This window comes from Staurois parvus, unplaced genomic scaffold, assembly GCF_062004578.1.
Source record: "Staurois parvus isolate SC_StPar_1 unplaced genomic scaffold, SC_StPar_1.0 ptg000018l, whole genome shotgun sequence".
Lineage (NCBI taxonomy): Eukaryota > Metazoa > Chordata > Amphibia > Anura > Ranidae > Staurois > Staurois parvus.
This window is the reverse complement of record NW_028317814.1, coordinates 14,655,263-14,726,125: the sequence shown is the minus strand read 5'-3', so window position 1 is coordinate 14,726,125 and position 70,863 is coordinate 14,655,263. Positions and strand designations below refer to the sequence as shown.

The 70,863-nt window shown below is 42.3% G+C and overlaps 1 protein-coding gene across 1 annotated transcript; it reads left to right on the top strand.

Moving 5' to 3' along the window:
* Positions 1-10,852: 10,852 nt before the first annotated feature.
* LOC149473115 (structure-specific endonuclease subunit EME2-like) lies at positions 10,853-57,785 on the top strand. The gene is made up of 8 exons (XM_089684006.1): positions 10,853-10,982; positions 40,388-40,524; positions 45,878-45,969; positions 49,524-49,628; positions 51,706-51,808; positions 53,573-53,688; positions 55,295-55,484; positions 57,555-57,785. The coding sequence occupies exons 1-8, from the start codon at positions 10,853-10,855 to the stop codon at positions 57,783-57,785; spliced, it is 1,104 nt and encodes a 367-aa protein (XP_089540132.1).
* Positions 57,786-70,863: the final 13,078 nt, after the last annotated feature.

The following is a 70,863-nucleotide window of genomic DNA, read 5'->3' as shown; positions in this document are numbered from 1 at the left end:
GAATAAAATGGTTTTGCTGCTGGCCAATTTACACTGTTGTAACCTGTGCAGTATCTTAACCCCTTGACGCCGACGTCACACAAATATGCGACCTCACGGAACTGCGCTTTTTTCTGTGGGGCTGCATATTTGCGTACCTGTCTTTGTGCTGGGAGCGCGCCACACTGCGTACTCCCAGCACAAAGACCGCGGTGTCACTGAGAGCACCGGGTCCCGTTCTAACGATCGGGACCTGGGAATCCCGATTTCGGGTCACAAGATCGCTGTGATAGCCTCTAATTGGCTATCACAGTGATCAGTCACTGTGCAGCCCGGCCTCCTTGTTTTATACATTGATACATTGTATCTCTCTAACTCCTGGCATAGAGAGAAAAAAATTTGTAAAAAAAAAAGATAAATAAATATTCAAAAATAAAATAACAAATAAAAAAAAAATACCTAGATCAAGGTTTGATCTAGTTCAGTGCCAGGGTTATTGTATGGGTCAAGGACAGGGCCAAAGTTCAAGGTCAAAAGTCAGGATTTAAAAAAAAAATTGGTATCAGTGTCAGTGTTTTTTAGGTAAAAAAAAAAAGACAAAAACAAAATGCACACTATTGTTTCTGGGCTGTAGTACGGGTACAAACAACGCTGCGATCGTCAAGAGCTGGAAAAGTTATTTTGGGTTGTTTTTTGGTGGTAGGTTATGGTAGTAACAAGAAACACACAGCTAAAAAATATTTTTACTATTTTGGGCCAGTTTTCCTTTGATAACAAAAAAAAATCAGGAGATATCCATTACCATTTACCACCAAATGAAAGCCCAATTTGTCCTGAAAAAAATGTGGTATAATTCACCTGGATGTACAAAGTAGCTGTGATGATATGTACGGTTTTACTAACACATGTCATTGTTGCAAAATTGTGCTTAGGCATTTAGATTTGTTTTACCCTTAAGCGAGAAGGGGTTAAAACAGTTGTAAAGGTTTGCTTTTTTTTATTAACATACATGTTAGAGTTACCTGCTGTGTGCAGTGGATTTGCATAGAACAGCCCTGCACCCCCCCTTCTGTGGTCCCCCACTAGCACTGTAGGCTCCTCCTCCCTTCTGAGTGCCCCCATAGGAAACTGCTTCCTATGAGGGCACAAATGCATGCATGATCCAAAACTTGGCTGTGCGTGTTTATTGAACAGCGCAAAGCATACTCGTCCCCACCCACCCACTTCTGCATCTTAGGTCTTTGGTGAGAGAGAGCAGCACTGCTCTTATTGTACACAGTCCTGGTTCGAAGTCTGGCTCAGGTAAGTATCAAAGATAGAAAAAACCTTTAAACGTTACAACCCCTTTAATACTTATAATAATGCCCCAGCCCTTGTCTTTGGGTCTAGCCTTGCTATTCCTAATATTCCTGCTACTTGTCAATTTTACACTTCTGTGTCATCTGCTGTAAATAATTCTTGTTATAGAAAGCATGCCTGTGGTTTTTTTAATACATTTTGGCCGATTTGCACTCCATTAAAAATATTCTGCTGCTGGCCAATTTTAATCTGATCATCTGCAGTCTCTTGTTTCCTTATGAAACTTGATGGAACATTGTCCTGTCGTTGGCCAATTTCTATCAGCTAGAACAGGGACAGCCACAGAGAACTACTGGCCAATTCTATCTGCCGGTCCAAGTGGGCCTTATTGCCGTTTGATGTAAAAGCATGTATCACTGTAAAGCTACTTAAAGTTTTTTTTTTAACTTAAAGGTAAACTTCAGCAATTTAGTCACTTTTTAAAATGTGCTAGCTTATATGGGATAAGGCCAACAAAGTGCATGACACTTCACAGACTTTCCTTTAATTCTGGTGCTCCAATGCTGCACCTTCAGTTCCTGCAGATTCAGATTCATATGCAGCCTCTCTGTCAACCCCTCCGCTCTGCTGGAGCGCTATGTATTATGTGAACCCATTCAGAAAATACAAAGCCTCCTGTGAATGGACAGAAGAGCAGAGGGATGAGCAGAGAGCTATATGAGAAAGCAGGATTACTCCTGGATCTGTTAGACCCCTGATGCATTCTGTGCTTGCAGTACCTGTAGATGGAAAGGACAAAGTCCCTGAATTGAAGTTTGCCAAGCTGCTGCCTCTGGGATTCTGAGGCCCTGAGCCCAAAAGTGCTCAGAGCTAAGCGCTTCCAGGTTTCAATCTAAGCGGAAGAGATTAGCCAGCACTCTTTCCATGTGGAACTCACCTGCAGGGATGCCAGGCACACAAAAAAGCTTCATGACTACATGTCGGTAGGAGTGATCAGGTAGCTTTACATCTACATGTAAAGATATAAAAATCATCTGTATTTTCTATGTTTAGCCAATCAGATTCTGTTGGCTGTAAAGCCACAAAATCACTTCTATCTGCTGGCCCATATTTACCCTGCACTTGTGTGCACTTGGGATGAGTTTTAGCAACAGTGGAGATGTTTGGAAGTGGGGCTGTGTACATATGACATTGGTCACAAGACAGTTAAACAGTAAAACAAATATAAAAAAAGAAAACAAATCAACTAATATGCATTTTTATAACTTTATAGAGATGTTATGCTCTTGAAACAGTCTGATTAATTTGTGCTCCATCAGCTTTAAAAGAAGGTAAGTGAGATGTGTCCCATTAGAAAGAAAGAATACAAATATTTCTATCTTCTATTGGATGATTTTCCCTATAAGATATGAATAAAGTTTTAGTTAAAGTAAAACAACTTCAGAATATAAAGTTTCATCTAAGCTAAATATCTCCCCTAAAAATGTTTGAGCCTATGCTGCCCCCAAATACACACAGGAATGTCATTGCACCCATTAGGGGCACCTATGTATGAAAACTAAAAATTCTGAATGAACCCTCTACACACTGCTAAACACCCTTTCTAGCAAACGTTGCATAAAAATAGGGATTTTTAGTTCACATAGATTGCAATACATGTTTAGGCTGGTCCACTGCATCACCATAACCCCTCTCTGGCCAGTCTCTTCTCTACTCAAAATGCAAAATACTTGCTTATAGAAAACTTTAGTTGATATTGTGCCAATATGGGGCAAATAGACACAAGATGTAGAAGAGCTATAGGTTGAAGTCTGGTCACTGACCTGCACTATGCAATATAAATTAAATATACCTGTGCTCAAATCCCAACAGCTATACATTTACATGCAGCGGGCAAAATAACTATTGAACACGTCACCATTTTTTTAGGTAAATGTATTTCTAAAGTTGCAATTGACATGAACTTTTCACCACATGTCGATAAAAACCCATGCAATCAATACATACAAAGAGACCAAAACAAATATGTTCAGGAGATAAGGTATGTGTAATAAAATGGAATGACACAGGGAAGAAGTATTGAACACATGGAGAAGGGGAGATGCACAAAGGCATGGAAAGTCAAGACACCAACTGACATCTTTCAGTAATTAGAAAGCAATCCTGTCCATTGTCAGTGCAAATGAATATCAGCTGGTTCAGTCTCAACTGATTGCCTATAAAAAGGTGTCTCATTACCAAGGTGTCACACAAGAAACATCTCATGATGAGTAAAATCAATGAGCTCTCTCAAGACCTTTGCAACTTTACAGTTGCAAAACATACTAATGGCAGTGGTTACAGAAGGATTTTTAAACTTCTGAATGTTTCTGTGAGCACTGTTGGGGCCATAATCCAGAAGTAGAACATCATTTCACCATAAACCAGCCACAACCAGGTGGTGCTCACAAGATTTCTGATAGAAGAGTGAAAAGTATTTTCAAAAAGGTTGTCCAAGAGCCAAAGACCACTTGTGGAGAGCTTCAGACAGAAAGAGACATTTAAAGTTTGCTGCACAACATTTAGACAAGCCTGTGAAATACTGGGAGAATATAGTCTGGTCAGATGAGACCAAATTTGAACTCTTTGGATGCCATAATACACACCATGTTTGGAGGTCAAATGGCACTGCACGTCACTCCAAAAACACTATACCGACAGTGAAATTTGGAGGCGGGAACATCATGGTGTGGGGCTGTTTTTCAGCATACGGTACTGGCAAACTTCATGTCATTGAAGGAAGGATGAATGGAAAAATGTATCAAGACATTCCTGATAAGAATCTGCTGCCATCTACCAGGATCATGAAGATGAAACGAGGGTGGACATTTCAGCAAGACATTGTTCCCAAACACAAAGCCAAGGAAACTCTCATTTGGTTTCAAAGAAAGAAGATAAAGCTGCTAGAATGGCCCAGTCAATCACCTGACTTGAATCCAATAGAAAATCTATGGAAAGAACTAAAGACCAGATTTCCTAGAAGGGGCCCACGGAACCTTCAAGGTATGAAGACTGTGTGGAAGAGTGGGCCAAAATCACATCTGAGGAGTACATGTGACTAGTTTCTTCATACAAGAGGTGTCTTGAAGCTGTCATTACAAAGTAAGGATTTTGAACAAAGTATTAAACTTCAGTTAATGTGTTCAATACTTTTTCCCTGTGTCATTTCATTTTATTACACATAACTTAATCTCTGAGAGAGAGAGATACACACACACACACACACACACACACACACAAGGACTATATGTTACCAGTAAAAATACTAAATGAACCCTCTGCATGGTGCTATAGCCCCCTTCTAGTAATCTTTGCATGAACACAGCAATTTTTAGTTCACATGCATTGCAATACATGTTTAAGCTGGCCAACTGCGTCAAAGTAATCCCTCTCTGGCCAGCCCTACTCTACTCTAACTCTAGTCTACTCTAACTCTAGTCTACTCAAACTAATTTTTTTTTTTTTTTATATATATATGTATATGTATTTTATATATATATATTTGTTTATATTTGTATATGTTTTATAGTTTTTAATTTTATTACCATACTCCTAATCTTCTCTACTGTAGTTTACTCTAGTTTACATGTAGTAGTGGTAGTAGTAGTAGTTTACATTATTGTACTCCAACTTTACTCCACCTCTTCTCTAATTCCTGCTACTCTTCTCCTACTCTAGTCCTCTCCTGCTCCTTCTCTACTCCTCCTCCACTTTTTACATTTTTACTAGTTTACATTAGTAGTAGTAGTAGTAGTTTACAATAGTGTACTCCAACTCTACTCCACCTCTTCTCTAATTCCTGCTACTCTTCTCCTACTCTACTCCTCTCCTGCTCCTTCTCTACTCCTCCTCCACTTTTTACATTTTTACTAGTTTACATTAGTAGTAGTAGTAGTTTACATTTGTGTACTCCAACTCTACTCCAATTCCTGCTACTCTTCTACTCTACTCCTCTCCTGCTCCTTCTCTACTCCTCCTCCACTTTACTCCTCCCATATCCTGCTTCTACTCTACTCCTCTTCCTATGCTACTCCTCTCCTTCTCCTCCTCTTTCTCTACTGTACTGTATCTCTAGCCTGCTGCTGTACTCAATACTTACCTCCTCATATTTTGTATATGATTTGTTGCATAGTGAATATGAAAAATCAGTTGTTAGAAATTGGATGGTCCAACCAAAATTATGCCTATGTGGGTTTGGGTGGTTTTGGTGGTGGACGCTTGCGTTTCCTGAGAAATCGGGTAAATTTTTGATTTTCCAGGCATTGAATAAAATGTGGTCTTAGGAGCTTTATATTGTACTTACACTCTGGATTACCTCCAGGAGTCAAAAGCTCAACCATATTTGCAGCTGAATACATGACACAACTGGGATCATTTGCTGGCTGCTGCTGCACTTTTAATAATGTAATGTGTTTTAGTCGGTCTTTCAGAAGAACTCTATAGCATTGTTCAGTCTGTTTAAAGGCAGCTGATGTATAATCGATCACCAGTTGACTGTCGGCCATCACCACCCGATTACCATTATAGGCCGTTACAAAAACATGTCCTGGCAGTAGGTGTAACTGAATGGTTGGTTTTAACACTGGTATTACAAGTGAGCCAACCATTCTTATGTGCATGTTCTGTGTGTGTTGAAATTGATTTTTAATTATTTTGACTACAGCCTGGACAACAGCAAAGCTGACAGACTGATCATTTTCAATGTTAGCCTTGTCCTTCATGCGGAGTCCCAATTGTGGGATCCAGGCTGCAGTAGGGTCAAGTTTTAAAACCTTCGCCTGTGGCTCGCTGTCTTTACATGGTGGCCTCTTTCTTTTCCTCTTTCCACGATCCTGCTGGCGTTCCAACGTAGGTGGGTCCTCTGTAGAGCGGCTTGTTGAAGCTGAAGAAGATAAATCATCTAACATATTATTATATGCCGTGCTACTTTGCTATATATTTATATACAGTATATATATGTGTTTTTGTGTTTTTTGCACACGTTTAAAAAATCATTTAGGGCCTAAAGATGACACAAAACTCCAAAACATTATATATATTTTCTGAAATTAGAGACCTTAGAGCAGGGGTCCTCAAACTTTTTAAACAGGTGGCCAGTTCACTGACCTTCACACTGTTGGGGGGTCGGACTATAGTTTGAAAAAATATGAACAAATTCCTTTGCACACCGCACATATCTTATTTGTAGTGCAAAAAAAACAGGAAAAAACAATACAATATTAAAAATGCACTGCACACGGTAACGCACTGGACACCGCAATGCACTGTAACTCACTGGACACCAAAATGCACTGTACACTGTAATTCACTGGACACCAAAATGCACTGCACACTGTAATGCACTGTACACTGTAATTCACTGTACACCACAATACACTGTACACTGTAACGCACTAGACACCAACATGCACTGTACACTGTAACGCACTGGACACCAACATGCACTGTACACTGTAACGCACTGGACACCAACATGCACTGTACACTGTAACCCACTTGACACCGCAATGCACTGTACACTGTAATGCACTGGACCTGGTGCATTGTATGCTCTCCTCCTCCTCCTCTCCTGTTGCTCCTCTGGCTGCAGAGAAATCAGCCTTAAGTCAGGGGGTGATTCTTCACCAGGCTGCCGCATGCTTGGTCCTCACAGCCGAGAACCCAGCAAGCTGCCTAGCTATTTGCTGGCGCCATATTTTGTTTTTTTTTTTTGGGTCAGGTAGATTACTTTGGCGAGCCGTATCTGGCCCACAGGCCATAGTTTGAGGACCCATTGCCCTAGAGAATAAAATAGTGGTAGTTCCAGTTTTTTTTATGTCACACGATATTATCGCAAAGGTCTATGAAATGCAAAATTTCAGTAAAAAATACACTTAAGTTAATTTTAGGGCACAAAAAGCAAAAAATTATCTATTTTTTTAGTAAAATATAAAAGACGAGGTTGCATCGAGTAAATAGATATCCAACATGTCGAACCTTAAATTTGCGCACACTTGTGTAATGGTAACAAACTTTAGTAACCCTATATTTTCTATAGGTGACACTTTTAAAGCCCCTTATAGGTCATCAGTTTAGCGTTACAGAGGATATCTCGTGCTAGAATTATTGCTCTCATTCTGGCGTGTGTTGCGATATGTAACGTGTATCGCAATCATCGCTTTCATGCGTAGACGCCCCTGCGCACGCTTTTATGTTTGTACGTGCGTACATATGTGGGGGTGGGGAGTCCTTGAAAAATTTGTTGGGGTTATATATTTGGATGTAACTTTTAATTTTTTAAAAATTAAACTTTTTTTTTTTTTTTACTTAACTTTTTTTTTCATCACACATGGGACAAAAAGTGATGATTTTTGGTGACAGATTCTCTTTTTTTAAAAACATACAGGGTCTAAAAGACCCTGCATGTCCCTCCTGTGCTCCACTGAATTTAATGCTGTGCATATCGCAACGCATTACATTTTATTCCAGCCTTGATGTCCGGTAATCTGCCGACGGGGACCCGGAAGTGACGTCACATCACTTCCAGGTCAGGACAAGAAGGGGAAGGGAACAGATGTGTTCGCTCTCCTCCCTCTGCTATACACGTTGGCAGTCACTGAAATGGTCCTGAGCCCGCAGATGGGCAAGCGGAGCCGGGGCAGAGGCTGGCAACATAGTAGGCTGTGTGGAAGCAATCGGGCGGCAGCGTTGCCACCTGAATGCTTCCACCTGACAGGTGAGCCCTGCTGCTTGCCCGCAGCAGGGCTACAGGTAACAAAAAACTACATGTCCTCGGCGTCGGCCCATATGAATTGCACATCCCTGAGAGAGATATACAGTCATATATATAAAAGCAAAGTGAAAACCATAGATATATGTAAACCTTAACTTATAGCAGATATTCAAAGCCCAGTTCTATCCACATAAAAACACTTGTGATTGGTGCTGCTTCTCCTTTAAAATGCTCACTCATCAGACTGTATGGACCCCTTAATAATAATCAGGTCTGAATGCATGTTGGATGTAATCTCCACACTCTCCTGCTGTTATACTCCACCTTGCTCTTCTCCAACCTTGGAAGGTAAAAATATCTGTTCCGCCAGTTAGCTCCTTTCCTTTAACCATCAGACTCCCAGAGTCGGTCACCAAACTGTCACTTCATAAAGCTCATGTGATGACACAGACCAGAAAGAACCCTCATCATTTTCCATCTGTATTATTTTTAACACACATATAAAAACATAAGCATATGTATTGACGTTGCCCTGTGCCTGATCCTGCACCCGGAATGACAAGCCTGCATAAGCTGTAAGGGAACCCCGCTGCTCCACTACTCACCTGGAGCCAGAGTGTGTCACAACTTAAGCAGAGGTGAGGTCACCAACTGAAGTCACAACCAGGGGCGGACTGACCCTTTGGAAACTCGGGCACTGCCCAAGGGCCCGGGGTCAGTAGGGGGCCCCATGAGATGCCCCTGGTACCTTTTTCATAGACTTTTCTGAGTTTGGGCAAGGACACAGGGGCCCCATGATCTCCTATTGCCCGGGGGACCCATGAGTTGTCAGTCCGCCCCTGGTCACAACCTACACATTTTGCAACATCCGAACGTCATCAAGCAGAGGTACGGCTGCGACATCCTCCACTCGCTAAGAACTATTTTACAATGAACCATCTGCATGTAAGTTAGCCAGCTGGGCCATGATATATTATTATAAGCAATTATTTTTTTACAAATATCATGTGGAAGAGCAGGATTACAATTAAGAACCAATAAGATCAACCAATTTGTACCCAGTAATAATAAAAATCCATAAACCGTTATCTAAGAAAATTGCCATTTAGTGATGTTGTAATACATAACCATCATCATCAAAAATGCATATACAATCTAATGTCATCTAGTGGCCATTTATGAAAAATAGTAAAATGAAAATAAAAATGAAAAAATGTGTGCTCCCCATTTATAAAATCGCTATCAACACCTATCTAGCTTAGTTTGAATGATAAAATCTCAGAAGTATGAAATATCTCCTCCTTGATACTGGAGATAAAACAATTGAGATCTTTCTCTATCTTCAAATCCTGTGGGCTCAGGGCTTCCAATTTGTAAATCCCCTGGGTTTTCTTTCTAGAATTATTCCCCAGTTGTGTTTTCTTCACTATTTTTGTTTGCATATTAGGGTCACCTACACACACACATATATATATATATATATACTGTATATGGCTTGTTCTTTATTCTAGGAAACTATATTCTAAAGTTGAGTGATAATTCACAGACTTATAGGTAGAGCTGCCTAGCGGGTACATCTGAAAGCAGCGGCTGGGTTCATTTGCTAGTAGCACACTAAAAAAATTAGAGCTTTCAAAAATAGACGTGTTAATAGTTTATGTAATTTCCATTTTGCTCATAAAAATAAACAGCAGAGAATCCCAAATCAAATCAATATTTGGTGTGACCACCCTGTGCCTTCAAAACAGCATGAATTCTTTAAATCTTCTAGGTACACTTGCACACAGTTTTGAAGGCACTTGACAGGTAAGTTGTTCCTAAACATCTTGGAAATAACAACAGATCTTTAGATGTAGGCTGCCTCAAATCCTTCTTTCTCCTTATGTAATCACATACAGACTGGATGATGTTGAAATCAGGGCTCTGTGGGGGCCAAGCCATTATTTTCTGGACTCCTTTTTCTTGTGTACACTGAAGATAGTTCTTAATGACGTTGGCTGCATGTTTGAGTGTCGTTGTTCTGCTGCGGAATAAATTAGGGGCCAATCACACACCACAATGATGGTATGGCATGATGGATAAGTATCTGCCTGTATTTCTCAGCTTTGAGAACATCATTGATCCTGACCAAATCTCCAACTCCAAATCTTCAGCTCCATTTGCAGAAATACAGCCCCAAACTTGCAAGGAACCTCCACCATGCTTCTGTTACCTGCAGACACTCATTATTGTACTGCTCCCAAGCCCTTTGCAAACAAACTGCCTTCTACTACAACCAAATAGTTCAAATTTTGACTCATCGGCCCAGAACACCTGCTGCCATTTTTCTGCACCCCGGTTCCTATGTTTTCATGCATAAGATATGGAAACAAGGCCTAGGCGACTCAACTATGCATGAAAATTGGCGTGCAAAAAAATGACAGCAGATGCTGTGGTCCAATGAGTCAAAATATGAAATATTTGGCTGTGGCAAAAGGCAGGTAGTTTGCCAAAGGGCTGGAGTGCGGTACAATAATGAGTGTCTGCAGGCAATAATGAAGCATAGTGGAGATTCCATGCAAGTTTGGGGCTGCATTTCTGGAAGTGGAGTTGGAGATTTGCTTAAGATCAATGGAGTCCTCAATGCTGAGAGATACAGGCAGATAATTATCCATCATGCCATACCATCAGAGAGGCGTGTGATTGGCCCAAATGTATTCCTCAGCAGGAGAATGACCCCAAACATACAGCCAATGTCATTAAGAACTATCTCCAGTGTAAACAAGAACGAGAGTCTTGGTAGTGATGGTTTGGCCCCCATAGAGCCCTGATCTCAACATTATCATGTCTGTCTGTGACTACATGAAAAAACAGAAAGAGTTGCGGCAGCCTACAGCCATAGAAGATCTTTGGTTAGTTCTCCAAGATGTTTGGAACAACCTACCTGCCGGGTTCCTTCAGAAACTGTATGCAGGTGTACCTGGAAGAATTTATGCTGTTTTGAAGGCAGAGGGTGGTCACACCAAATATTGATTTGATTTGGATTCCTCTTCTGTTCAATTACTTTCCATTTTGTTCATTAATAAAAATAAATGATTAACACTTCTATTTCTGAAAGCATTCCTTATTGACAGCAATATATATATAAAATCTGTCTAAAGTTTCTCAAAGTATAGGTGGAAGAACTACTCACCCCCCTGCCTCTAGGTCAGGCTGTTCTCCACCTCCTACCCACTCCTAGCACAACCCCTTGTCTGAGCCGCCCCCTCCTTCTAGCATTGCTCTACATCTGCCTGAGCTACATGCAAACAGCCTATAGAAGTAGATGCATGTCACAATCTGGATCATCTGCACGGCCCTGTGTGCACACAATCTGCATTTGGGGCTGCGCAGCTATCACATTTTGACATGTGGCTGTGTCATTGCAGCTGCTGCATCTGCATCCGCTTCTGTAGTTTGTTTCTGCATCCACCCTGAGCTGCATGCAGGCAAAGGCAGCCTGCACACAGGACGGGGTCCAATGCCCATCTGAATGAGGCTTTAATTGCGATATTTGGCATGGATGCGCTTCATATTGTTGCGCTCTACTACTCCGTGCCTGGTGGGTGACAGAGAAGTTGAGGGCTCATGCACATAGGCCCTCTGAGCCATATAGTGTAATACCAGGCATATCTTTGCCATAGGTCTTATGTATAGTTGGCTGCCAACAGCCTGTAGAAATCAATACCAGAATGATATACGCAGCAGCTGTATTCATATTTACACATCCCAGCAGTAATTCCATACAGGGACAAATACCTACAGGGATGCAGAGCATATGTCCCTATACACATCAATCACAAAACTCCAGTACCACGGGGGATGGGCATTAATAAATGGGAACTGCTGCTGTGTGTTGCACCTTGGCATTGATTTCTACTAGCTGAATGCAAGACCTGTTATTTGCTAGCACAGGAACATGCCCAGTTTTTATACAGTACAGCTCTCAGTTCCCATGTGCATGAGCCATTAGAACACATCTTTGCATGAACGATAACCCCCACTGACTACGGGAATTATAGGCCCCTTCTAGCAACAATAGTTACCCCAGCAGGAAGAATATATACCCCAATAACAACAGTAGATGTATGAGCAACAATAAATAGCAAGAATAGTTACCCCAGCAGGAAGAATATATACCCCAACAACAACAGTAGATGTATGAGCAACAATAGATAGCAGTAATAGTTACCCCAGCAGCAAGAATATATACCCCAACAACAACAGTAGATGTATGAGCAACAATAGATAGCAGTAATAGTTACCCCAGCAGCAAGAATATATACCCCAACAACAACAGTAGATGTATGAGCAACAATAGATAGCAACAATAGTTACCCCAGCAGCAAGAATATATACCCCAACAACAACAGTAGATGTATGAGCAACAATAGATAGCAAGAATAGTTACCCCAGCAGCAAGAATATATACCCCAACAACAACAGTAGATGTATGAGCAACAATAGATAGCAAGAATAGTTACCCCAGCAGCAAGAATATATACCCCAACAACAACAGTAGATGTATGAGCAACAATAGATAGCAATAATAGTTACCCCAGCAACAAGAATTTATACCCCAACAACAACAGTAGATGTATGAGCAACAATAGATAGCAATAATAGTTACCCCAGCAGCAAGAATATATACCCCAACAACAACAGTAGGTGTATGAGCAACAATAGATAGCAAGAATAGTTACCCCAGCAGCAACAATAATTAGCCAAGCATCAAGAAAAGATAGCCCAGCAGTAACAATAGATACCCCAGCAGCAATAATGTGCCTCTTAGCAGCAACAATAGATGCCCATACTGTTCCTCAGCAGCAACAATAGATCCACATTCTCTATGTAACATGAACAATTAGTTATGGGGAAACTGTGCACTCAGCCAGGAGGAGCGAGGACACTAGGAGTGGGCACAGGCAGCAAACCTACAGGCAGCAGATCTCTCTCAGTCCCTGCAGCCTGTTCCTGGCTCCCCTGTCAAGGCATATCCCCTACCCTATACAGGGAGAGGGCAGCTTCACATAGATCTCTGCTGGAGACTGTCAGAACTGCTGCAGCCGCCGGCCAGCACTATAGAGGCAGCGTTGGCAAATGCATCCGCCTGCTTACTCTGTGGCCGGCACAGCTGCAGAGAGCTGAGAAAGTCCCACTCGTTCCCCGCGTACATCAGTGGGGGTGTCAGACCCTAGTTCAGCCAGAAGGAAAGCCCTGTGTATATATCTATCTATCTCACACATGGACATGTTTTCTGTTCAGCATTAGGGACTCAAGCCTCCACATCACAAGGCCCCAATGATGAAGAGAACTGAATGACATGTCACTTGGGACACTTCAATAACATTCTAGCAAAATGTAAACAACCCCATCCACCAAAATCTGATCTAGTGAATGAATTCTACAAATTCTACATAATTAGGGGATTAAAAATGCATTGTATGACAAGTGTATTATAAGGAAAAATCTATTGTTGCTATTAGCAACCAGTCAGAATTCATTTCACAGCCTGGTGCAGCACTGACAGCTAGAGGCTGACTGGTTGCTAGGGGCAACAAGAGATTTCTGTCACAGCACACTTCTCCTACATCATCCCCAGACAGGGCTTTCAGTGATTGCTGCATAGGGATGATGGCAGGCTGTGCATAACACACAGCCCTGATACCCAAAGGGATGCTGGGACTTGTAGTCTGCACAGACTCCAGCCTCAGGCTCATCACTACATCCTATATCATGGCATATGGGAGGGGCCTGGAAACCACAGGGCAGGCCTACCACACCAAACCCCACCCACAGGGAGAATAACTAGTCCTCTAGAGGAGGGGTAGGCCTTGTAGGTGGGGCTAGCACTGTAATTGGGATTACTGGTGGGCCATTCAGATTCCTAGGGACACTGCTGGGGACAGGCCCATCAAAACAGAGAAACGGTAACCATAGCAACGGTTTAAAAAATTTATTTAATAACACTCACTTATTGTCTCTGGGCGTTCAGACGTCATCTCCGGTCTTCTCTGAAACGAAATCACTGTAAAATCGCTGTGGATGTGACTAGAAATTACCAAAGTCTCCCTGCTTCCCTCCTCTCCAATCTCTCAAAGCAGAGTGAGCTGTTAGTGTCAGAAGTGACAGGTGGAGGTCACCTGACCCTGACCGACCAATCACTGGAGACTTTCTTCATTTTCTTGCACTCCGGCTAAACTGCACGATTTGTGGCTCACAATGACTTTATATTCCTAATAAATTATATATTTTCCGAAAGCAGAGACTCTGGAGAACACATTGATGCTAGTTTCAAATTTTTATCTTACAGCATACTAGCACAGCGGTTTAATAAACCCCCTATTGTTAGTAAAAAAATGTATATAAGTTAGTTTTGATGTATACAAACACTAAAAAATTCTCATTGTTTGATGAAATATAAAAGATAAGGTTGAGCCAAGTACAAACCCAACATGTCAAGCCATAAAATTGAAATGGCAACAAACTTTGATACCCCAAATTATCCATAGGTGATGCTTTAAAGGGCTCTTTGCAGGTCATCAGTTTTGTCTTTTTAGATCTGTCCTAATAAAGAAATGGTTTTATCGGATGGCAGTCATTCCTCCATCCTTAGATCTAAGCTAGACTAGCACTTGATAGTCCTGGCAGACAAGGGTGGACCAGCCTGGAGCAGTAGTTTTGGTGTTCTTCAGTTCACAGTTAACCATGAATGATGGCCCTAGAATTGTTCTCTCATTCATATTTAATATGTGTGATACAATCAGTTTTTCTTTGGCACACTCTACATACGTGTTTACATTTGTATGTGCATGCACTTATGTAGACGGTGGGGGGCATTACCCCTTGGTGACCAAAGGTAAAACAAATGTTAATGCCTGAACACCATTTTGCAACTTTGGCAAGTGTTAGTACAACTGTACATATCGGTGCGACTACTTATTGTATCCAGGTCCATTATACCATGGTGTATTTCAGGACAAATGGGGCTTTCTTATAGTGGTAAATGGTAATGGATAGCTCCTGATTTTTATTTTTATTATCAAAGGGAAACTGATTCAAATTATTTAAAAAGAAAAGCAAAAACTTATTTTTAAAAATTTAGCTTTTGTATTTTTTGCTATTACCATGCTTTACCACCAAGAAACAACCCAAAATAATATCTCCTACTCCTGATGATCGCAGCGATACCACATATGTGTACATTATTTGTTTGTACCCGTAGTACAGCCCATAGACAACAGTGTGTATTTTGCTTTTTTTATCCTACCTAAACAGTACTAATTAATAATTTAAAAAAAAAAATTATTTTTTAAATCCTACTTAAAATATACTGTCCTTGACCTTTTACCTTTACCTTAACCCTAATGCTGACCCTGGCATTGATTTAGATCGTACCATGGTATAGCTAATTTTTTCTTTGTTTTCATTTTTTCTAATATATTTTCTTTACACACATTTGTTTATTTACTTCTTCCTCTCGTGCAAGAAGAGAAAGATACAATGTATCCTCCTCCCACCTAGAGTAGGAAACACATGATCCACAATAATATAAAAATCCTGGGCACATGCTACATACGTGTTTACTTTTAAATATGCGTGGGGGTGGCGGCTTAAAACAATTTTTTTAATTCATTTTTTTCACAGGAACAGGTCTCTCCACTACGCCATTTCATTTCACTTCTTGCTCTAGTGGAAATGCTAACATTCTGCATTTTGTCGCACTTTCTGTCCCAGTGGCAGTGGTCTGCAGGATGCATAGAGAGGGTGAAGGGTGAATCTCCCCAGATGGGGACACCAATAGAAAAAAAGAAAAAGACAAAAATCGAACCCTTCCCCCAGACTATTTCAGTTTCATTCAGTAACAATGGTTGCTAAAACCAATAAAATGCAAAAAAAAAAAAAATCCTTGCCCAGAGTAGTACAATATTACTATGGTAACATTGTATTGCTTTGGGCACCATGTGTTGAAAATGGTAATAAAATAAAAAAGTAATAAAAAAACTGAAAAAAATAATTAAATTATTATTTATTTTTACATACTGTCACCAGGTCAGTGTCCCTAATCACCACCACACCACTTATATGATAATACTGGACTGGACTGGTGACAATATGTTAAAAAAAAATATATATATATATATATATATTTATTTACAACTTCAAAAAACTTGCCGTGCCTCTTACTAAATAACTTTGGCTGTCTATTTTCCAAAAATGGGTCATTTGGGGGGTATTGGTACTGTCCTGGCATTTTTGGGCCTCAAGAATTGAGATTGGCCATCAGTACATTAGAATTGATTGATTGGTAGATATACAGTGGGGATCAAAAGTTTGGGCACCCCAGCTAAAAATTTGTATTAATGTGCATAAAGAAGCCAAGGAAAGATGGAAAAATCTCCAAAAGGCATCAAATTACAGATTAGACATTATTATAATATGTCAACAAAAGTTAGATTTTATTTCCATCATTTACACTTTCAAAATAACAGAAAACAAAAAAATGGCATCTGCAAAAGTTTGGGCACCCTGCAGAATTTATAGCATGCACTGCCCCCTTTGCAAATCTGAGACCTGCCATTGTCATGGATTGTTCTCAATCATCGTCTGGGAAGACCAGGTGATGTCAAGCTCAAAGGTTTTAAATGCCCAGACTCATCTGATCTTGCCCCAACAATCAGCACCATGGGTTCTTCTAAGCAGTTGTCTAGAAAACTGAAACTGAAAATCGTTGACGCTCACAAAGCTGGAGAAAGCTATAAGAAGATAGCAAAGCATTTTCAGATGTCAATATCCTCTGTTCGAAATGTAATTAAGAAATGGCAATCATCAGGAACAGTGGAAGTTAAAGCAACATCTGGAAGACCAAGAAAAATATCAGACAGAACAGCTCACAGGATTGTGAGAAAAACAATTCAAAACCCACGTTTGACTGCACAATCCCTCCAGAAAGATCTGGCAGACACTGGAGCTGTGGTACACTATTCCACTATAAAGAGATACTTGTACAAATATGGTCTTCATGGAAGAGTCATCAGAAGAAAACCTCTTCTACGTCCTCACCACAAAAATCATCGTTTGAACTTTGCAAATGAACATATAGACAAGCCTGATGCATTTTGGAAACAAGTTCTGTGGACCGATGAGGTTAAAATTGAACTTTTTGGCCGGAATGAGCAAAGGTACGTTTGGAGAAGAAGGGGCACAGAATTTAATGAAAAGAACCTCTGTCCAACTGTTAAGCATGGGGTTGGATCAATCATGCTTTGGGGTTGTGTTGCAGCCAGTGGCACAGGGAACATCTCACGAGTAGAAGGAAAAATGGATTCAATAAAATTTCAGCAAATTTTGGATGGTAACTTGATGCCATCTGTGAAAAAGCTGAAGTTAAAGAGAGGATGGCTTCTACAAATGGATAATGATCCTAAACACACCTCAAAATCCATGGGGGATTACATCAAGAGGCGTAAACGGAAGGTTTTGCCATGGCCTTCACAATCTCCTGACCTCAACATAATTGAAAATCTATGGATAGACCTTAAAAGAGCAGTGCGTGACAGACAGCCCAGAAATCTCAAAGAACTGGAAGACTTTTGTAAGGAAGAATGGGCAAAGATACCTCAAACAAGAATTGAAAGACTCTTGGCTGGCTACTGAAGGAATCAGCCTTTCAGCATTACCATACCGCCATTTTGTCTCTTAGCCTAAGCTCTGCCATTTTAAGATAAGTATCCATTTTAAAACTTAGTACTTAAAGATGAATTTGTGTTTTAAGACTGTTTTTTACTTTCGATAAGAGCCTAAGGTTCCTCTTTTCCCTTCAGGTATAACTTCCCTTTTTCTTTTAGCTAGCACAAGACTGAAAGTCTGCGGTTGGATATATCCTGTTGCAAGATTATTAATAATTATAGCCAATGTTAAATAGGGAAATTGTCTACTTTCTATACTGAACAAAAGGTCATGTTTGACGCACTTAATAATAATTTACATAAATGCCAAATGATTGGGCATGACTGACGTATGTAATATTCTGATTGGTTTATGCATATCTGACAATTGATTGGTTCTTCTATTTCCATGCATTGTTTTAAGTTTCATATATAAGTTTAAACACGGAAGAATAAATTCAGTTCCTTCTGAGATACCACCTTGTGTCTGTGTGCATTTCCTGTGTCTCAGAGGGGGCTCCAGGCCTGAGGACAGACACTGATCAAGGCCAGGGACTGACGGGGGTCAGTGGCTCGAGAGAAACGACAGTCAATTCCTTTCAATTGGGGGCTCGTGTCCGGGATGAGATAATCACCCTTCGGTAAGTAAGATTTTTTGTCATTCTGCCAAATAAGTCTCTTGCCGTTAAGGCTCTGATAAAAATTTCATGCCCTATTGTAGCACTGGACCTCACGTCATAAGACGCCAGTGGCCAGGCGCAGAGTGCTGTGGGAAGCACTCTGGAAAGACCGGAGCAGTTTTGGGAACTGCAAGTCTCTTAAGAGAAGGGACTGAAAAGAGTTTCTTTGAGAAGAAACCAGAAAAAGTCCGGGGTTGATCAGTTCTGTCCTGCAACTCTTTGCTTTTCTTCCTATCGCATAGAAGTATAAGATAATTTGTTTGTGTGACACAAGTGTCCAGGTGGTAAGTGTATGGACCAGCGGTTACTGAAGGTATTGTCAATTTCAGTGTGACATGCCCCACCCCTTCAGCTAAACCTTATTGGTTGATGATCTGGATGGGGTGATTGCGTGGCAACACTGAGTTGGGTGCCTATGTAAATGTCTTGTTCAAATTGTGTTGTAGGCTTATTGTTAGAAAAAGTGGGAGGTAGTCAGAGTCAGGATATTATTAGAAGTATTGTATATCCAGGTTATAATCTCCACTTTTGGTCAACCACTAGAGAAAGACCCAATCAATATCTTAAGTCCAGACATTTTTATGAAGTAAATTGTCATTTGGAAGTTGACCCCTGTCTTTTGGGACAGCCTATAGGACAGATTTGTAACACAGACCTTTGTAAGTGTAAAAAATGGGAAGTGGTCGAAGTAAGGATAAACTCCCCCCCCCAAATGTTGGTGAGATATGTAAAGATTATGTAGCCCGTATCTGTGGGACAGATTACTATCTAGTTAACCCCTGGGTGGATAAATTAGCAGACTGGAGTGAATTCATGGGAAGTGTTGACCCGTTTCCCCGTGATGGGAGTAATGATACTTTTCATATGGATATGATTAGGGGTCTCTGTCTGGGGGATAAACAGGCTTTTCCATGGTATGAGGGAGATCCTGCGTGGGATCAGAAATATATGGCCAGAGGAGGACAAAATTGGTTAGAATTTGCCCCTCTCTGGTTTCATAGACAAACTGGGAAACAAAATAAAGCCAAAGCTAGAAATGTAGATGCCACTAAAAGACATGCATTAGAGTCAGAAATAGACAGACCCACACACCCTCTCATGCCATTCCCTCCCCCATATGTCCCACCTGTCCCACAGCCCACAAAACTTTATCCATCTCTAAGAAGATATTGATTTTTTAGCCAGACATTATGCAGTCCAGCACCCCACTGCACCTCCAGCACCAACACTTCCACAGACCCCTCAAATACCTAGTGCTGTTTACATTTGTACCACACAGCCTAGTACAGTTCAAACTCCCGCGCACTCCCAGGGTGTGGTTCAAATTCCTACCACACAGGGAGTGACAGGGGGAATAGCTGTTTCTTCAACTACTGAAGCAGATGACTCACTTGTTGATGATTCCGCTAGTTCAGGCTCTCTGCTGTTCAGAGCAGCTAATAGTCTAGGTATAGTGGACATGCTAAGTCCATCACACACACGCCATAATACCCAATATGGTATTGATTCCAATACACAACAGATGCCCTTCATGACAATAGGAGACAATCTATTAAAGATCCATTGAGATAGAAGACATAAATAGGATTGTCAAACATTGTCCAAGACCCACTGTTTCTTCAACGGCTACTGTGAGCTATTTGAAGAAAGCATGTAAAGGTAGAAATTACACACAAGAGGATATGCGCCTTATCCTCGATGGAATATTGGGACAAACATCCCCTTGGAATTGGGGTAATGTTGGGACCATATCCATCTTAGAAGCAGGCAACATTACTGCCACAAATTATAAATTAAACACAGAAGATGATAGGGACAATATGTGGAGAGAGGTCTCAGAAGAAATGGAATGAGCTTTCCAATCTAGATCCTCCCTCCCTACCGCAGTAGCCTGCAAGCAAAAGTCAGGAGAAACTGTGTTAGATTTTTGGAAAAGATTTAATGAGACATGGACACAAGAGGCAGGATTGACATTGCAAGACACCATGCATAGTCTACTGATTCAGACTTTCCTGTCCAATCTAAAACCCAGTGTCATGTTAACTGTAAAACAGATGATTTCTGAATGGCCCACTTGTACCAGAGAACAATTTCAATTAAAATTGACTGAGAAAGATGCTGCCGGATGTCTAGAGATACCCAAGGCGGTGGCCACTCATTTTCAGGAAGATCCTTTTCCCCACACAAACCCGCCGTACAAGAGAAGGGGGGGTTTCAATAACCGAGGCAGAGGCCGGTTTAGGGGAAGAGGGAGGAATAATAGGGGACGGGACACGGGTTGTTTCAACTGTGGGGCTGAGGATCATTGGAGAAATCAATGTCCATATGAAACTCAGGACCACGCCCAGCATAGCCCCTCCCCAGGCCAACCACAAAGGGACCTCCCACAGCAGAATGTGAGGTTTCCTATCTCTTGGCAGACACAATCACAAAATAAATGAAGGTGCCCAGAAGGTGGTATCCCAGCATTCCCGCTTGCCTCTCATTCTTATAAGGAACAACCCCTTGTATCCTTACATATACAGGGCAAATTAATCCCATTTTTGTTGGACTCCGGGGCCACTCGTTCGAGTCTGAGTGAGGATTATTATAAGGGAGAGGTAATGAATGCTGAACCTTCCATGGGAATAAATGGGATACTGACCAAGACTTATAAAACACCGCCTCTTCCAATTTTTGACCCCATACAGGGAATCACTCTGCTAGATCACTCATTCAGAATCATACCCAATTGTACAGTTAATTTGTTAGGGAGAGACCTCCTGGGAGAGTTGAACATCAACTTGAAATCCACAAAGAGAGGTGGTATTGTGGCTCACTCTGCCAAAATGCCAATCATCCCTGCCATGACAATGATTACTAAAGAAGACCCCTCATTTCCTGCTGGAATAATTAATGACAAAGTTTGGGCAAAAAGTGCCTTGGATGTGGGATCCATTTCCTGCACTCCATATAAGGCCACACTGAAACCATGGGCTCAACCTGTGTTTCACAAACAATACCCTTTGTCAAAAGAAAAGGAGGAAGGAATAACGCCCATGGTGGAACACTTTCTCAAGGAAGGAGTTCTTGAAGAGGTGATTTCACCATACAACAGCCCAATAAATCCAGTTAAGAAGCCGGACGGCTCTTACAGATTTGTGCAGGACCTGAGGGCCATTAATGATCTTGTGATTCCCATTGCCCCAATAGTGCCTGATGTACCAACACTCATTTCCTCCATCCCAGCTGATGCTGAGTTTTTCACAGTGATTGATCTGACAAATGCATTTTTTTCAATCCCTGTTGCCAAGGAGACACGCCCAATTTTTGCGTTTCATTACAGGAGAAAGACCCTTGCTTGGTGTAAGTTACCGCAAGGGTATGTAGATTTGCCTGTGGTCTACTCTGTCGTCCTCCAGGCTACCTTAAAGCCATGGACTCCTCGCCATGGTTCAGTTTTGGTTCAATACGCAGATGATTTGCTTCTCTGTAGTGTTAATCGGGCAGCCAGCCAGGGGGATAGTGTAGATCTCATGAACTGGTTATATGAATGTGGTCATAAAGTGTCTAAGAAAAAGCTACAATGGTGTCAGAAAACTGTTGAATACCTTGGTTTTGTTCTCACAAAAGGTGAAAGGAAAGTCAGCCACAAAAGAGCTGCGGCTCTTATGGGTCTGCCCCGCCCATTGACCAAGAAAGACATGCTCACCTTTCTTGGTATGATTGGTTACTGCCGCCAATGGATACCTGACTGTTCCTACTATGACAACATTTTGAGACAAGCCACAGGTTCAGAAATGTCAGATCTTGTGAAATGGTCAGATGATATGTGCAATGCTTTTGTGTATCTGAAAAATGCTATGGTAATAGCCCCTGGTCTTGGTCTGCCCGCATATGATCAAATGTTTCATCTGTATGCTAGGGAAAATTGTAAAACTATGGCAGGGATCCTGGCCCAGGAGCATGGAGGAAAACTCCGCCCTGTTGCTTTTTTCTCAAAAATGGTTCCAGTACAGGTCCAAGGCATGCCTGCGTGTCTCAGAGCACTAGCATCATGCGCTATGGTGGTCCAAATGGCTACGTCACAATGTGTCTATTCTACTCAAGAATATACATACCCAACACATGTCAGCCCAGAGACTTAGTGGATATGAGGTTATACTGTTGTCAAACCCTAAGTTGAGAATAAAATATACCTCTCCCACTTCAGGTCCAGCTCCAATTTTGAATGCCTTATTAGGCTTAAAGGGAGAGCAGGATGAAGTTGTTCCACAGCATGATTGCCTGGAATTGATTCATCAGGACACCTCCCCAAGACAGGATATGTCTTCTGTGGCTCTTCCAGAGGCACAGAATGTTTTTGTAGATGGCTCTTGCTCGAGACCCACTGATACTGTTTACCATGCAGGATATGCGGTGGTGCAGTTGCCAGATAAAGTACTTGAAGCAAAACCCATCCCATACCAGTCAGCTCAGGCCGCTGAGCTGATAGCCCTTACAAGAGCATGTCAGCTTTTTGAGGGACAGGATGTAAATATTTACACAGATTCCAGATATGCGTTTGGCGTGTGCCACAATTTTGGAATAATTTGGGAAAAGAGAGGAAAATCCATCTCACATTCATCTCTGGTGAAGGCTTTACTCAAAGCCATACAACTGCCAAGATCCCTTGCTATCCTACACTGTAGGGCACACACAAATGAACAAACTGATATTGCAAAGGGAAATGCTCTAGCTGACAAAGTAGCAAAAGAGGCGGCCCTTACCCAGCCTGCCATGATCCAGATGCCAATGCTCACCCCTGAAATGCCACTGTTGGATCAAACATTGCAGGATTTACAGACATATGCTACCTCAGAAGATATTAAGCAGTGGAATGCAGCTGGTGTGACCAAAGATCCATAAACTGGACTTTGTGTCACAGAGGGGAGACCATGCATTCCAAAGGCTAGTGCACCTCTGTTCATCTCACAGTATCATGGAGTAGGTCACAGGGGATGGCAGGTTACATGTGAACTGCTGGATAATGATTTTTTCATTCCTGGCCTTCCCTCTTTGGTAAAATCTTATGTGTCTAGATGCATTACATGCATAAGGAATAACCCAAACAATCCTCACAAGTCACAAGGCAAGACATGAACACCTGACATACCCATCAACACCTTTTACCCACCTACAAGTAGACTTTACACACATGCCAAAGGTAGCAAAAAAGACAAGAATATCTTTTGGTAATTGTGGACATGTTTAGCCGCTGGGTAGAAAACTTTGTAACCACAAAAGAAGATGCCCAAACTGTAGTGAGGATCCTCACACGGGAAATTATTCCCAGGTGGGGATGTCCACTCCAGATTAATTCTGACAACGGTCCAGCATTTGTGGCCAAGGTATGTCAGGAATGTCCCACTCCCTGAGCCAGACAGCCACTCATGGTAGAAAGAGGGGATTTGGAATTGATTCAGGAGGAATATGTGAGAAAACGTATTGAAACTTTGGACAAGGTTGAAAGAAATGTTGCTCGCACCTTTCCTCTTTCTTCACAGGAACCAACTCACTCTTTCCAAGTCGGGGACCGTGTGGTGATACAAGCCCTCCATAGGAATCGGAAGCAAGAGTATCCCTTTGGGCCCCCTACTTCTGTGATCGCTGTCACCAGGACCGCTGTCCTGACTGAGGATTCCAAGGCCTGGATCCATGCCAGTCGTGTAAAAAGGGTGAACCAAGCCCCTAAGAAGCAAGACAAAGACACAGATAGAGAAGAAGAAAAAGGAAGTGAAGCCGGTGTAAAAGTCTTTGAAGAAGATGACCTTTCTGATGCTCTCACAGAACTCTGGGCAGACATTTTGCTTCCTCATACTAGCAACCCTGACTGTGTTCCTCCCAGTATGGACAATAACTAACTGTATTTATCACCCAGATGATTATGGAGTGATTAAGAGTATATGTAATACCCCCATCCAAGCTAATGACCCAGATAATGCAGAACCAGTGCACACACAAAACCATAGTACACAACATTCTAGTGTCAGAAAGAAACGAGGTCTAACCCGCACTAAGAGAAGGATGAGAAGAATGTCAATACAAGATAAGGGATGGGGGTTACAGGAAACACCAGTCTTGACTACTGAGGATGTAAATCAGACCATAGTGTTTACTCTGACTAAAAACCAGGTGTTTGACCCGACTAAAGTTACTTATGATATTGGACCTTATAATGTGTACATGTGTGGGAGGAATAAGCCCTGTGGTTACTGGGAGAATATATGGTGGACAACAGACCCTCATAAATGGGAGACCCAATCAGCTAGAATTCCCCTAGAGGACATAGGCACCTATCAAAGAATCTCTATAGCAAAAGGCCAAGGGAATATAATTTTCACAATAAGGAACCCACAGGTCAGAGATAGTGGGGAATATAGGTTGGGAATAACTGTGTCAGGAACAGACCCCTGGGCCAACCTCATATTACAGGTAAAACCCTCCCCAAGAGTCCATGTCAATACCATAGACAATTCATTCCCCAAAGTTAGGGATCGACTGGATAATGAGGTGACAGGAGTAGTGATGCAATCAGAAGACAGATTAAGCATTGAAACTGGTTACTCTGACAAAAATGAATGGATTGAATGGGTGAGATGGACCACTAAGAGCAAGGGACAGGGAGACTGTGTTTCATGTGCCAATCCCCGCCCCCTACTTGCCACAGTTCCTTTGTTAGAAGAAGAAACTAATATGTCCTGCCTAATTAGAATGTATAAAGATAACATCACTGAGAAGGAATGTTCTGATTTTGTTAAGAAGTTCCCTGTTACCGGATTACGAAATTTACCTTTGGCCTCTAAACCGGTACCAGGAAATTTCACCTGCTTTGAACATGATGATGCTAAGGGTAAAGATTTAGGTACATTTCCACCTAATTACTGTATTAAGACCAACCGCACCTCCGCAGAAGGCTACCGGAAGGAATGGTTTCAGGACCACCGGCAGCAACTGTCAGATGTGTGGTGGCTGTGTGGAGATATGAGACTCAGAGCCAGACTCCCCAGCAGATGGAAGGGAAGCTGCGCTCTGACCCATCTTCTCATGCCTTTCTTTATGATCAAAGTAGAAGATGGGATAAGAAGCTTGCCCATCTTGGAAAAATCCAGATCTAGAAGGTATAAAAGAAATGCACCCAGTGGTTCCTTTGACAATAGAGTTTACATAGATGCTATAGGTGTACCAAGAGGAGTCCCTGATGAATTTAAAGCTCAGGACCAGATTGCTGCAGGGTTTGCCTCTATTGCTATATGGGTACAGCCTAACAAAAATGTGGATTGGATTATTTACATTTATTATAATCAACAAAGGTTTGTTAACTATACTAGAGATGCTCTAAAGGGGGTCTCTGCCCAACTTGATGCAACATCCCTTACTGCTTGGCAAAACCGCATTGCTCTTGATATGTTATTAGCTGAGAAAGGAGGGGTATGTAAAATGTTTGGTTCCTACTGCTGTACTTTTATCCCCAATAACACCGCTCCTGATGGAAGCATTACTAGAGCCCTTCAAGGCCTCCAAATGTTGTCTGAAGAATTGGCTGAAAACTCAGGAGTAGAAAATCCACTAGCTGGTTTATTTGAAAATTGGTTTGGTAAATGGGGAACCCTGATGAAAACTATGCTGATTTCCATAGTAATGGCTGCTGCAGTATTAACTCTGTGTGGTTGCTATTGTATCCCCTGCATCCGAGGTTTAATGCAGAAACTTATTGACGCCACCATTACTAGAACCATGTGGAATCAGTATCTTGATAAAGGACCTACTAAGGGCCCCAGGTACCAACCTGTAAAAAAGGTGTAAGGTCACGTGCGTGACCTAAGAGGGGGTTTGAAGGAATCAGCCTCTCAGCATTACCATACCGCCATTTTGTCTCTTAGCCTAAGCTCTGCCATTTTAAGATAAGTATCCATTTTAAAACTTAGTCAGTACTTAAAGATGAATTTGTGTTTTAAGACTGTTTTTTACTTTCGATAAGAGCCTTTTCCCTTCAGGTGTAACTTCCCTTTTTCTTTTAGCTAGCACAAGACTGAAAGTCTGCGGTTGGATATATCCTGTTGCAAGATTATTAATAATTATAGCCAATGTTAAATAGGGAAATTGTCTACTTTCTATACTGAGCAAAATTTCATGTTTGACGCACTTAATAATAATTTACATAAATGCCAAATGATTGGGCATGACTGACGTATGTAATATTCTGATTGGTTTATGCATATCTGACAATTGATTGGTTCTTCTATTTCCATGCATTGTTTTAAGTTTCATATATAAGTTTAAACACGGAAGAATAAATTCAGTTCCTTCTGAGATACCACCTTGTGTCTGTGTGCATTTCCTGTGTCTCAGAGGGGGCTCCGGGCCTGAGGACAGACACTGATCAAGGCCAGGGACTGACGGGGGTCAGTGGCTCGAGAGGAACGAGAGTCAATTCCTTTCAGCTACAAAAAGCGTTTACAAGCTGTGATACTTGCCAAAGGGGGCAGTACAAGATATTAACTCTGCAGGGTGCCCAAACTTTTGCAGATGCCATTTTTTTGTTTTCTGTTATTTTGAAAGTGTAAATGATGGAAATAAAATCTAACTTTTGTTGACATATTATAAGAATGTCTAATCTGTAATTTGATGCCTTTTGGAGATTTTTCCATCTTTCCTTGGCTTCTTTATGCACATTAATACAAATATTTAGCTGGGGTGCCCAAACTTTCGATCCCCACTGTATATACCATGGTTTGTGGACTCTATAACTTTCCTACAGACTAATAATATACAATAATTTGGGTTATTTTCACTAAAGAAATGTAGCAGAATACATTTTGACCTGAATTTGTGAAAAAAGGTTATTTATTTAAAACATTTTATAACAGAAACAAAGAAAAATGCGTGTTTTTTTTTTCAAAAGTTTGTGTTTTTTTGTTTATTTAGCAAAAAAAAACTCAGTGGTGAATAAATACCACCATAAAAAGCACCTTATAGCATCTGTCTCCATCCTGGGGATAATGGGATCCTGCCGACATTGGGGATCCCTGTAGACCTGCTCCGCTGCCTGGAGCGGGGAATCGGGTTCTGTTTGACCCCCATCCGTAGAGCTGGAGGTTCACGGCCTACGTGGCTTCCGAGAGGGGCCACACTATATGCCACGGCTCATATATCCCCTCCCCTCGATGTGCTAGTGTCCTGCGATACCATGGGCAGAGTTGCTTCCCTCTGATGTGGGTTCAGTTTTCACCTAGTTTAAACTTATTCAGTAATATTCAAGAAAATATTTTTCCTAACAAATTCATTCAAGACCATATTGCAAAAATGAATACACCTCAATGAAAGTCTTAGACGCAAAGCTAAGTTTTAGACAATAAAATCCTAATTAACAAGAATTCAACTACAGGTGAGTCTAAATATTCATTAAACAGGTGTACAGCAGTTGATTATAAAAGGGCATTACTTAACAAAGAAAACCCCTCCCATTTCATGCTGTCAGCAATGGCACCACATGGAAGAGAAATGTCACAAGGCCTGAGAAAGAAAATAATTTCTTTACACAAGAAAGGTGAAGGCTACAAGAAGATCAGCAACACTTTACTTATCAGTCAGAATTCTGTATCAAAAGTGATACAAAAATTTAAAAAATATGGAACTGCAACCATCTCACAGAGACTTCCAGGCTGTCCACGGAAGTTGACACCTCGACAAGAGCGTCTTCTGATGAGAGGGGTTAAAGAAAATCTCCATGCAAGTTCATTGCAGTTGTCTAAAATAGAAAGCAAAAACTGGGGCAATTGTTTCCTATGACGCAATATGGCGTATACTGCAATGGCATGCATAGGAATGGCATGCATGGGTGTCATCCACATAGGAAACCTCTCCCATGCACAAAAAATCCTGCCTAGAATTTGCCAGGGAGCATACTCAAAAAGAAGACTACTGGGACTCTGTACTCTGGAGTGATGAGACCAAGATAAATGTTTTTGGAACTGATGGCTTCAAAACTGTACGGTGTTGCAAAGGTGAGGAGTACAAAGAAAAATGCATGGTGCCTACAGTGAAACATAGTGGTGGCAATGTCCTTCTGTGCTGCCGCATGAGTGCTGCTGGTGTCGGGGAGCTGAATTTAATTCATGGTATCATGAATTCACTGATGTACTGCTCTGTATTGAAAGAGAAGTTGTGCACTTTTCCAACATGACAATGATCCAAAACACACATCTAAGGCCACTGTTGCATTTCTGAAGAACAAGGTGAAAGTGATTCAGTGGCCAAGTATGTCTCCTGATCTGAACCCAATCGAACACCTATGGGGAAATCTTAAAAGACAAGTTGAGCATCACTTTCCATCCAGCATCCAGGCTCTAAGAGGTTGTTCTCGAAGAATGGAAAAATGTAGATGTTGCAATGTTGCCAACTTGTTCATTCCAAGCTTAGAAGACTTGGTGCTGTCCTTACAAATCATGGAGGTCATACAAAATACTAGATATAGTAGTTTTTGTTGTGGGGTGTATTCATTTTTGCATCAACTAATTGGAGTAAAACTGAAGATTTTGTAATCTACGTTATACTATTAACCTTACTTTCATGTAATGAGCAAAACAAATGTTACATAAAACTCAGTTTTGCCAACATTTTGGAAATTGTTCTTGTGTTGAGATGTTGAATAAAATCTTACTTTTCAAAAGGGGTGTACTCATTTATGCTGAGCACTGCATATATGGAATGCCTTTAAATTCTCAGTAGCACATAATGGTGTGATTTTATATAAAGTTTTATTACAGCCCAGTAAACATCAAATAGGAAAGTCCAACAGTTACTTATGGTGTCATTGAGTAAAAATGACAATTTTCAATTACGGAAGGTGTTGTGTAGTCTTTACTCAGTATGGTCTATAACTGAAAACAACCCTCAACAAAGAGCAGAGCCCACAACCCCAATTACCATGGCACTTTGTTGCCATTTTGGTTTGAAGGTCACGCTGCTGACAATAAACTGTACATGAATCCATGTTTCTAGGAAGTAGCAGAAGTCCATGGCCTTATCACACTGGTGTCCCTGTTTTGGCTCTCCTCACTTTAAGCTCCTTTTGGAGCTCATGATCAGATTCCCGTAATCTCCCAATGTCCAGCATGGGCTCTGTTAAAGGCTTTCCTTCTTTCTGCAACTGAGCCAGAGCAATAGCCCTCAGTAGTGGTGGGTATGGCACATAGCGGACAGGTTCTGGCTCCGGCAGAGGGATAAATTGCTTGAAGTTCTCTTCTTCATGCCGTGGTATAAGACGCCAGTCATGGTATCCGTAAGGACCTCGTCAACTTGCAATCTACCTCCCCACCTAGCCTCCTCGCCCCCGTCACCCCTTCATCTCCCCCCTCCTCTGCCCTCACAACCGCACTGCCCCCCTCCTCTCCCAATGCCCCGCCCACCATAACCCCCCCCGCACTGCACTCCCTCAGCCCTGTCACTACTGAGGAAGTCGCCAAAGTCCTCTCAAAAGCCCGCCTCACTACCTGCCCCCTGGACCCTATCCCCTCTCAACTCCTCCGGTCACCCCCCTCTTCCCTCATCCGCTCCCTCACCCACATCTTCAATCTCTCCCTCTCTACTGGCATATTCCCCTCCCCCCTAAAGCACGCGCATATCACCCCCATCCTCAAAAAGCCCTCCCTGGATCCCGCGGACCCCAACAACCTCAGACCCATCTCCCTGCTGCCACTCACCTCCAAGCTCCTTGAACGCTTAGTCTACGATCGCCTAAGCTCCCACCTTACTGACAATAACCTCCTTGACCCTCTACAGTCCGGCTTCCGTCCCCTACACTCCACCGAAACTGCCCTCCTCAAAATCACTAACGACCTACTCAACGCCAAAACCAAGGGCGACTACTCTGTCCTCCTTCTCCTGGACCTCTCTGCGGCCTTCGACACAGTTGACCACCCCCTCCTTCTTAATAAACTACTCTCCCTTGGCATCGGAGATGCTGCTCTCTCTTGGTTCTCATCCTACCTATCCCGACGCTCCTTCAGTGTCACCTACAATGGTGCCACCTCCCCCTCCCTCCCCCTCTCTGTTGGGGTCCCCCAAGGCTCTGTCCTTGGACCCCTTCTCTTCTCCATCTACACCTCCTCCCTGGGCAAACTCATACAATCTCACGGCTTCAACTATCACCTCTATGCTGACGACACCTAAATCTACCTCTCCACCCCTCACCTCACCCCCACTATCTCCGCCCGCATCACTCACCTCCTAAATGACATCTCAGACTGGATGTCGCTACATTTCCTCAAGATTAACCTCTCCAAAACCGAGCTTCTCGTCTTTCCCCCTGCCCACACCCCCCCCCCATCCTATCCATCATCACCAACAACTCCACTATCACTTCCGCCCCGCAAGCCAAAGTCCTTGGCGTCATTCTTGACGCGAACCTCTCCCTCCAACTGCATGTCAAATCACTCACAAACACATGCAGGCTCCATCTTCGCAACATTGCCAAGATCCGCTCCTTCCTCACCCCAGACACCACCAAACTTCTAGTACACTCCCTCATCATCTCACGCCTTGACTACTGCAACTCCCTCCTCACTGGCCTACCCAAGTGCAGGCTCTCCCCGCTCCAGACCATCCTGAACTCAGCTGCCAGACTCATCCACCTTACCACCCGCTCCACCTCTGCCACCCCCCTCTGCCTCTCCCTCCACTGGCTCCCGATTGCCCAACGCATCAAATATAAACTCCTTACCCTGACCTACAAAGCCGTTCACAACACTGCCCCTGACTACCTCACCAACCTGATCACCAGGTACCACCCTACCCGTACCCTTCGCTCCTCACAGGACCTCCTTCTATCCTGCTCCCTGGTCTCCTCCTCCCATGCACGACTGCAGGACTTCTCCAGGTCCTCCCCCATCCTCTGGAACTCACTGCCCCAATCCATCAGACTGTCGCCTTCTCTATTCACATTCAGGCCCTCCATCAAAACCCATCTCTTCAGGGAAGCCTACCCCACCCTCACCTAACGGCCATCCTCCCTCATTCCTCCTACCACTTCATCCCCCTCAGCCACTTCCTACTGTACCTTTACCCCCTCCCTCCTAGATTGTAAGCTTGTAAGAGTAGGGCCCTCTTACCCCTCGTACGCTGTCTGTCTTTGTTGTACTGTGCCATGTATTGTCCCCCCTATTGTACAGCGCTGAGCAAACCCTTTGGCGCTATATAAACTCGTAGTAATAATAATAATAAATAATAATAATGGTACATGACTTTGCTGATCTCCTGCTCTTCAGGCACGGTTTTACCTGGGTGAATGAAGAAGATGACCATCAATATAAGATCATCAAGTCACTCTACCTAAGATAGGCTCTGCTTATGATCCTGGATGAGAAATACGCTATATGGCCAAAGCTACAAGGACCCCACTCCAAATAATTGAGTGAATGTGTTTTAGTGAAGGGTACTGTTCATTCTACAATTCTCTAGCATACAAAGACATTTAGATTTGGATGTCAAGCCTACTACACACGGGCCAAATGTCGAGCGGTATTTTGGCATCTTCCAATTTTTATTGGATATTTGGCCCGATGTGGTAGCCGGTCTGTCAAAAGCCAGACGTTCGGTCGGCTTCTGTCAAAGAGGCATGATTGAAGAAGGTCTGCTGATCAGCTCCTGATCAGTGCTCTCAGCCAATGGCTGACAGTGTTGACCGAAGTGTTCTGTCCGGGATGGGGGGCATCCCTGTCAGAACCCAATAGCACAGCAGGGGAGCTCGCTGTACCAATATCGGATCATTAGTATACTATGACATACAAAGCCATCCACAACACTGCCCCAATTTACATATCTGATCTTATCTCTATCACCCAAACCGTACTCTTTGCTCCTCGCAAGACCTCCTACTCTCTAGCTCCCTTATCTCCTCCTCCCATGCTCATCTCCAAGACTTCTCCAAGGCATCACCCATTCTCTGGAACTCCCTACCCAAATCTATCAGACTATCACCTACTCTACTTACCTTTAGGCGATCATTAAAATCTCTCTCTTCAGGGAAGCCTATCCCGCCCTCTGCTAATACTGGAATCCTCTATGCTTCCAACCACTCCATCCCCCACAGTTTTACCTATTGTACCACTCACCCCTCCCTCCTAGATTGTAAGCTCCAAGGATCAGGGCCCTCAATTCCCTCTTGTATTGAACTGTATTGTTACTGTATTGTCTCCCACTATAATGTAAAGCGCTGAGCAAACCATTGGCGCTATAAAAATCCTATATAACAATAATAATTAGTACAGTGGCTCCTCCTGAGCTGTCCGTTTTTTTTCTCATTCAGTGTGTACCAGGCTTTAGTGCAAATAAAAAAAGTATCATGGACAATACTCGATTGTTCCTAAAGACATTCAGACAATTACAATCTGGTGGCAATTGTTCAATACGAATACCCTTAATTAACCTGAGATGTCCAACAAACTCATATGGGTTTGATGGTCAATAAATGTCCGCAAATCGTTAACCATATAGTGTACTTCACTCTCTTTCTTAACTACCTGCCGACCGCAGATAGCCGAATGACGGCTTCACTGCGGCCGGCCAGTTCTGAGTGGACGTCATATGACGTCCCCCCAGAACGCGCTCTCCTGCGCGCCCCAGGGGGCGCGCACCCGGCGATCTCCGTGATCGCTGTGTCCTACAGACACAGCTGATCACGTGATGTGGTAAAAGGCCAATCACAGCGCCTTTTACCACCTGATCAGCGGTGTCCAATGACACGCTGATCAGAGGGAAATGCAAGTGCCGGTTCTCGGCTGCACTTTCCTCATGCTGTCAGATCGTGAGGAAAGTACTGCCGAGAACCTGCAGTTGTCAGAGCGGGGATCGGCACCGATCATCAGGGCACTGATGATCAGTGCCCTGATGATCGGTGCCCAGCAGTGCCACCCGCAAGTTCCGCCCACCTGTGCCCAGCAGTGCGCCCACTAGCTCCGCCCACCTGTGCCCAGCAGATCACCCACCTGTGCCCAGCAGTGCATCCACCTGTGCCACTCTGCAGTGCCACCTACCTGTGCCCAGAAGTGCCACCTACATGTGCCCAACAGTGCCACCCACCTGTGCCCACCCACCTGTGCCCACCAGTGCCACCCACCTGTGCCCACCCACCAGTGCTGCCCACCAGTGCCACCCACCAGTGCAGCCCAGCAGTGCTGCCAGTCAGTGCCACCAGTCAGTGCCCAGGGGTTGTGCCAGTCAGTGCTGCCAGTCAGTGCCCAGCAGTGATGCCAGTCAGTGCCGTCTATCAGTACCCATCATCAGTGTCACCTATCAGTGCCACCTATCAGTGCTGCATATTAGTGCCGCCTATCCGTGACACCTCATTAGTGCTGTCTATCAGTGCCGCCTATCCGTGCCACCTCATTAGTACTGCCTATCAGTGCCCTTTAGTGCTGCCTATCAGTGCCCATCAGGGCCGCCAATCAGTGCCCATCAGTGCTGCCTCATTAACGCACATCAGTGAAGGAGAAAAAAATGCCTGTTTGAAAAATGTTATAATAGAAACAAAGAAACTTTTTTTTTTTTCAAATTTTTTGCACTTTTTTATTTATAGCGCAAAAAGTAAAGCGCCCAGTGGCGATTAAATACCACCAAAAGAAAGCTCTATTTGTGAGAAAAAAATTATCAAAATTTCATATGGGTACAATGTTGCATGACCGTGCAATTGTCAATCAAAGTGCGGCAGCGCTGAAAGCTGAAAATTGGCCTGGTAAATAAGGGGGTATAAGTGCCTGGTAGGCAAGTGGTTAAACAGCTTAGTTCATCAATTACTTTTCTACACTGTTTACCAAACTATTCACTGCAAACTCTACAAAGAATTAAAAGGAAACAATAGGGGTTATCTACTTAAACTGGAGGGTGCAAAAGCTGGTGCAGCTCTGCATAGAAACCAATCAGCTTCCAGGTTTTGTCAAAGCTTAATTGAACAAGCTGAAGTTAGAAGCTGATTGGCTACCATGCACAGCTGCACCAGATCCTGAACGCTCCAGTTTTAGTAAATCTATTCCTATGTATATGTGTAAGAATGTATACTAGAATTTGGAAAATTAATATAATGAGTTAGTTTGGCCAATTATTTTTTTTTTTCACATTTCATAACCCCTCATTTGCTGTGGCTTCAGTTTGTGTTGCTTGCCTATGAGTAAAAGGTCGGATGTTGCAATCAAATTTTATGGCATACTCCCTTTCAGATGCTATCATTTGAAGGCTGCACTGGGTTCTAAGCAGTCCTGCCAGAAAGACTTGCTTTTTTTTTTTTTCTTCAATAAAGTCATCTGCAGACAACAGGATCTATGAAAACAGAATTATATAACAAAATGCATCCACAAGATTCCTCTACGTTGATATGTTCCCTCAAGACTAGCTGGACGGGATCATTAGAGAGCATGTACGCACGGTTTTAAGCAAACTCCCACACCCCTTCCTTTATAGAAAACAGTATTTTAGATGTCATCCAGACATTTTTACCACCAACCTTAATTATTAAACTAATTGTAAAGGATTGCTTTTTATTTTTTTTTAACCACTTCCTGTCCAGCTGTTGTATATAAACGGCCAGACGGTGGCAGTACAGGGTCGGGTAAACATTTATAAACAGCCTCCCCGCCCCCTGCTTGTGCGCACTCCCTGGGAGCACTGTGATCTAGTGCCCGCTGTGTCCTCCGGACACAGTGGAACACCGATCGTCGTATGGGACCTCTGTGCAAGGTACCGATCATGTAATCACTGATTGGCCAATCAGTGATCACATGCAGAGTATTAAGCAAGATGTTACTTCTGACATCATTGCTTACTACGTGTGAAATCTGTGAATGATCACAGAGGTCACATGGTACAAAGCTATTCACAACAGCCTTGTACCATGTGACAAGCTGTGACCAATCACAGCTCACACAGTAGTTCTCAATGGCTACAAGAATGCAGCCAGAGAGAAGGAGCAATGATTGCTTTTATAGCCTTTATGGGTGTAAAAGCAATCAGTGCAAAAAAAAAAAAAAAAAAAAAAATCTTCATCACCCCCCACAAGTAGTAGTGTCACCATGGTGACACTGTACTGCTAGGGCGACAGTATGTTAAAATAATAATAATAATAATAAAAAAATAAAATAAAAATGTACAAACAAATGTTTAAAAATTATAATTTTGGTTATAAACTAATTTGGGTTATTTATTTATTTTTTTTACTAAAAAGATAAACGGAATAAATTTTGGCCAAGATTTACGATGAAATATTATTTGCAAACTTTTGTAAGAAAAACACTTTTTTTCAAAATTTTGGGACTTTTTCATTTACATAGCAAAAAAAAATCTGAGTGGTGAATAAATACCACCAAAATAAAGCTTTATCTGTTTAAAAAAAATGCTAAAAAATTCATATGGGTACAGTGATGCATGACCGCGCAATTGTCATTCAAAGTGTGATAGCACTGAAAGCTGAAAATTGGCCTGGACAGGAAGGGGGTAAAAGTGTCCGGACTTGAAGTGGTTAAATAACAAACATGTTATACTTAACTGCTGTGTGCAATGGTTTTGCACAGAGCAGCCCCAATTCTCCTCTCCGTGAGTTCCCCTGCTGGCACTCCTGGCTCTTTGCCCCCACCGAGTGCCCTCATAGCAAGCATGCTTGCTTCCGAGCTGGCTCTGTGTGTCCATAGACGCACAGAGCGCGGCTCCTCCCTGGCTCTGATTGACAGCAGTGGGAACCAATGAGGAGGGAGAGAGCCAAGAGAACGGCTGCTCCTGTGCACACTGCTGGATTGAGATTGGGCTCAGGTGAGTACAAGGGGAAGCTACATGCAGAAGGTTTTTTTTACCTTAATACACATTAACTTTCCCTTAATAATTTCGTTGAACTAAAATATTAACATGGATTTCTATTAAACTTTTTACAGTATGTTTTTGGTCTGTTGCTTTTTTTTTAAATTTGTAATGACATTTAATGTACCAGGACCTACCGCGATATGTTAAATAACCCCAGGCTTGCCCATGGTCCATGTTCTGGAAGACACAAACACAAGTTAAAATATGTAAATTAAGATTAAAGAATGAGCACACTGTTAACAAAACCTAGCTAGTTTCATATATTATTTAGGAAAATCAAGCAAGTTGGCAAACATAACCTTTCAAATTTATCCATCCTCCTTCGGTCACCTTAGGTCTTCAGAGTTCTTCAGTGGTATTCTAGAATCCTGCAGCTATCTTCACTGGAGTACATCAAAGAAAACACCCTTAAACCTCTTTATGTGTGCGTGCTCTTAGCTGACAGTCTTTCAATAACAACTCTAAATTATAATCTGTCCCTATCATAAGTATACACTGGAGGTTTAACTAAAGTTCTGCAAGATGTAGCTGGTACATCTATCATGAAATCAACAGCTCTCAGTTTGTGCTATCTAAACATACACTATATTGCCAAAAGTATTGGGACACCTGCCTTTACACACACATGAACTTTAATAGCATCTCAGTCTTAGTCCGTAGGGTTCAATATTGAGTTGGCCCCGCCCTTTGCAGCTATAACAGCTTCAACTCTTCTGGGAAGGCCGTCCACAAGGTTTAGGAGGGTGTCTATGGGAAGGTTTGATCATTCTTCCAGAAGCACATTTGTCAGGTCAGGCACGAATGTTGGATGAGAAGGCCTGGCTCACAGTCTCCGCTCTAGTTCATCCCAAAGGTGTTCTATGGGGTTGAGGTCAGGACTCTGTGCAGGCCAGTCAAGTTCCTCCACCCCAAACTCAATCATCCATGTCTTTATGGACCTTCTTTTGTGCACTGGTGCACAATCATGTTGGAACAAGAAGGGAACATACCCAAACTGTTCCCACAAAGTTGGGAGCATGAAATTGTCCAAAATATCTTGGTATGCTGATGCCTTAAGAGTTCCCTTCACTGGAACTAAGGAGCCAAGCCCAACCCCTGAAAAACAACCCCACACCGTAATCCCCCCTCCACCAAACTTTACACTTGGCACAATGCAGTCAGGCAAGTACCGTTTTACTGGCAACCGCCAAACCCAGACACGTCCACTGGATTACCAGACAGAGAAACATCTCCACTGCTCTAGAGTCCAGTGGTGGCATGCTTTACACTACTGCATTCAATGCTTTGGATTGTACTTGGTGATGTAATGCCCGGATGCAGCTGCTTGGCCATGGAAACCCATTCCATGAAGCTCTCTACACACTGTTGTTGTGCTAATCTAAAGGCCACACAAAGTATGGAGGCCTTTAGCTACTTACTCTGCAGACAGTTGGCGACATCTGTACACTGTGCGATTCAGCATTCGCTGACCCCACTCTGTCATTTTACGTGGCCTACCACTTTGTGGCTGAGTTGCTGTTCTTCCCAGTTTGTTATAATACCACTAACAGTTGACCATGGAATATTTAGTAGTAAGGAAATGTCACGGATGGACTTACTGCACAGGTGGCAACCTATCACAGGACCACACTTCAATACACTGAGCTCCTGAGAGTGACCCATTCTTTCACAAATGTTTGTAGAAGGAGTCTGCATGCCTAGGTGATGATTTTATACACCTGTGGCCATGAAAATGATTGGAACCCCTGAATCCAATGATTTAGAGGGGTGTCCCAATACTTTTGGCAATATAGTGTATATACTGGAGCAGGGTGGATAAAAATCAATGATTTTTTAAAAAAAAATCTGATTTGTTTTTATTTAAATCTGATTTTTTTTATTTAAAATCGGATTTTTTTGAATAAAATGCTTTTTGAGAAAAATATATTACCATCCAAAGGTTATTCCATCATGAAATAAAGATTAGTTTTTTAATTATGTAGAATAAGGCTGTATATGTTTAATTTTTTTTGGTAAATAAATTCCATTACTACATTCACAATGTCATGCTCTTCCAGAGGTTTTTGTAAGATTATTGGGCAGTTTCTCTGCCTACAAGATATTATCACAGATGCTTGGTTTACTTTTGCAGTTCTCAAAACTGAATTTTACTCAGCGGAGATCACATGCCTCTTCTTCACAGCAAAAATGTTATAACATGAACAGAGTTAAGAAAAAGATCTTAATCCTAACTTCTACAAACCTATGAATACAGAATCAACCCCTTCACTGCTAAGTTTCAAGAAGTTCAGTGAATAGAATAGAAACAATATTTTTCTGATTGTTTGGAGTGGAATAGATCTGCACAAGAAGAAAGTGAAACTAAGTGTGAGGAGGAAGGGGCTGACAATCTAAGTTTCTTAAAATATATATATTTTGTTTAGCCAAATTAGTTACCAAACATGGATGTTTGTTTAAGGAAATCACATATGCTGGAATGTTATTGTTTCAGTTGAATAAATCTATTTAAATTGTTATTATTAAGGTAATGATTATTTTTCTCCTTCCTAAGTACAACAGAAAAGTTGTCCAAATATGAATGATTAACCTATTAAACTGGGGATAAAAAAACTAATATGAAAAGTTGTTATTCTAAAAATCTTCATCTACTTGCATATTAAAGATATACCAGCAAGAATCAGTCTTTATGTAGAAAACTAGGATTTAAATCAAGCCTTACTGACTAGTGATTTAAATTGTGATTTAACTCAGTTTGATTTAAATCAAATCCACCCTGTACTGGAGTATTTGTTACATCTGAACCTATGTCACCATACAATAAATAATTTACTATAAGAATAGTGATATGTAGAACTGTAGGGAAAATTATGGCAATAGATCTAGGAAGGTTCTATGTATTATTAAAAGAGCAACCTCAATGACCCTTTACCATCCCTGTGTTCTATTTTTGTTCCCCTCCTATCTTGTTAGCAGGGTTACCTTCAAAATACATACTTACACATCCAGCTGATATAGTGTTGTCCTGGGTCAAACCACCGATCCACTGCAGCATTCCAGGTCTTGCTCCACCATCTCATTTACTTACAACATCAGGGGGGAACTATCTATTTTGGGTTCTTGTAGCTGGCCTCATGATGGCATGCATGTTTCACTTCATCAGGGGGCTGGCTGCAAGAACCAGAGCCTCAGCAAGCCCCCTGATGACGTGGCATTGTAAAGTACCCCAAGGCCTCCCTCCCTTGATGCACCAGGAGGGAAAAAAAAAATGAAATGAGGTTCCCATGGCATCACCACAGCCCCATATTACACATGACCCCACCTTGGCTTCTAGCCCACAAAAATGAACACAACATGCAGAAGACGTAAGAGGCAGGCAAGCAAGTGTGCTGTCTTGTCTACCATGTCCATGTGTGCAGTATCCTTAAGGGCTGATTCACACTAGAATGCTGCGCGGGTTTCGTGCACCGCATTCTGAATGCGCTGCCCTTGCGACCTGCAGTGGGTGTCAGTGCAATATTACTGACACAGTAAACACAGTGCATTGGCCCACACCACATTGCATGGTACAAAAGTATGAAGTGTGAATCAGTCCTTAGAGTCTGATGAGCTTAAATACCATGGTGTGTATTCTGGCTAAGATTGTCAGCGCCACTTTCTACCCTCTCAATTTTGCAGGACGGCGGTCATGATCTTCTGAACTCTCCCTCACCTCAGCTCTGTAATCCACTTTGACCTTAGTAATATTCCAGTAGCAAGGCTCATCGAATTGCTCCAGCCAGGACTTCTTGGTCACCTCTATGTTCTTACATGCAGGGTTTACAAACAAATGGGGCACATTGAGAACTGGCTATATATATATATATATATATATATATATATAGTCTTTTGGCGCAAGCTACCATTTCAGATTAGTGTTTGGCAGCTTTTTTGGAGGACCAGAAGAGGGTATCTGCAAGGTTAGGCCTTGTGTTCTTACATGTAGAGTTTACAAGCAAATTTGACTCATTGAGAGTTGGCACTATATAAATTGTCTTTTGGTGCTTGCTAACATTACAGATCAACTTTTTGCATCATTGCAAATCACACATATATGTCTACATTGCGTTGTTGATTGATCTCTTATTGCGCAGGTCTTCTCCAAGATGCAGGGTCAGAAGGTATGCTGGAAGCTCTGAGTTCAGCTGGGTATACTTACTCCTTAGAGCCACACTCTGTGCCATGGAGCATTACCTGGAGAAGAGAGATGCCTGCTGACTGGACATGTGTAGTAAGTTGTGATTGGAACAGACAACACGTTTTTGTATTAGAGCCGCTTATATTTAAAGTGGAAGGATCAGTCAACTCCAAACTGATATTTTAGTTCTTTGTAGGTGCTGCTGAGATAAAATGCCTGTTAGTTCTTTATATCTCCTGGGGATTCTCTTATTGAGATCTTTGTTGAGCATCACAGGTTTTCACAACTGATGTGGCCATTATGAGATGTCCCATTCTCTCTATTGGGTTTTCATATTTATTCTAGACTGCGGAAAACATAGCCAGAGCAAAGGTGGCCAGGAACAGTCATGGATTATAGCAGGAAGATCTCCCTGTAAGAGCAATCAAGATCTAAGAAAGAAACCTGGGGCAGTCTCAGTCTGCCAGACGTCACCTGCAATAAAATATCCATCTGAGAGGGTTAGTCCTATTTGAGGAAATCTGTACTATTATTATTATGCAGGATTTATATAGCGCCAGCAGTTTGCACAAAGGATGACAGTACAGTTACAATACAAATTAATACAGGAGGGATCAGAGGGCCCTGCTCAGTAGAGCTTACAATCTAAGAGGGAGGGTCAATTGATACAAAAAGTAATAACTGCGGGGGATGGGCTGATAGAGAAAAATACATGTACTGTTGCTAGGAGGGGGCAGGATAAGCCTCTCTTAAGAGATGAGGTTTTTAGGGATTGTCTAAAAGTGGACAGGGTAGGAGATAGTCGGACACATTGGGGAAGGGAGTTTCAGAGGATGGGAGTACCTTTGGAAAAGTACTGAAGGCAAGAATAAGAGGAGGTAACAAAGGAGCTGGAGAGCAGGACGTCTTGGGAGGAAGGAAAAGAACTGGAAGACTGGAATTTTGAGACTAGGTTAGTGATGTAGCTGGGGGCTGAGTTGTGGATGGCTTTAGAAGTTGTTGTAAGTACCTTGAATTTAATTAGTTGAGTAAGCGGAAGCCAGTGGAGGTATTGTCAGAGAGGGGTGGAGGACACTGAATGGAAGCCAGTAGAGGGATTGTCAGAGAGGGGTGGAGGACACTGAATGGAAGCCAGTGGAGGGATTGGCAGAGAGGGGTGGAGGACACTGAATGGAAGCCAGTGGAGGGATTGGCAGAGAGGGGTGGAGGACACTGAATGGGGGCCAGTGGAGGGATTGGCAGAGAGCGGTGGAGGACACTGAATGGAAGTCAGTGGAGGGATTGGCAGAGAGGGGTGGAGGACACTGAATGGAAGCCAGTGGAGGGATTGGCAGAGAGGGGTGGAGAAAACTGAATGGAAGCCAGTGGAGGGATTGGCAGAGAGGGATGGAGAACACTGAATGGATGCCAGTGGAGGGATTGGCAGAGAGGGGTGGAGGACACTGAATGGAAGCCAGTGGAGGGATTGGCAGAGAGGGGTGGAGGACACTGAATGGAAGCCAGTGGAGGGATTGGCAGAGAGGGGTGGAGGACACTGAATGGAGGCCAGTAGAGGGATTGGCAGAAAGGGGTGGAGGACACTGAATGGAGGCCAGTGGAGGGATTGGCAGAGAGGGGTGGCAGACACTGAACAATTGGTAAGAGCAAATAGGAGCTGTCAGTACTAAAGTCTCTTTTGGAAATTCTAGTTGCTGGACTATTATGCTAACCCAAAGGCTTTCAGTACTTTGAGTCAATAACTCAGATTAGATGAGCCGTTCTGATTTTTCTCTGGGTTCATTAGCTAAATTCTTGCCCTAGGTTGGAAGTAGAGATGAGCGAATTGAACCAGGCGAAGTGGAATTCGTTTCGAATTTCAGGAAAAATTCGATTCGTGCCGAATCCGAATATTAGCCAACTTCGGATGCACGAATCGAATTTTTCCCGATCAGCCGGCAAAAAGTGTCCCTGCAGAGAGCTCCACTATTTCTGACAGTTCTCTGACAGTTCCTTCACATTTACAGCGGTTGAAACATTGTATCTATTTGTTTCCATTTAGGATACAGATGTTTTTATTCGGAAACAGATACAATGTTTCAACCGCTGTAAATGTGAAGGAACTGTCAGAGAACTGTCAGAAATAGCGGAGCTCTCTGCAGATACACTTTTTGCTGTACTGGAATACTTCTTCTTTTCATTCTTCTTTTCATTCTTCTCATTCTTCTTTTCATTCTTCTTTTCATTCTTCTTCTCATTCTTCTTTTCATTCTTCTTCTTTTCATTCTTCTTTTAATTCTTCTCATTCTTCTTTTCATTCTTCTTTTCATTCTTCTTCTTCTTCTTCTTTTCATTCTTCTTCTTTTCATTCTACTTCTTCTTCTTTTCATTCTTCTCATTCTTCTTTTCATTCTTCTTTTCATTCTTCTTCTTCTTCTTTTCATTCTTCTTCTTCTTCTTTTCATTCTTCTTCTTCTTCTTCTTTTCATTCTTCTTCTTCTTCTTTTCATTCTTCTTTTCATTCTTCTTCTTTTCATTCTTCTTCTTCTTCTTTTCATTCTTCTTTTCATTCTTCTTCTTCTTCTTTTCATTCTTCTTCTTCTTCTTTTCATTCTTCTTTTCATTCTTCTTCTTCTTCTTTTCATTCTTCTCATTCTTCTTTTCATTCTTCTTTTCATTCTTCTTCTTCTTCTTTTCATTCTTCTTCTTTTCATTCTTCTTCTTCTTCGTTGTGCCCCGTGACTGCCCAAATGAGTGAAGTGTGCGGTGATTCTAAGATCGACGGCACTCATCTGCATGTCATACTGACTGACAGTATTATTTCTCTTCCCCAGCAGACTCCAAGGGCATTTAAATTAAAGGTACAGTGTTCTGCACTAATATAAAGGCTCTCTGAAGCCTAGAAACCCTTTTAATAAGTTAAATTCGCAGCGAATAAATTCGCATTGAATCAAATTTCTCCCGCAAATTCGGCGAATCAGCCGAATTGAATTTTTGAATAATTCGCTCATCTCTAGTTGGAAGCTCTGAATTTATTGATGCCAAAAATAGCCAAACAACAAACATTTTCAGGGGAAGGTCAGTAATGAAGGCATCCAGGCTGTGTCAGTACTGGTTTCCTTTATGTTATTATGTTAAAAAGAGAATAATACATTCTAATAATTCATATTTTATGAGAAAAGGTTTCCATTGTATTCTTTTTATGGCACCACCTTTGTGCACAAACAGCAAGCCACTGCACACAATGTAATTCTCACACACTGTTTTCTGTAATTCCTTTTACCTATATGCAGAATACATTTTTTAAACCTGAATGCCAAATGCTAAGCATGTATATAATGTCATCATGTAATCTGGTAAGTATTCAGTAAACTATAATCAATGTATCATAAAACTAGCATACAGTGTTAAAGTGGAATTTCACACAAAAGAGGGAGTTCTTCTTTTTTGCCGCCAACTCACCCCCCAACATGTTTGGTCATACGTTGTTACGTTACGGTCATACTGGGGGGGGGGGGTCGAGCGGGTATCTAGTTTTGACAGGTATCTGCTCCCACTTCCACTTGGATCGCTTAGGCAATCCGAGTGAAACTTCGCCCAGGCGATCCAAGAGAAACTTCACCCCCACCCCCCTCTTAACCCGCAACATTTTGGGACACATCACAAGTCCCAGAAAGCTGCAAGACCATTCACAAAGTGCAGCTCAACTTGTGCATGCGCAGTAGGTAGCTGGCTGTGAAGCTGTTAGGGCTCACTGCGCACTTCAATTAATAAACATGCTTGCACCGGGCTGCCAAAGACCAGTGAGTAACCAGCCCAGGTGAGGGCGGCACTTGATCCATGGATATCTAAATATCCTTATAATGAAAGTCAGTAGCTACGGTATTTGTAGCTGCTGACTTTTAATTTTTTGGGGGGACTTTGAAAATCCTCTGACTTGATATCAGCCTGCACAGGGAGCACTAAGACTGAGAGAGGTATTCTGAGCTTATCATGGCTAACACTGGGAGCAGCCTCCAAGGGTGGGAATCAGAGGGATGAGATCATCAGTATTGGGCAGGGTGGATAAAAATCAATGCTTTTTTTAAAAAATCTGATTTTTTTATTTAAATCGGATTTTTTTTTAATAAAATTTTTTTTGAGGAAAATATATTACCATCCAAAGGTTATTCCATCATGAAATAAAGATTAGTTTTTTAATTATGTAGAATAAGGCTGTATATGTTTAATTTTTTGGGTAAATAAATTCCATGAATCCATTCACAATGTCTTGCTCTTCCAGAGGTTTTTGTAAGATTATTGGGCAGTTTCTCTGCCTACAAGATATTATCACAGATGCTTGGTTTATTTTTGCAGTTCTCAAAACTGAATTTGACTCAGCGGAGATCACATGCCTCTTCTTCACAGCAAAAATGTTTTAACATGAACAGAGTTAAGAAAAAGACCTTCATCCTAACTTCTACAAACCTATGAATACAGAATCAACCCCTTCACTGCTAAGTTTCAATAAGTTCAGTGAATAGAATAGAAACAATATTTTTCTGATTGTTTGGAGTGGAATAGATCTGCACAAGAAAAAAGTGAAACTAAGTGTGAGGAGGAAGGGGCTGACAGTCTAAGTTTCTTAAAATATATATATTTTGTTTAGCCAAATTAGTAAATAAACATGGATGTTTGTTTAAGCAAATAACATATGCTGGAATGTTATTGTTTCAGTTGAATAAATCTATTTAAATTGTTATTATTAAGGTAATGATTATTTTTCTCCTTCCTAAGTACAACAGAAAAGTTGTCCAAATATGAATGATTAACCTATTAAACTGGGGATAAAAAAACTAATATGAAAAGTTGTTATTCTAAAAATCTTCATCTACTTGCATATTAAAGATATACCAGCAAGAATTAGTCTTTATGTAGAAAACTCTGATTTAAATCAAGCCTTACTGACTAGTGATTTAAATCGTAATTTAAATCAGTTTGATTTAAATCAAATCCACCCTGGTATTGGGGGATTAAGTAAGAAAATTGTTACTCTACCGGGACCAAAGAAGAGAATTTTTACCAAAACAACAGCAAAATTATACAACAAGAACACAAACAGTAACACTAGCACTGTAATAATAATATGTTATGAGGCAAAAAGAAGTATGTGTGTGTGTGTGTGTGTGTGTGGGGGGGGGGATAAGGAGTGCACATAAGACCTACTACAAATATTTACTCAGAATGGTGATATAATGCCAGCTATTGAGAGCTGCTATCTTGGGGTGTCCTCTCTTCCTCTTAGATTTGGTTCACACCTGCAGATGCAACCAAATGCAGGTGCATTTCCATGTGTGGCATGAATGGCAGCCTGTTCATTTCCATGGACTGCTCTACACACGAGAAACACAGAAATTAAGTTCCGAACTCTTTTCATTCAGCTAACACAAAAATATTTCTGGATTTTCCAATCGCTGTTTTTATATTCCAGGATGGTCTGGATCTATGTAAAGGGAAAGAAGAGCAAATGCTGATTCTGGTGGAGCCTAGAGAATTTCTCAAGAGTGTCTTCTATTACATTCAGGTAAAATTTGGAAAGGTGAAGAACATGCAGATTTATATATATTCTGTATCTGCCACCCCTCTCTGCCAATCCCTCCACTGGCTTCCCATTGCCCAACGGATAAAATTCAAAACATTAACAATAACATATAAAGCCATTTATAACTCTGCCCCAAATTACATCACCAATCTTGTCTCCAAATATCATCCAAACCGTACTCTCCGCTCCTTGCACGACCTTCTACTCTCTAGCTCCCTTGTCTCCTCCTCCCATGCTCATCTCCAGGACTTCTCCAGAGCTTCCCCCATGCTCTGGAACTCTCTACCCCAATTTATCAGAATATCGCCTACTCTGCTCACTTTTAGGTGATCTCTGAAAACCTATCTCTTCAGGAAAGCCTATCCTGCCCTCAGCTAATAATGGAATCTTCTACTCCTCCTACCAGTCCATCCCCCACAGTTACTAACTTTTGAACCACTAGCCCCTCCCTCTTAGATTGTAAGCTCCAAGGAGCAAGGCCCTCCTATCCCTCTTGTATTGTTGCTGTATTGTCTCCCGTTATATTGTAAAACGCTGAGCAAACTGTTGGCGCTATATAAATCCTGTATAATAATATACTAATAATAATATAGGGACCCATGGGGCATATAGCTCAATATCCATGTGCCATATGTACAATAATTGCATTTGCTGAGGTCAATTATAATAGATGTAAAAAAAGGTTTACAGTATGTGTACTAGATTTTTTATTTTTTTGTGCTTAAAGTGTTACTAAACCCACAACAGTAAAATCAGTCTGTATATGCAGTAAATCATGCTTGTTATACTCACTGTGGAACCTAAGGGGTTAATCCTCTGCACTGTGTAAAAATTATGTTTGATCCAGACTTCTCTGATCCTCCCCTTCTACTGCTGTCCCCAATCCATCTGCTGATAGAACAGAGCCTTGGAGACAAGCTGCACATGCACAGTTTGGTGTGTATTGCTAGAGACCTTTTTTTATTTTCTTGGGAGAGTGCATATATCCAGCACAGGGTCAATAAGCACTGTCCAGACAGAGGTTTAGGGGTCATGCAGCCTCATAAGTCAGTCGGGAGAATGAAAACTCCTCCTACCATCTTTATCCAGTACTCTGCTGGACATTGATAGAAGTCTCAGGACTGCTCTACCCGCTGATAAAATAAAAGGTACTTAGCAGTTTATATTTACTAAAATAATTATATTTCCATGTTCTATGTACTGTGGGAGGCCAGATATAGTTAATGCAGGGTCCAGGGTTTAGTAACACTTTAAAGTGGAGTTCTACTCACTTGTCAAAAAATAACTCATTAGCTACAAAAACTGCTGACTTTTAAAAAACAGCCATTTACCTGTCCCTCGGTCCTGTGGTGTGTCTCCCGCAGCCCGTTTCACCGGCCGTCCTGGATTCCAGGAGGCCAGCAGGCCGTCATGTATTCCAGGAGGCCGGCATCTTCAGTGTGGGCACCCAGCTGTGATAGCTTGCGGCTTCACAGCCGGGTACCCACTGCACATGCGCGAGTAGTGCTGCACTTCCTGAATGGTCCTATAGTCTTCTGGGACCTGTCACGTGTCCCAAAAGACTACAGAGAGGGAGGGAGGACAACTTCTGTTTCCAATCGCCTAGGCAATCAGACCGGAAATGGGAGCAGGTACCTGTCAAATTTGGGCACCCAAAGGTGCCAGTCCTTAATGGGGAGCGGGGGAGCAGTCCTTAAAGCGGAACTTCACCTTTTGGGAGGAGCTCCGCCTTAAGGCTCAGTTTACATCTGTGCGTTTAACTGCGTTTTTATCAAGTTCCTGTGAGTTATGTGTGGATCAGTTTATTAATTTCAGTGGGCTTCCCTACATGTAGGAATCATGGTAAAGAAGCCCCTGACCCCTGTTAAAAATTATGCCGCATCAAAACGTACCCTGCATTTCAGTATGTGTGAAAACAGACGCATGGGAGTGCCATTAGGAGTTGATAAATACTACTACTACTAATAATAATAATTAATTAATTCAGAAATATTGGCACTGCCACGTGTCTGCCAAAGGACAGCCCTTTTGTTACCATTTAGTAACTTATATAAAGAGAAGTACAGACTCCTGTAGTGTTGGCTCTGAAGAAGAGGTTGTGTCCTCGAAACGCGTTAGCCAGTTGGTCATCCAGGGTTCCATCGTATGGACTCAGATGTTGTTTGGATCATACACCTTGTTCAGTTTGACATACCTGTGTTATTATGTCCATTGTGAGTATGATACCTATTTTTGTTTCTTTAATACATTATTTTAAACGATAATGCACTAGGTCGGTGCGCCCTTTTTCTGTTTCTCCATTTGTATCCAGTGTATTCGGACCACCCCGGTCTGTTGAGGGCAGCAAGCAGTGCATATTCCAGAAAATTCCAGAACATTCTTATTAGGTCTACTGAGTCCTTTCCTAGCGCAGGAGTAAAGTGTTTGTTGTACAGGATGTTTTGCGTCAGGAAAGCGCACAATTTTGTTCACAACCAACAGTAGTGTGAATCTTACCTTAGAGAGACTTGAAGTAGTAAAATGTTGCTAAATGTCTATGTATATTTCAGTTGTTTTCATTTTGGGAGATTATACGTGGAAGTAGTTTAATTACAAAGGAATATGTAAGAAAAGGCATGTACTGTAGATGGATATAGAAAAGATATGAAGTATACAGATAGAACAAAGGGGAAAACAAGGGAGTGATGCGAACTGAACCCACATTTTCTTCCACTCAGGCTTTAGATCACCTGAGCAGCCATTTTTTTTAATAACAACAAAAAGGTACTTTTTTTACTCAAAAGAATGTCATGGTAAAATGTTCCCATATTGATTCATGTGCTTTCTAATTTGTAATGATAGATCCGCTTTCATTGGTATTAAAAGCATGGCATGATCGGGGTGGAGGTTGTGTTTAATCCTTTCACTGGCACTGACGTAAGGGCAGAACTGCTTGCAGTAGGCCATGTCAGTAATCCTTTTTGCAGTTGCATTCCCTTAAGCCAAGGGTCTCCAAACTTCCTAAACAAAGAGCCATTACTGTGCTTCAGACTTTTGGGGAGCCGGATTGTGGCCCTTGGGAGTAGAAAGGTCCTAACATGAGTGGGAAAACGCAATGCCCCATTTTTGGTGTCAGTGGGAGGAATTGTGCTCCATCATTGGTGTCAATTGTTGATGTCATTAAAGGGAGTTGTGTCCCTTCATTGGGATCAGTGATGGGGGGAGGTATGGTTGGTATCAGTGGAAGAAATAGTGCCCTAAGGGCTGGAAAAAACAAGCAAAGGCCTGCATCTGGCCCCCGGGACACAGTTTGGAGACCACTGCCTTAGTCTATAAGCTAATAGCCACTACGCTGATCATGAACTTATGGCAGAGTGGTACCTGAGACTCTCCTAATTCATGAAGGGCCACAATCAGCAGCTGCCGATCATAACCAGTGAAAACATTGCCAAAGTGGTCTGGGTATGTGAGGTGAAAAAATGGACATCGGGCCCAGCAGTGAAAAAGTTAATAACAGCCTTGTAAGATCTAAAGTAGCTGATCCCTCTCCATTCCTGGCTCCTGAAAACGCCATGACTCCGACCTCTGTGTTTGGAATAGATAGGAAGTGTTCTGGAAAGAAGATCACCTTGGCTGTTTTGGGGCTACATGATTATAGAAGGTAAGTTGGATTACAGACTGCAACTTTCATTAAAGAGGACCTTTCACTTTTGAAATAATACCATTAGTCTGATTCAAGTTAAACATTTTTATTTACATTTTTTTGTCCAAAAAACTTTCTGTTCAAAGCTACAGTGTTCAATAGTCAGTCTGATTTTAAGATGCAAGTCTGGTTTACAGATTGAAATTTAAAGCAGAACTCCATGTAAAATTTTACTTTCCCATGCAGTGGGGCTGTGCGCTGCATGGGAAAACTGCTCGTTTTGTCCAGGGGTTTAGTGGAAAAGCTATATATATCCCGTCCTCCGATCCTCCGGAAAACCACGCTCCCCCAAGTCCAGCGGTGGACTGTTCCTGCCATCCTCAGGCTCTGAGACGGTCTGTTGGCATGATGACGTCAGGAACAGTCCATTGACAAGACCGCTAGTATGCGGGGGGGGGGGGAAGCGGCAAGGACCAGTGTTGCGCTCTGAGGATCATCTGATTCGGTAAGTATATTTTCACTCTTATGACCCCTAGACAAAAACGAGCAGATGGCCCGTGCAGTATGGGCACAGCACCACTGAATGGTTCAAAAAACATTTTGCCCCGATTTCTGCTTAAAGGTTAAGTGTTGAAGGTGAGGTTGCACACACATTAATAAAATCAAAAATGTGCATTTATTAAAAGAGAAGTATGGGCTATACAATGAGAAAATCTTCTACTCACCTAGGTTGATGCAGCATCAATCTGATGCTGCATCTGTCCCCCACCGGCTATCCACTGAGAATTAAGTGATCAGACACTGCTGATCGCTCAGTTCTCCCCTCCACTCTGAGAAGGGAGCAGTGATTGTCAGTGACTGGCTCTCTGCTCTGCCCCTCCAGCACTCACTGGAGTGATAGGCGGGGGTGGGAGTGGCTGGCTCAGGATATCAGTGGATTGCTGAGAAGCTGAGTCAGTTGCCGGTCCAGGATTCTGGGTGGATTCCAACCATGTGGTTAGGATCTTTCGGAGCCTGGACTGGCTCTGTGAGGTCAGAAAATGGATCACAGGAGTGCAGAACAAGCTGCACACCTATGATCCATAGGAGACGATTGGCAATGCTTCTCTTTTAAATATATGCATTCAGTCCTGCAGAGCATTGCAAGTGTAATCAGTGCATAGTGGGTGTAGTTCACAGGCACCTGCATTATTTACCCCAAGTCCTCAGTTTTTTGCTAAAAACCGTGCACTAACAACACCAGACTTCTGGTTCCAAAAGCTAACGTAACAAAGAGGTGGGTTCTCTTTTTATAGTAAGTAAAGTGCAGCACTATAAATAAGTAAATAAATTATAATAATGTCCGTATAAATGAATATTCTTATGGTGACAATCCGTGTGTAGAGTACCCACTATGGCGGTACTTCAGTGCTTGTACTTTTAAAAGTGGGGTAAGAATACGCACTCACCAGATGCGTAAATAAATTACGCATATAGATCAATGATCGGAGGTCCCCTTTAATGAAGTGGAGTCATTGATTTCCTAGAGCTCACCCCTGAATCAAGATCTACCTTATTACACAGAGGAGGGAGTTCCTGCTACACAGGTTGCTACACCCACTCATCCCTTAAAGGGGACCTCTGGTTTACTGGATCCATATACCACCCAGAAGTGCCTGACATACCACCCATACAGAGGGAGGATATCTCTATACATGGCTTAATCCGCTTCCTTAAAGGGGACCTCTGATGATTGATTTAAATGCGTAATTTCTTTACACATCTGGTGAGTGCGTATTCTTACCCCACTTTTAAAAACACAAGCACTGAAGTACCGCCATAGTGGGCACTCTACACACGGATTGTCACCATAAGAATATTCATTTTATACGGACATTATTATCATTTATTTAATTATTTATAGCGCTGCACTTTACTTACTGTTTTGACTGAAGTTTTATTTGGTTACCTTTAGTGCATAGCTGCTGACGTTGAAAGCACTCACTTTTTTATTTATTTATTTGGGGTTCTCTTTTTATGCTTGAAGACGGAAAACACTGAGATGGTATAAGTGAACTGACTGAGCTTTAATAGTAAATGTTTTTTTGACCACCAGATGTCAAAGACTGTCGCGTAAGATGGAGAGACACTCTCTAGAGCCAAGCCTTTGCTATGATGAACAGCCAGAAAGCCAAGTGACCAGGCGACATATAGATGAGGTTGGTAGCTAATCTACATTTAAATACCAGTCCTCGGTTAAAGACTTCTCCATACATCATCTTCTTTAGTATCATCTTCTAGGATTAGTTTTGGAAACTAAATTTTGAATACAATTTTTTGTTTTAAGCAAGAGCCTAAAATGAATTTTGTTTTGCTACATAGTTCTTTTACTTTGCTGCATTGTGTCCTAAAGGGGGGGGGGGGACTATGTGGCCCAGTGAGCTTATGCAATACATTTTTGTCTTAAAGTGGAACTAAAGGCACACGTACTTACCTTAGTTCTAGTTCCAACAATCTGACACCCATAAAGTCCCTGCTCGGCGCTGTTCTCTTCTCCCTGGGTTCTTTTGGACCCTGGTTTTTGTTTGTTTTGATTGGCTGATGTGGGATGACATCACTCCCATACATGTGCAGGAGTGCAGTCATCCGGGCACGCTGGGAGTTTGCCAGTTTGTGCAGTTCAGTGTACATTCTTCAGAGGACTGCAAATAGGCAGGAAAGTGTAACATTGCATTTTTTTTCTGCAATAAAAAGACTGCCTGTTCACAAATGTTTCTATTTTACATTTAGTTCCACTTTAAGTTTACATGTTCCAGACACCTCAGGTCCCATGCACACTAGACATTTAGCAACGAAGCATGAGATCCCAGCATCTTGATGCGGGCGGAAGGCAAAGGTTGCACCATCCAGCCTCACTGTCGGCAACTTGTAAAACTCTATGAGAGGCTGAAAGCTGCTGCGGCTGGACAGGCCTGGATGTTGCACTGAGTGTTCCTAATGTTTGTGGCAGTATCAGGGGTGGACTGACAACTCATGGGGCCCCCGGGCAATAGGGGATTATGGGGCCCCTGTGTCCTTGTCCAAACTCAAAAAAGCCTATGAAAAAGGTACCGGGGGCATCTCATGGGGCCCCCTACTGACCCCGGGCCCTCGGGCAGTGCCCGAGTTTCCAAATGGTCAGTCCGCCCCTGGGCAGTATGTGGCCAAGGATGAATGCTGGGAGTGCACACTGCATGTATTCTGGGTATTCGTTCCTGGGAACATACTGCCCTAAATGTTAGTACCACTCTGCGCACCATCCAGTCCCATCCATCCGCAGCAGCTTTCAGCCTCTCATAGATTTTTTCAGACTGTCAGCAGTGGGGCTGGATGGTGAACTTTTCATTTGCACCAAAATGCCAGGATTTCAGGCACGGGGGGCTAAACACCCAGTGAGCAATGAGGCTTTTATGTTGAAGCCATAATATATTTTTCAAACTAGCTTCTGGGGAGAATTTACTAAAGATTTGTCACTTTATTTAACCTTCCTGTGTAATTTACAGTAGAAACTGAGTTATTGTCAAAAATTTTTGCAAACTGACTGCCAAGTGGCAAGATCAGCCCTCTTTCTGATCAGTTTCAGAGCTGTAATAAGAATCTCAGACCTTCTCTGCATCAGTGGCCCCGGCTTAGGTGTTTTTTTTTCTTTTGTTTTTTTTTTTACTTTTTGTAGTCATGAATGTAAAATTATTTTGTAAGAAAAGGAGCGACCTTTGCATCTCTTTACAAGATCCTTTTAGATTGGGGCAGCACCTAAATATGGGCGTAACATGGTGCAAAAAGATGGAGTTGCCCTTTAACTCTGATTTTTCTCTAGTTTATTATCACTGTTAGGCATGCTGTCAAATCTAAATTTTAATGTGAAAGCATTATGTATATTCTAATAAAGTTTTCTCTGTGATGTCACCTTCTTTGATAACTGTTATCCTCCTCTGTGGAGGTAGGCACTTATCTTTCTACAGCTGTACCATGAGACCGAAGTCTTATTCTTGGATACATGGAGAGAACTGGGGCAACATGTGTGTGCTGTGACCAAGAGTATAGCTCAGCGCCCGTTCCGGTGAGTTCACAAAAAAGTGACTGGACAATGTAAATTCCTTGTGAGTGAAAGGTTATACAAGTGACATGAGCAGCCTTATAATCATTTCCTGCTTTAATGGATTATTTAGATTTCTGTTTTTCAGCAAATCAGCATTTTCAGGTGGTATAAAGGAAAAAGAATTTACATTTAAAATGAATTGTCTATTTTGAATCCACTGAATGCCTACTAAATTATTTCCGTTTTAGGTGTACGCCAATAACCAAACTGCAACATCTTGAAATAACATACACTTAGAGCAGAGCTAAACCCTCTTGCCCTTTACAGCCAAGGAAGCTATTTTCTTAGCCTCTGTTTAATCATTTGACCTCTCGAAGGTTTTACCCCCTTCATGACCAGGGAATTTTTTTTATATTCACCACTGTGCTACTTTAACTGGCAATTGCTCAGTCATACAACACTGTACCCAAGTGAAATTTGAGTCTTCTTTTGGTGTTATTTTTTATTATATAAACAAAAAAAAAACCCAAAAAAGTTTGGGGAAATAAAACACAATATTTTCTACTTTCTGTTATAAAAAATAAAGAAATGTAAAAAATCTAATTTCTTCATAAATTTAGGCCAAAATGCTGCTACATGTCTTTGGTAAAGGAAAAATCCCACTAAGTGTATAATAATTGGTTTGTTTGAAAGTTATAGCATCTAAAAACTATGGTGTATATATACTGGAATTTACGCAGCTTTAACGCTGTGCTGGTGATCAGTGACTTACAGTTGGACTGTGATAGTGTGGTGGGCAATCTAGTGCTAACAGACCGTCACTGGGAGGTAAATTAAATGACACTGACATCACTAATACAGTGATCAGATATAATACTTTACACTGTCCCTGTACTAATTACACTGGCTTGGAAAGGGTTCACATCAAGGGGCAGTCAAGGGGTTAACTGTGTGCCTAACAAGTGTTGTATGTGTAATATGTGCTGCTTTTACTAAGGCCCCTTTCAGACGGGGTGGACCAGTCAGCGGATCAACTGTCTTCTATGAGCGGTCGAATGGAAAACAACCGCCTGTGTGTTTCCATCCAACTGCCATCCCATCCGATCCGGTGGACAGAAGGGGAATGGATCCCCATCCATCTCTTTTCGACGGATCAAATCGGATTGGATGTCGTTGGGTGTAAACAGACACATGTCCATTTACACCCGCCGCTCCATAGAGGAGAATAGAGGTTTCAATGGGTCCACCTGAAAAACGGGCAGATGGACCCGATCAGAACGTCTATGTGAAAGGGGCCCAAGAGATCTGGCTGTTTTTTTTCCCTGCTTTTCAGGGAGAAGAAACAGACAGATCGCTGTTCTGTGTACAGAGTCCTGTGTGTTTGTAAACACAGGGCTGTGTGCTGTGAATGGATACAGCCAATCAGCAGGTGTCAGCCATAAATCATTGGATGAAACCTGCTGACAAAATTGCACAGTGTCCAGTCTCAGTGGGGGTCAGCAGTGGGCACACGCATGCATGCCCCAAATTTTTCTTTTCTTTGCAGCAAACATTGAGGTCAGATGACCTATAAGTGATGGTGCAGCAAGGTGGACCGTGGTAAACAACGTTCTCTCTCTGTCTGCAGGTTGCACTGGGAGGCTCAGAGCTACTCCTTCTGCACCTCAGCAGGCACCTGGCGAGGGTGGGGACCCAAAGGATCGCTCACTGGCTTACCATTGGCCTGGAAGAGACAGATTCAGCAGTTTAATAGAGTCAGTCCAGCAATGGCTGCAACTATAACAGAGGCCTATCCTTCTCCACAACTCCTTATGCAGGTCAGTGTCTTTGTGTAATGTGTTTTCTGCCCAGGATCCACATGCAATGGGGGAGATTTACTAAAGCTGGTGCAGCTGTGCATAGTAACCAATCAGCTTCAATCTTCAGCTTGTTCAGTTATCCTTTGACAATAAAACCTAGAAGCTGATTGGCTACCATGCACAACTGCACCAGATTCTGTGTGCACCAGTTTTAGCAAATCTCCCCCACTATTTTTCACACTAAAGGGAAAGCTTGAGCATCTGCAGATATTAGACAGAGGAGTGTATAGCCATAGGGATCATTGGTCACTCCTATCAAAACAATGGACCATCTTCTAAGGCAGGGTCTCCAAACTTTCCAAACAAAGGGCCAGTTTAACCTCTTGACACATGCAAATGTGCGGCCTCCCGGTGTCTGGGCCTAGACGCTGAGCGGCCGCACATTTGCGTTCTATTAAAAAAACATATGTGCTGAGAGCACACGCCTGCGCACTCCCAGCACACATGTCCAGTACTCATGGAAAGGTCCCAATCTCCTCTTTCGATCGCGACCTTTCCCGATCATGTGACAGTGTGTCACGGCGGTCACATGACGCTAAACCCTGCCCCGCCTCCCGACTTCTGAAACCCTTAAAGGGCCAGGAGGCGCCGGTGCCAAGGGGTAATGTCCTTTAGACTTTCTGGGGGCTGGATTAGGAGTAAAAAAAGTCCCTGATGTTAGTGGGGAAAAGTCATTGACGCCATCTTTGGTGTCATTGGGAGGAAATTTGCCTCATCATTGGTATCAGTGAGATAAATTCTGTCCCATCTTTGGTGTCATTGGGAGGAATTGTGCCTCATCGTTGGTGTCATTGAGATGAATTGTACCCCATCATTAATGTCATATGGCCCTATTGTTAGTGTCATTGGGAGAAATTGTGTCCCATCCTTGGTGTCATTGGCAGGAATAGTGCCCCATCATTGGTGTCAGTGAGGGTAATTATGCCCCATTGTTGGTATCATTGGATGAAATAGTTCCCCAAGGGCCAGATAAAAGCAAGTAAAGGGCCGCATCTGGTCCCCTGGCCACAGTTTGGAGACCACTGTTCTAAGGCATGCCGTAGAAAAGCACATATCTGAAATTGACTGGAAGTAAGACATTTACTTAGTTACATCAAGCTGATGTACAGTATATATAAAAATAGACCTTGTTTTTTAATTGCTTGTATAAGATGGTTTTGAAATTTTACAATCTTTCCCAAAGCCCCTCTCATCTACTATTCCCCACTGACAGGTAAGCTCAGTGGCCAATAGGGAGGCACAGGAGCCAGGAGAGGGGGAGGGGGTGTCAACCCTCACCATTACTCTTTTAAGGCAATATTTGCATATTCGAGCACCCCAGAATATGGGGATCTCTGGTGGATCTGGAAAATATTAAAAGGAAAGTGCTTCAAGTATTTCTTAGACTTTACCATACTAGTCTGGAAGGTATTAAAAGGAAAGTGCTTCAAGTATTTCTTAGACTTTACCATATTAGTCTGGAAGGTATTAAAAGGTAAGTGCTTCAAGTATTTCTTAGACTTTACCTTACTAGTTTAATAGAAACATACATTGATGCTGTTCTGTAATCATTATTACATCATATTAATGTATTTTTTTCAGTGTCAGCAGTGTAAGCACCATGTTTGGCTTGGTATCAGCCTGCATTCCCCTGTACAGCAGAGCTCAGAAAGGAGGAAGCACAATCAGCCAGGTGTTGCTGCAGTGCAAAAGGAGCATGCTGATAAAAGAGCAGTGATGAAGGGATGAGCGCAGTGTGCTGCTTCTCCTTTCATTGCCCTGACACAGGGTGGGGTGGAAAATAGATCTGTAAGTAAAAATGAATCCACAGCAGAGACAAATCAAGTCCCCTCCCCTTCCAGGCAGGGATGTGCTGTGAGGCAGAGCTGTGTAAATGGTAAGACCGGATGGACAGAAACACAAATCCTTTAGCAGGTAAATAAGCTCACATGTACGCATTTCATCTGTTCCGTATTAATTCTAGTAGTCGGTGTATAAAGCTGATGTTATTCAAAGAAAGTAAATTCTGTATCTTTTCTCTCTATCCAGGCATATGTGGCATGTAATACTGATAAAGAGAGACTATCTCTCCTCAGTAACCTGAGGGTACCACGTGCTGGAGGTGCCACAGATGATATGGAGTATCCAGATGAAGATGTCACACAGTCTAATGACCAAGACCAGACAAGAGAGAGGCGCATTGGTCCTGATTTGTCACGACGCATCTGGCTGTTCATGACCTCAACCAATCCAGAACTGGTATTGGACTTAAATTCCTAGTACATAATCACTGGTGCTTTTGTACTGTTATTTGGCAGTAAAGTATTTATAATAAAAATATGTTTCCAATCATTGCAGTAAGGAAAATGTGCCTGTGTGTTTTAATGACTGGCTCATTCGCACCCTATGGAAAGATCTATAGTCACTTTAGATCAGTGGTTGTCAACGTATGAGATAAAGGGGGCATCAAATGTGGCCCCTGACATCACCAAAGGACCGCACATACTGTTCAATATATGTAATGCTTGAGTGGACTGTCGGAGACTTCAGACTTTAATAGATGAAAATGAGGGCTAGAGAGTGTAGACGTGCCACATTTTGGGCTGGGGGTGTGCTTTTGAAGACAATAGAAAACAGGGAACACGTTACATGAAACTAGTAAACATCAATTCTATTGCCCCAATCGATGTTTCCACTATAGACCACTAAGGTCTGAGGGCCACACATCATATATGAAAGGGCCACATGCCTACAGTCAATAAAGTGGTACTTTAGCTAAAATAATAAAAATGGGCAAACAGGCAGGAAGTTTAATGCAGAAAAGACATGCTTTGTCTCTTCTGCACTGAAGTTACTTACCTGCTGATGATTTTTAGGTGACAGGTTCTCAGTCTAAAAGATGTCTCCTCTGTACTTCACTGAGTGTACTGCAATGCAAATCGCACTGCAATACATTCCTTCCCGACTCTGCTAGCCAACGAAAGTGACAAGTGACCTGGAAAAGATGTCATACACATAGTTTTCTGGGTCACAGCAAGAAGGGGAGGAGAGTGGACGTGTGTCCACTCTCCTCCCTCCCCTCCACCACATAAAATACCCCTCAAAATAATTATGAGGCCACTCCCATATACACTATATTGTCAAAAGTATTGTTCGGCCTGCCTTTACACGCACATGAACTTTAATGGCATCCCAGTCTTAGTCCATAGGGTTCAATATTTAGTTGGCCCCGACCTTTACAGCTTCAACTCTTCTGCTGTCCACGAGATTTAGGAGGGTGTCTATGGGAATGTTTGACCATTCTGCCAGAAGCACATTTGTTAGATCAGGCACTGATGTCGAACGAGAAGGCCTGGCTCACAGTCTCCGCTCTAATTCATCCCAAAGGTGTTCTACCGGGTTAAGGTCAGGACTCTGTGCAGGCCAGTCAATACCTTCCACCCCAAACTCACTCATCCATGTCTTTATGGACCTTGCTTTGTGCACTGGTGCGCAGTCATGTTGGAACAGGAAGGGGTCATCCACAAACTGTTCCCACAAAGTTGGGAGCAGGAAATTGTCCAAAATGTCTTGGTATGCTGACGCCTTAAGAGTTACCTTCACTGGAATTAAGGGGCCAAGCCAAACCCGTGAAAAACAACCTCACACCATAATCCCCCCTCCACCAAACTTTACACTTGGCACAATGCAGTTTGCCAAATACCAGTCTCATGGCAACCGCCAAACCCATCGGATTGCCAGACAGAGAAGCGTGATTGGTCACTCCAGAGAACACATCTTCACTTCTCTAGAGTTCAGTGGCGGCATGCTTTACACCACTGTATCCGATGCTTTGCATTGCGCTTAGTGATGTAAAGCTTGGATGCAGCTGCTCAGCCATGGAAACCCATTCCATGAAGCTCTCTACACACTGTTGTTGAACTAATATGAAGGCAGCCTTTAGCTATTGACTCTGCAGACAGTTGGTGACTTTGCGCACTGTGCGCTTCAGCATGCACTGACCCCGCTCTGTGATTTTACATGGCTTAATTGCTGTTGTTACCACTTTGTTACAATACCACTAACAGTTGACCGTGGAATATTTAGTAGCAAGGAAATGTCACGGATGGACTTATTGCACGGGTGGCAACCTATCACGGTACCACACTTGAATTCACTGAGTTCCTGAGAGCGACCCATTCTTTCACAAATGTTTGTAGAAGCAGTCTGCATGCCTAGGTGCTTGATTTTATACACCTATGGCCATGGAAATGATTGGAACAGCTAAATCCAATGATTTGGAGGGGTGTCTCAATACTTTTGGCAATATAGTGTGTATGGAGGGAGGGGTGTAGAGGTGAACAGAGGAAGGGAGTGGCTGCAGAGGTGAGCAATGGAGGTGATATGGGGGGTGCAGTGGTGACCAGTGGATGGAGGGTGGTACAGAAATGACCAATAGAGGAAGGATGCAGAGGTGACCAGTGGATAGAAGAGGGGGGGGGTTGCAGAGATGACCAACGTATGAAGGTAAGGGATGCAGAGATTGCTGGTGAATGGAGGTGGGGGTAGAGGTGACCAATGGATGGAAAAGGGGTGCAAAGGTAAGCAGAGAAGGAAGGAGGTACAGCAGTGACCAGCGGATGGAGAGGGTGCAGAGATGACCAGTGGATGGAGGGGGTGCAGAGGTGACCAGTAGATGATGGGAGGTGGGTAAAGAGGTGACCAGTGGATTAAGGAAAGAGGTGGAGAGGTAACCAGAGGATGGAGGTGGGGGAAGAATTGACCAGCAGGTGGAGGGGGTGCAGAGGTGATCAGTGGATGAAAGGAGGTCGGGGCAGTGTAGGATCGTCTTTAAATTTTAAGTCAATGTAGAACTCTCCATTTTTTTTCTGTGGTCAGCGTAATTGCTCCATTACATTGGTGGTTAATGTAAATGTTCCATTATATTGGTGGTCATTGTAATGCTCAGATTACATTGGTGGTCGGGGTAGAAAGCCCTCATACTGACCACCAATGTAAAGGGGGATCTGAAGATTTTACACTTTGAAAAAAAAACTAATTTGCTCATGTTCGCCAGGGCAATCTTCTTCCTACTGACCACCAAAGTCAGGGCATTCTTCTTCCACCAGACAATGATGCCAGATATTCAGCCTCCCACTAACCACAAGTATTTGTTTCTAACCACTGAAGCTAAGGCATTTTCCCCTACTGACCACTGCTGCTGAGGCTTCTTCCTTCCACTGATGCTGGGGTATTTGTTCTGCCATTGACCAGAAATGTAAGTACATTCTCCAGCACTGCTATGTACATTGCATAGTCCTGACCGCTATGCTCTATATACGGTTTAGAGCAGTGGTTCTCAACCTTCCTAATGCCGTGACCCTTTAATACAGTTCCTCATGTTGTGTTGACCCCCAACCATAAAATTATTTATCCAGTAATTATAATTCATGAGTGTCGTTTTACCTCCAATACTGCTGCTTTCAACACAGCAGCTGCTTTCTACACAGTAGCTGCTCTTTACACATCGGAAATATGTGTTTTCTGATGGTCTTAGGGGACCCCTGTGAAAGGGTCGTTTGACCCCCAAAGGGGGCGCGACCCACAGGTTGAGAACCACTGGTTTAGAGCGTCACATAGACCTGATATGCTATGTTATGTTTTACATACAGTAATTATGCATAAAGTGTTTATTTTCTCAAAAGTTGCTCATTGCTGTGTAGTTTGTAACTATTTTAAACCAATACTAAAGGATACTTATTTTGCTTTAAAATAAAAAAAGATGTTATACTTCCCTGCTCTGTAGAAGGATATTCTGTGATATTGCACAGAGCGGCTCCTTAACTCCTCTTTTGGGGTCCCCTGCCAGTGCTGTCTGCTCCCCTTTCCTCTGGGTGCCCCTTCAGTAAGCCGTGTGCTAAGGGGGCACCCGTGCAGCAGCTGTTCCGAGCAAGGCTGTGTGCATCCATAGACACACACAGCACTGGTAAGCCACATCTGTGCTCCCTCCTCAGAAGTTTGATGACAGCAGTAGGAGCCTTTGAACCCAGGAAGTGGAGGGGCAGTGCTGCAGCCAAGACAGCACGGGATTGGTGAGATGAGCCAGCTAGATGTTTAGGGGCAGGGGGGCTAGGACAGGTATTGCAGTACTTTTTTAACTTTAATGGTAAAAAAGGTTTTGCATTTAGAAGCACTTTAATGAAATTCTTCTTCAAGGTAGGCTCAGACAAAGTGTTAGCTATCTGTCTATATTCTGTTTCATTTCAGTAAAATATTCCTTTAAGTTAAAGTGGAACTACACTGCATTTGAGCACCACAAACCAAGATCGCTATTTAATTCATTTTTAATATGCAAAGCAAACTCCCCCATCAAGCCATGTCTCCATGGTTTATTGTCCTTTTATAAATCACTTTGAAAAACAACTCCCTAGCGTTTCTGGCTGCTGCCATCTTGAGTAAGGGCAGATGATTCATGTAGCATTCACTTCCTGGAATTTATCTGCCCTTAGCTCAGGAATACAGGCAGGAAGGTGTGCTTAGCTGAGAAAACCCCTCCTCCCCTCCCGAAGACTCCTGGGATGTATGACCTCATTTGCTGGCAGCAAAAAAATTAAAATAATCAATGTTGAGAAAGTGGAGTTCCACTTTAAGCAAGGTGGGTGGGGTGAGGGAAAGTAAGTAAACATGTCGCTTTTCATAAATTACACTACATGGCCCCCATCCTTTATTTTCCATACATGAGCATCCATTACCTGTGATTGTGCAAACCGGGACATCCTGGTATATGTTGGGCAGCACAGTGGCTAAAATGTTAGCACTTCCACCTGGCAGTACAGGGTCGTTGGTTCAAATCCAAACCACAGCACCACTTGCCTGGAGTTTGCATGTTCTCCCTGTGCCTGCTTGGGTTTCCTCCGGGTACTCCGGTTTCCTCCCACACTCCAAAGACATGCTGGTAGGTTAATTGGCTCCTGACTAAATTGTCCCTAGTATGTGTATGTATGAATGTGAGTTAGGGACCTTAGATTGTACGCCCCTTGAGGGTTAGCGACTGATGTGAATGTACAATATATATGTAAAGCGCTGTGTAAATTGATGGCACTATATAAATACCTGGAATAAATAAATATGTGGAGATTATATTATTATTATTATACAGGATTTATATAGCGCCAACAGTTTGCTCAGCGCTTTACAATATAACGGGAGACAATACAGCAACAATAAATAAAGAAAAATAGTGAAGCGCTTACATTACATAAAAATTAATATAAAATAAAAAGTGCCTTCAAAAATTATAATAAATATAATAATATGTGACAACTCTATATAATATACGCTAATATCTCCCTCTAGTGGAGGAAGAAAAATGGTGCAACCAAACTTATTAAATTGGTGAATTAACACACACTGTAAAAGATACTATTTTGCAGGGCATATAATCAAAAGGACTCCACAAATCAAATTAAGAGTGAATATACAAGTGAATAAAAACTCATATAATATATCAATTAACCACTAAAATATCGTGCCTAATTTACACACATTATATATACATCATAGGTGATAAAATGTCCATGCATGTGACTCTGTGCTTTTAAAACCACTCGTGTTCTCCACTTCTAGGTGTAAAATGAATCCTCCAAATGGCAGCAATGCCTGCTCACCTCCCCTCCTTGACCCTCACAGGGCCGCAGAGCTGTTTCCACCTCAGTGGTATATCCCTCCTGGCAAACTCCTTATTCCTTCTCCTCTCTTAGTTCTCCACTCCAAACTCTTGCACAGGCTCTACAGTCCATTGGTCCGCCACTCATGCTGGTAGGTTAATTGGTTCCTGTCTAAATTGGCCCTAGTGTGTGTATGTATGAATGTGAGTTAGGGACCTTAGATTGTACGCCCCTTGAGGGTTAGCGACTGATGTGAATGTACAATATATATGTAAAGTGCTGTGTAAATTGATGGTGCTGTATAAGTACCTGAAATAAATAAATATGTGGAGATTATATTATTATTATTATATAGCCAACAGTTTGCTCAGCGCTTTACAATATAACGGGAGACAATACAGCAACAATACAGTTCAATACAAGAGGGTTAGGGGGGCCCTGCTCCTTGGAGCTTACATTCTAAGATATCGTCTGAATCAAGGAGCACTACAAGCCCCAGCAGAGCCAGAATTTCCCACTAAGTGCTTTAGAGTCCAAGTCTAAGAGTCCGCTGAAGTCGGTGAGTGAGTGGGATCATTGGTGGGGAGCACAGCATGTGAATTTGCCACTAATTGTATGGAGAACAGCACACTGGCACTGATATTAATGTACTTTTGATATGATGGACTTTTTATAGTGATATTTGTTTACACGTTGTGTTGCACTTATGCGTTTGGATATCCAATAAGGCAACGCTTATCTACCCGTATTTGTACAAGTTTACTGCTGGCTGAAGGTCAGAAGTAAAGAATCACCAACCCAAGACAAGAATGCGGATCAGGTGCTGTCATTTTTTCTACCTCTCTGCTTATTTCAGGCCAGTGGCTCAGTATTGACACCATCTGGAGTCCTTGAGAAGTCACCTATTCCTGAGATTTCTTTCACTTTCATTTTGCTCTGTTTAGTATGGCGTCTGCTGCTATGAGAGAAGAACTGACTTGTGGTATCTGTCTGGAAATTTACATGGATCCCGTATCATTGAGATGTGGTCACTACTTCTGCCATGACTGCATAGTGAAGGCACTAGACACCCAGGAAGGGGGTAGATCTTATACCTGTCCTGAATGCAGAGGAAAGTACCCAAAGAGGACTTGTCTGAAGAAGAACAGGAAGCTACGTAATATAGTGGAATACTTCAGATCAATGCAGAGAGAACAGGAGAAAACCGGGGTATCATGTATGTATTCTATTTCATTTTCTGTTCCCGTGTTTGTATCCTTAAGTCTGTTGGTATGAGATCACATGGAAGTCTTTATTGTCTTTTGTGCTCAGGGAGTGTTTCTCCAGCTTTAGCAACCCCACAACCACTTTAAGCAGGGCTCTCATTCTGAACCCTGGTCTCAGATAAGTAGATTCTAGTATTGGAATCTTAGTCTTGTGTTCCAGTATAGAGGCTCCGAGGCAGAGGATGATGTGAATATAATGCGGAGTAAGTAGTAGAGTTTAGACTAGGATCCAAACACACCAGAGTTCATCCCTATTTAGCACTACCTTGCTGTGCAATAAAATTGTTAAATGTCCCCCACAATGTATGAAGAGGACATGCCAGGCTGGTGATTTAGGAGCTCACTGGCCAATTTAAATAGCTTCTTGTTGTTTCTTAGATTGTATTTCTGGCATACCACACCTTGTTCGCAACTCACCTGCATCTATCCATGAATTCTCTGTTTCCTGTCCACAACTTGTTCATCTCTACACAACCCTTCTCCATACACCCTCTGCTCCCTGACCACACGTAATCTACCAATGCCCAACACCTCTCCATGAACCCCTGCTACCAATTCTGTTCTGTATATATTTGTCATAAGGGTATTCAGCCTGTGTTTCCATTTTTGCCCTCCACTCTCCTTCTGTAATCTCAATCAGTGCTCTGCTACCTGTCCCCACCTCGCTCACCTCTTCTCAACATCTCCCTATGAACCCTCTCCAACTTGTTCCCACCTCTCACCTCTCCCACCCGCTTTCTTCCTGCCCACACTTCATTCACCTCTCCCTGTTTCCTCTCCATGAACCCTCTGCCTGCCCACACCTTACTTACCTCTGCCTGACACCTCTTCATGAACCCTCTGCTTGCCATCTACACCTCACTCACATCTCTTTGTTTCCTTTCTATGAACCCTTTGCTGCTTGTCCACACCTCCCAATACTAGCTATTTTATGCCTTGTCCACATCTCACTTGCATTTCTCCATAAACCTTCTGCTGCCTGACCACAACTGACCCACTTCTCCCTAACACCTCTCCATGAACCCCTGCTGCCTGACTACACCTTATTAATTTCCTATATGTCCTATATTTTTTACTTTAAGAGCATTCTGCTCATGTTTCCATTTTTGCCATCCACTCTCCTTCTCTAATCTCAATCTATTGCTTGCCCACTTCTCGTTCACATTTCTCAGGAGCCCTCTTCCTACCTGCCCACACCTTGCTTACCTCAACCTGACACCTCTTCATGAACTCTTATTTTTGTGTCCACACATCACTCACCTCACTCATCTCTACCTGTCTGTTCTCTGTGAACATTCCGCTGCCTGCCTACAACTTACTCTCCTCTTCCCGACACCTCTTTGTGAACCCTCTGATTCGTGTCCCCACGTCACTCACCTCTCCGTTTCTATTCCAGGAATCCTTTGTTGCCCAACCACACCTTGCTTACCTCTGTCCTACACCTTTCCATGAACCCTTTACTACCTTACTACACATCACTCCTCTATTTCTGATACAGAACTTCTCCATGAAACCTGTGCTGGCTGTCCACACCTAAATCACATTGACCAACACCATTTCATGAACCCTTTGTTGCCTGACCACACCTCACTCACTATTTCCAGGTAACTCCTCATAAACCTTCAATGACCCCATATAACTCACCTTGTCATCTTTCCTACTTGTACAATATTCCTTTGGCCACCTAATCTTCACCTTTTGATCACTTTCGTCCCATGTAATTCTCAGAATATTTTTCACATTTCCCTTGTGTTTCCAGTTACCATTTCCAGTCTGATGAGTGAATTCGTTCAGTTGGCCATAGGGCTGCCTATCAGATTTGTCAGAGAGGCAGCCAAATGGACAACTAAGGCAACTTGCACAGCAGACTGACAATGCCACTGTCAATTGGAAGATAGTGGCTTAGCACTATCAGTCTGCAACCTTCAGGTTGCTAGGGCTTGGTTTGCTTTGATATGATTGAAGACTGTTTTGTATTTAAGTTAAATCAAGAGCCTTCCCCGACAGATTCAAGGCAATGCTTGGAGCATAAAGCTAACACTTTGTTGTAGGTTTTTTGTTTTTTCTGACTGCACTTATTAATTTTTGATTGAAGTGGGTAAGTTTTTGTCAGCTCTCTCTATGTCTGCCCCATGTCTTTATTGCTTATACACTTTATTGATTGAATAAAGTATGCTTTATTTTTAGCGTATGTACTTTACAGTGTTTGGATGTCTTCTTTCCATTCTCCAGTCCCCTTTACAGGCTTGGGTTCACCCGGTAGCCACAACTCCTACCACTGAAACCAGCACAGGTACACTTTCCTCAATGGGAACCAGAACCTTTACTGGCCTAGAACGTCGCAAGCTTATCCAGCAGCAGTTGGTGTTATTGCTACATGCACACAAGTGTCAACGACAGCAGAAAGGCAGTGGTGTCATGCATGTATGCAGTCTTCCCCATTGTCTTACCATGAAGAATGTTCTGAATCACATGCCACATTGTAAAGCTGGGAGAACCTGCCAGGGTAAGCTGTTATCAAATGTACCAAGTTGTTAAAATAACCTTTACTGCTGCTCCGTATTCACTGTACCATGTTCCCAACTAGAGATGAGCGAATTATTCAAAAATTTGATTCGGCTGATTCGGCGAATTTCAGGAAGAAATTCGATTCGATGCGAATTTATTCGCTACGAAGTTAACTTATAAAAAGGGTTTCTAGGCTTCAGAGAGCCTTTAAATTAGTGCAGAACACTGTACCTTTAATTTAAATGCCCTTGGAGATGAGGAAGGAGAAGGAGAAGGAGAAGGATGAGAAGAAGGAGAAGGAGAAGGATGAGAAGAAGGAGAAGGAGAAGGATGAGAAGAAGGAGAAGGATGAGAAGAAGGAGAAGGAGAAGGATGAGAAGAAGGAGAAGGAGAAGGATGAGAAGATGGAGAAGGAGAAGGATGAGAAGAAGGAGAAGGAGAAGGATGAGAAGAAGGAGAAGGATGAGAAGAAGGAGAAGGATGAGAAGAAGGATGAGAAGAAGGATGAGAAGAAAGATGAGAAGGAGAAGGATGAGAAGAAGGATGAGAAGAAGGAGAAGGATGAGAAGAAGGAGAAGGATGAGAAGAAGGAGAAGGATGAGAAGAAGGAGAAGGATGAGAAGAAGGATGAGAAGAAGGATGAGAAGAAGGAGAAGGATGAGAAGAAGGACAGTTCTGTGACAGTTTCTGTCTATTTCTAACAGTTCTGTGACATTCACTCCATACAGCGGTTTCAACCGCTGTATGGAGGGAATGTCACAGAACTGTCAGAAATAGCCTATTTCTGACAGTTCTGGGACATTCACTCCATACAGCGGTTGAAACATTGTATCTATTTGTTTCCATAAATGACATTCTGCAGATACACTTAGAGGAGCTCTGCATATACACTTTTTGCCGGCTTGGAATTATTCTTATTTTCATCCTACTTCTTCTTCTTCTTCTTCATCCTCATCCTCTTCTTCTTCTGAGGATGAGGATGAAGAAGAAGAAGAAGTAGGATGAAAATAAGATTAATTTCAAGCCGGCAAAAAGTGTATCTGCAGAGCTCCTCTAAGTGTATCTGCAGAATAGAGGAGCTCTGCAGATACACTTTTTGCCGGCTTGGAATTATTCTTATTTTCATCCTACTTCTTCTTCTTCTTCCTCTTCTTCATCCTCATCCTCATCCTCTTCTTCTTCTGAGGATGAAGAAGAAGAAGAAGAAGAAGTAGGATGAAAATAAGAATAATTCCAAGCCGGCAAAAAGTGTATCTGCAGAGCTCCTCTAAGTGTATCTGCAGAATAGAGGAGCTCTGCAGATACACTTTTTGCCGGCTTGGAATTATTCTTATTTTCATCCTACTTCTTCTTCTTCTTCATCCTCATCCTCCGAAGAAGAAGAAGAGGATGAGGATGAGGATGAAGAGGAAGAAGAAGAAGTAGGATGAAAATAAGAAGAATTCCAAGCCGGCAAAAAGTGTATCTGCAGAGCTCCTCTATTCTGCAGATATACTTAGAAGAGCTCTGCAGATACACTTTTTGCCGGCTTGGAATTATTCTTATTTTCATCCTACTTCTTCTTCTTCTTCTTCATCCTCATCCTCATCCTCTTCTTCTTCTTCTGAGGATGAGGATGAAGAAGAAGAAGAAGAAGAAGTAGGATGAAAATAAGATTAATTCCAAGCCGGCAAAAAGTGTATCTGCAGAGCTCCTCTAAGTGTATCTGCAGAATAGAGGAGCTCTGCAGATACACTTTTTGCCGGCTTGGAATTATTCTTATTTTCATCCTACTTCTTCTTCTTCTTCATCCTCATCCTCAGAAGAAGAGGATGAGGATGAAGAGGAAGAAGAAGAAGAAGAAGAAGTAGGATGAAAATAAGAATAATTCCAAGCCGGCAAAAAGTGTATCTGCAGAGCTCCTCTATTCTGCAGATACACTTAGATGAGCTCTGCAGATACACTTTTTGCCTGCTTGGAATTATTCTTATTTTCATCCTACTTCTTCTTCTTCTTCATCCTCATCCTCATCCTCTTCTTCTTCTTCTGAGGATGAGGATGAGGATGAAGAAGAAGAAGAAGAAGAAGAAGTAGGATGAAAATAAGAATTCCAAACCGGCAAAAAGTGTATCTGCAGAGTTCCTCTATTTCTGACAGTTCTCTGACAGCTCCTTCACATGTACAGCGGTTGAAACATCTGTTTCCGAATAAAAACATCTGTATCCTAAATGGAAACTAATAGATACAATGTTTCAACCGCTGTACATGTGAAGGAACTGTCAGAGAAATGTCAGAAATAGCGGAGCTCTCTGCAGGGACACTTTTGCCGGCTGATCGGGAAAAATCCGATTCGCGCACCCGAAGTAGGCAAATATTCGGATTCGCCGCGAATCGAATTTTTCCTGAAATTCGTATCGAATTCCGGTTCGCCTGGTTCGATTCGCTCATCTCTATTCCCAACCTTTGACTCCCTACTTTTAGATATTTTTTTCCATTGCCTTCAGTGCAAAAACTGTCAGGCTGCTCAGTCATTGTAGCTTCTGAATGTGACATCATAGTGCCTGTAAAATATGAAATTAAAAGAAAAAAGATGCAGAATGTGAATAGGATTCCAATATGTAAATCTTAGCGTTCAGGAGCCAGCTATTAAATCATTTTCGATGTCTTTACTGTATATTTCTTGGTTCCATAAAATTGCTGCTGGAAACCAAATTTGACTCTTCAATTCTACATTAAATAGCCCACCTTGCTTATGATTTGGTTGCCCGTTTGAGATGAAACAATTTTAAGCTTTTAGGTAGGCTAAAACTGAATGTTTTAAGAGTGTTTTATTTTATAACAGAGCTTTGTCTAAAGAATTGTAGGCTTCTTCTTCAACTTTTGAAATAAACCTGTGGGATTCACAAACGAAGATGTAGGTCTAAGTGAATTCTCCCTTTGAGGTAGACCGACGGTGCTCCAAAGGACAGTGTCTTCTTGGCACTTTAAATAGCATGAGAGTATAAGGTGAAGAGCCAGCAATCGCTCTCCAGATAAAACTACTTTATTAACCACTTCCAGTCCGCACACTTTTACCCCCTTCCTGTCCAGGCCAATTTTCAGCTTTCAGTGCTGTCACACTTTGAATAACAATTGCGCGGTCATGCAACACTTTACCCATATGAATTTTTTAGCATATTTTTGAGACAGATAAAGCTTTATTTTGGTGGTATTTATTCACCACTGGGATTTTTATTTTTTTTGCTATGTAAATGAAAATGTCCAAAAATTTTGAAAAAAAGTGTTTTTCTTATAAAATTTTGCAAATAAATAGTATTTCATCATAAATCTTGGCCAAAATTTATTCCGTTATCTTTTTAGTAAAAAAATAAAAATAACCCAAATTAGTTTATAACCCAAAATTATAATTTTTAAACATTTTTTTTATTTTTTTATATTCTTTTTTATGGGTTTTTTTTTACATACTGTCACCTTAGCAGTACAGTGTCACCATGGTGACATTGTACTACTTGTGGGGGGTGATGAAGATTTTTTTTTTTTTTACACTGATTGCTTTTACACCCATAAAGGCTGTAAAAGCAATAATTTCTCTGTCTCTGTAGCTGCATTCTTGCAGCCATTGAGAACTACTGTGTGAGCTGTGATTGGTCACAGCTGTTGTAAATAGCCTTGTACCATGTGACCTCTGTGATCATTCACAGATTTCACACGTAGTAAGCAGTGATGTCAGAAGTGACATCTTCCCTACTACTCTTGCCAATCAGTGATCACATGATCGGGACCTCGCACAGAGGTCCCTGTAACAGCGTATACCCAGAAATGGACGCAGTTCAACCATTTTGGCTTCAACCTCCATCTTTGCAAAGGGATTAACCATCCTGACAAATATATTTCTCCCTCATTCTTCCCCCCTCCCTTTCTGAGAGTCCCAGCGACATTTGGCCAGTGTGTATGTGTGTC

Excerpts from the sequence above, each read along its gene's own strand:
- LOC149473115 (XM_089684006.1), top strand. The coding sequence starts at position 10,853 with ATGTCTGTCTGTGACTACATGAAAAAACAGAAAGAGTTGCGGCAGCCT. Across the intron at positions 10,983-40,387 it reads CCTTCAGAAACTGTATGCAG|GTCTTCTCCAAGATGCAGGG; the intron begins GTGTACCTGGAA and ends CTTATTGCGCAG. Across the intron at positions 45,970-49,523 it reads AGTGTCTTCTATTACATTCA|GGCTCCTGAAAACGCCATGA; the intron begins GGTAAAATTTGG and ends CTCTCCATTCCT.